At 43.2% G+C, this 72089-nt stretch overlaps 2 protein-coding genes across 2 annotated transcripts in view; one reads left to right on the top strand and one right to left on the bottom strand.

Annotated features, from left to right (window-relative positions):
* LOC311229894 (uncharacterized protein) overlaps positions 1–5550 on the top strand; it is a gene marked incomplete at its 5' end in the record, with an annotated part of 16553 nt that extends 11003 nt beyond the window's left edge. Inside the window, 5 exons of the mRNA XM_084315963.1 lie at positions 1291–1359; positions 1464–1564; positions 2799–2968; positions 3087–3151; positions 5324–5550. Coding sequence (XP_084172089.1) covers positions 1291–1359; positions 1464–1564; positions 2799–2968; positions 3087–3151; positions 5324–5357 — 439 coding nt within the window. The 3' untranslated portion in view covers positions 5358–5550. The remainder of the gene's footprint in view (positions 1–1290; positions 1360–1463; positions 1565–2798; positions 2969–3086; positions 3152–5323) is intronic.
* A 6987-nt stretch (positions 5551–12537) lies between these two features.
* Positions 12538–52916, bottom strand: LOC311230973 (uncharacterized protein). The gene is made up of 3 exons (XM_084317428.1): positions 52581–52916; positions 15277–15406; positions 12538–14414 (listed from the first exon to the last, which is right to left on the bottom strand). The coding sequence occupies exons 1-3, from the start codon at positions 52593–52595 to the stop codon at positions 13393–13395; spliced, it is 1167 nt and encodes a 388-aa protein (XP_084173554.1). The 5' UTR covers positions 52596–52916; the 3' UTR covers positions 12538–13392.
* Positions 52917–72089: the final 19173 nt, after the last annotated feature.

Raw genomic sequence — 72089 nt, 5'->3', positions numbered from 1 at the left:
CATGAGTGTAATTTTTAGAAATTAAGGCCTGCCTCTTATATAAGCCTCTCTAATAAAGGCCTGGTGCTCTTTGCAGCTGAGGTAAATAGAAGACCCGTCCTATATTTGAGGATTTACGGTAAATCAAGATGTTCAATTATCTTAAGGTACAATACCTGAAATGAAAATGTGTGTGTGTTTCCAGCCAACCAGGTAACATGGCAGAAAAAAGAAAGAATACAGACATCGGAACATTTTTCAGTACACCAAAACGCAAAGTAAGAACCCTAGTAGCCTAATAGCTCAAAGACTTAAAGGGCGGGCTCCACAAATAATGGATTGCACGGTGTTAATTGCACCCTTACTTACAATTCATTATGAATTGTAAATGGGGGACCCTGATGTAAACAAAACAAAAGTCTTTCTCTGGTCTGCAACCCCTTAACAATTGTGTGTATTGAGCCGTACTATTGTACCCATTCTGCAATATGTTAATAACATTTTTAATCAATCAATAACAGATTGCAGAATGGGTACAGTACGGCTCAATACACACAATTGTTAAGGGGATGCAGACCAGAGAAAGACTTTCGTCTTGTTTACATCAGGGTTCCCCATTTTCAATTCATAATGAATTGTAAGTAAGGGTGCAATAGAAATGTTTCATAATGATGTTCAGTGTATTCATACGTGTATTGCTCTCCTTAATGTAGAATGATATGGTGACTGTACAGACTCAGGAAGGAGAGAAAGAGACCCAAGAGTTACAGGTAATGGAAATATCAGACAGTCAGCTTAAAGTGTAGGATAACATAACAAATTAAGACACAAATACTTGGATTATATATCCCCCCTCTCTCCCTTTCTTTACAGAGTAGCATAAAGATTGTGTATTCAAACCGGTTCAGTGTATTCATAAGTGTATTGCTCTCCTTAATGTAGAATGATATGGTGACTGTGCAGACTCAGGGAGGAGGCAGAGAAGGAGAGAAAGAGACCCAAGAGTTACAGGTAATGGAAATATCAGACAGCTTAAAGTGTAGGATAACATAACAAATTAAGACACAAAATAGGCTATATTTACAGCAGACCCTGTTATTGCTCCTTGTTGGTATTTTTTCTCTCTTTCTTATTAAAAACTTGGCCTATTTGAAAGGAGATTGATTTAAATTATGCTGTGACCTGCTGCCAATATCCTGTGTAACTAAATCGAATATACTTGTATTGAGAAGACACTTGTACGTTAGTCTAGAGGTCAAATACTTATGTTAATCCCTATTTAAAATGTAACGTTCTGTTGCATGTGTCCAGATGCCGGGCGTCAGTGAAAGATGTCAACCTACAGGAGTTTGTTCGTGCCCTGGCGGCCTTCCTGAAAAAGTGAGTTGACTTAATTAATTTCCTCCAAGGGTGTGACAGTCACACTATTAAAAGAATATAAAAAAGCATATTCCACAGTTATGATACATTTCTTCGGTCACCAGGTCAGGAAAGCTGAAGGTGCCAGACTGGGTGGACCTGGTCAAGCTGGCTAAACACAAGGAGCTGGCCCCTAATGATGAGAACTGGTTCTACACCAGAGCTGGTAAATTGTGACATCATCCCACCATCTCTTGTTTCCACTGCTGTTGGTATTAGTTGCGTTGATTAACGCAACTAGTGTTAGCTGTAACATTTGATGGCTGACGTAGCAGCTCTAATGTTTGCAGGGCTGTACACTGCGACGAGATGATTGCAAATTGCCTATTAATTTGGCCGTTGCGAGTGAAAAATAATATCTGGGAGCAACGTTGTGAGTAGTGATTTCAACCTTCATTGGCATTTCACTCCTAAATTAATCAATACAAATTGGATAAAAAAAATTGCAAAACTTTAGCCTACAACCAAGGCTGTACAGTGCGACACAATGTCGTGGTGCTATGAAAATTGTCGTTGAGCTGAGCTCTCATCAAAATCAATGGAGGACTTTCAGGAAAGTAAAAAACACATAGCGCTTGCCGATTGGTGCTAAGAACAGCAGGGCGGGTGCAAGCGATGTGACGTAATTGGCAGACTCGACTGTCAATCAAAATTATTCTGTTGCCGGCTGAATGATTGAATGAATGAAAACGTTATTAACGATTGCAGAATGGGTACAATACAGTACAGCTCAATACAACAACAGTGGACTGGAGGATGAAGACTAGAAAAAGACTTTCGGCTTTTTTACATAAGGGTCTTCTATTTTCAATTCATCAAAACATTTAGAGACATACAAATATACAATAGTTTCATAAAAATGCTATTTATTTATTGATTGATTGATTTAAAACTTTATTAACATATTGCAGAATGGGTACAGTACAGCTCAATACATACAATTGTTAAGGGCATGCAGACCAGAGAAAGACTTTCGTCTTGTTTACACCAGGGTCCCCCATAAACGCACCCGTGTATTGAAGCTTCTGTAGCATGTCACAGAAATATTCTGTACTTGTTTCAGATGTACCCCAGACAAGGCCCACTCCCAGGAGAGACAAATTTCCTCTGCCTGAAAAGACTAAGATTATAAATAGAATTTACCATATTATAAGTTATTGCTGGTGTAAACATTCTTACAGTTGGGTAAAAATGCCTAGACACTGGTGACCGTTGTTTCAACAACTAACAGTGATAAAATCTTAGCATGTAATTTGAGTTTATTCCTCTGTGAAGTATGGGAGAATACATTAAAACGCCCTCAGTCACAAACGGTTTGAGTTGTTTTGCACAATATTTGTGGTTATTTGAAGTACGGAATGTTTTCACTACATTTAACTAATAATTGTCATTTATATCAGGGTTCCAGAGAAAAGTGATGGAGACCCTCCTGGAAATCAAGGATGATATCAAAAAACTCCACAAAGAAATTCATCCGGATGGGAGGGTCGACATACACCCCTGCCAGACAGAGGAGGCGTTGAACCTGCTTGAGGAGGACCTTGGGAGGGCGGACATCAGGGAAAAAATGGTGACTTTTAAATCGTTTCCTAGGATAGGGATTACTGACTCATATGTTCAAAGGATTTAAATTGTATTGTACATGATGTTACATTAATATACATGTAATTTGGTTTTTTCTTATTCAGATATCCACATTGACGGGGATCGGGGGAAAGAGTGTCCGCGACTGCACTAACAAGATGATGGACAGGTATTTATATGCATGTACAAAGATGCAGGTTGAGGCAGGCAGGCATGCGTTCTCACTTTCTGTGTTTATGTTTGGAAAGACCAGATTAAGTCAGACGCGTATATTATATCGATAGTAAATGTACTGAGGATGGACAGATGATGTTGACATTTAAACAAAAAATACAATGCATAATAAATGTGTTCATGATCATCATGCAACAAAAAACAATGGGAGGAAGGGGTTTTATGAAACTGGTGATACACTTGTAGTCCTAGTACAGCTTTTCCCTTCAATTTGTATTTGTTTTGACTAGTCACTTGTTGAATTGCTTGAATTATTAATGTCATGACTTTCTCTTAGAGACTCATGACAAATGCAGTCATGTCCCGTTTTAATTTAAAAGGGTGGTCTACGAGACAAGTGGGCCTTTAAGGAGACTGCCCTCTACCGTGTATGTTGGAACGGATAACGGAATTTAAAAAATGTCTAGAGGCAGAGAGCAGAGGAGAGATAGGAGAGGTATTGTATTTCATGACTGTTGGGAACTAGGCTTAATGTAGCACCTACTTCCACGGATGAAGCTAAGCTAGGCTAACGGTCCAGGTGTTCCCTAAGCCTAATGCAATGCATGCATGTCTAACTCCAGGGAAGATGTTTAATAAGCTAATTTCCCAAAATGTTGGGAGTGTTCCTTTAAGTTGCCTTAATGTTCAAAGGCTTAACCTGTTACAGTATATTTATGTAAATATATATATAAATGTGCGAATTGGCTATAATAAGGTAATTTATACGCCTCCTATTCTATAATAATATTTCTAATGGCATTGGTCCGGATGGGAGAATTCAGTACTGTATCTACAGAACCTTCGGTTTAATCATCTTCCCTTTATTAATTTCCTTAGATTTTTTTGTACACATGATCTCAAGAAGGTACTGAACGAGATCAGTGGCAGTTTTTAATGTTTGGTCATTATTAGCATGGTGTTATTCACTGTCAAAGATGCAAAGAAAAATCTTACATATTCTCCTTTCTTCACAATTTAAGCAAGCCTAGTAATAGACACAATATTTCTGACACTGTGACTACGTTCCCTGAGGTCCATAGATGTCCCTAGATACCAAGAATATGCAAATGTCCTTGTAGAAGTGGAGCAATATTTTATTTACCTAGTTGCCTTAATGTTCAAAGGCTTAACCTGTTACAGTATATTTATGTAGCTAATATATGTAAATATATATATATATATAAATGTGCGAATTGGCTATAATAAGGTAATTTATACGCCTCCTATTCTATAATATTTCTTTCTTTATTGGTCTTTTTCCCCCTCCATTTTTCCTCCGATTTTCTCCCATCCCAATGTTAGTCGTATGCCAATTCCCAGTCCCTTCCTGGTCGCTGCGCACTTACCCCCCACAGTCAGATCATCTGGGAGAGTGGAGGCTACCACGTGCTTCCTCCGACACACGTCCAGCCAATCACCGCTTCTTTTCACCTGGCAGCGCGGATTCTCATTGAGAGGGCGTAGCGTGTGGGAGGACCACACTATCCCCCTCACGTCCAATCCACGCTTAGCAGGCGCCCCGACCGAACTGTAGGAGTCGCTGTTTACAACGACCCGGACCCACCCCGCCAGCTTCTCCCACCCTCTGATACAGCCAATTGTATCAGTGCAGACGGCCAGCCAAGCTGGTGACAACCCCGGAGCTGTGAGCTGGATTCGAACAGGCAAATCCAGCTCAGCTCCGGGGCTGGTGACGAACGCAATCTCCGCTCGGCCACCTAACCGCCTTATTCTATAATATTTCTAATGGCATTGGTCCGGATGGGAGAATTCAGTACTGTATCTACAGAACCTTCGGTTTAATCATATTCCCTTTATTAATTTCCTTAGACTTTTTTGTACACATGATCTCAAGAAGGTACTGAACGAGATCAGTGGCAGTTTTTAATGTTTGGTCATTATTAGCATGGTGTTATTCACTGTCAAAGATGCAAAGAAAAATCTTAATTCATATTCTCATTTCTTCACAATTTAAGCAAGCCTAGTAATAGACACAATATTTCCGGGGGTCATCCCTACTGCTGTAACCTACTAATGCTTACCACTTGTATCTATTGCTATGTCCGCCCATCACAATCACGTGAGTTGTATTAACGCCTGTCCCGTCTCCCTGTCTCCCTGTCAGTGGCTGTCCAGGAGTGTTGGACGTCCCGTGCTGAAGACCGGGAGGATGCGACCCCCTCTGCGCCTCTCCGGCTGTCTCGAAGTGCCGAAGACTGGGAGGATGCAACCCTCTCTGCGCCGCCCCTTAGCTCAAATAGATCCGCTATCAGCTCTATCTTTAATCTTCAAAATGTTCAGTTGCTATGTATGTGTGTTGGGCCAGCCTTTAGTATTTTAAAATAAAAAGAAATTATAAAAACTGCTAACTTTTGACTATTCCATGTTATTGATGTGTTAATGTTTAAACAATGCATTTTCAACGGTCATGCTTTAATGTAAAGTTTGGTAGACGTCTATGTCATGACGTTGAAACAACGTCTAGGCTTAGACGTTCAAAACATGTCTAAGCTTAGACGTTAAAAACACGTCTGGAATAGACTTCTACCAAACTTTCACTTTTCACCCCATTCTAGACTGATTTTAGACGTCTATGTCATGACGTTGAAACAACGTCTAAACATAGACGTTCAAAAAACGTCTAAGCTTAGACGTTAAAAACACGTCTGGAATAGACGTCTACCAAACTTTCACTTTTCACCCCATTCTAGACTGATTTTAGACGTCTATGTCATGACGTTGAAACAACGTCTAAACATAGACGTTCAAAACACGTCTAAGCTTAGACGTTAAAAACACGTCTGGAATAGACGTCTACCAAACTTTCACTTTTCACCCCATTCTAGACTGATTTTAGACGTCTATGTCATGACGTTGAAACAACGTCTAAACATAGACGTTCAAAACACGTCTAAGCTTAGACGTTAAAAACACGTCTGGAATAGACGTCTACCAAACTTTCACTTTTCACCCCATTCTAGACTGATTTTAGACGTCTATGTCATGACGTTGAAACAACGTCTAAACATAGACGTTCAAAACACGTCTAAGCTTAGACGTTAAAAACACGTCTGGAATAGACGTCTACCAAACTTTCACTTTTCACCCCATTCTAGACTGATTTTAGACGTCTATGTCATGACGTTGAAACAACGTCTAAACATAGACGTTCAAAACACGTCTAAGCTTAGACGTTAAAAACACGTCTGGAATAGACGTCTACCAAACTTTCACTTTTCACCCCATTCTAGACTGATTTTAGACGTCTATGTCATGACGTTGAAACAACGTCTAAACATAGACGTTCAAAACACGTCTAAGCTTAGATGTTGAAAACACGTCTGGAATAGACGTCTACCAAACTTTCACTTTTCACCCCATTCTAGACCGACTTTAGCCTAGACGTCTATGGGCCATTTAGACGTCTTTTAAACGTCTATTCAACGTAAAATTGCTCAGAGGGAGGGTTAACCCTTTGGTAGTGTGGCAGTGAAAGGGTTAACGGTTCTTTATTAAGAGGATGCAGGTTTTATGCAGAGGCTTCTTTGTGTGGCTATAGCCTGCGGAACAGATTCATACAGCTAGTGGCCATTCCGTGTTCATCTGGACATTACATTTGCGTGCTATTTATTAACACTACCCCCCCCCCCCCCCCCCCCCCCACACACACACTTATTCAAAGGCCTATCAGCCTAAACAGATGGTGATGTTCCGTCCATCAACTGGCGCGCGGCTGATAGCTATTCACGAGGAGGCGCGCGCGCGGCAGAGCAGCAGATGAATGAGCGCGCGGCGGTTTATTGATTTACCGGCTGCTCCCACGAGACCTCGCATTGTTCCCATTGTCTCGCGCGTCGTTAATGTGTGTCGTCAGGAAGATGTATTATAGAATTATGGGATGGGACAGGTGTCATTTTCTATCGTTACCGTCTAATTACCCAGTCGATGTCTTATTATTGGTTATTTATTAAGAATGACAGGCAGGGCCCGAGGTTTAAATGCAAACTTAGATTATAATATCTCAACACATCTGATCCTAAAACGGTACACGTTTATTTTATGGCGTTAAGCATAATAGGACATTTGAATACGCTCTTCATTAAATAGGCTTAGGCCTGTCGTATAAAAGCCTAGTCTTTAATTAAGGAGCCCTATAGGCCAACTGCACACAGATCATAGATCAACAGATCAACTGCAAACAAATCATATTAGAATGCTAATGACGTTGTTCAATATCAGAATTAGGAATAACCCAGATGAGGGTTCGTCTGGTAGGGTCAGAGAGGCTCTCAAAGTTGGGGTCACCCCCTCGGTCACCCCCTCAAAGACAGTGTCCCCAGCTAAATGAAGACTAGTAATTTGCTTCTCTACCCAACATTATGCTGGCTGTGTTCTCACCGGGCCTCCTCTGGGATGTCCTCCGGTAGAGGAGGGGGTCCGAGGCGAAAGGTACATTATTTATTTGCTTGTGAGTCTCTGGAACTAGTCTGAGAGCTGTGACCGTTTATTCTATGGCTGTGACATGTTACTGTAGGCTGGCTGACTACGGGTTTGTGGCGCCATCTGCTGGTACACAGTTTTAAATGCAAGTGCAAATTGGTCTATTAGATTTTTATGGGTTCAATATTTAAATAGTTATTTAAGCAAGGTTTCTTTGTAGCCTATGCTTTTACCTGGGGCCACATCATCTCAGTCATAATCTCACAGTCATCATTTTACAGTCATAATCTCAGTCATAATATCAAAGTCATAATCTCACAGTCATCATTTTACAGTCATAATATCAAGGTCATAATCTCACTATCATCATTTTAGTCATAATATCAAAGTCATAATCTGAGTCATAATATCAAAATCATAATCTCAAAGTCATAATCTCAGTCATAATATCAAAGTAATCATCTCAGTCATTTTAGTCATAATCTCAGTCATAATATCAAAGTCATAATCTGAGTCATAATATCAAAATCATAATCTCAGTCATAATCTCAAAGTCATAATATCAAAGTCATCTCAGTCATAATATCAAAGTCATCATCTCAGTCATAATCTCACAGTCATCATTTTCTGTCATAATGTCAAAGTCATAATCTCAGTCCGTTGAAACACCTCGTAGGATGTTTTTTTAATCGTTTAGGTTTTCTGTCAAAAGTTGGAAATAAGCAATTTGATCCATAAACCTACTGTATTTATTTAATGTATCCTTCATTTAATCAGGATAATCACATTGAGACGTCCATCTCTTTTTCAAGTGGGCCCTGGCCAAGAAGGCAGCACACAGATAGTTTCACATATAGAACATTAGAATGAATGGTCGTTTAACTACATTATGTTTGGGTAGTTCATTACAAACTACATATTTCCCAAGAAATGGTGCATTTTCCTGATTCCACCTCAACAATCCTCAGGAGAGCTAGAAAACACATGTCAGTCACTACCTGACGAGCCTCCATCACCAGGAGGACGGGGCTCAGATGTCAGTCCCACTAGAGGACATGAGCAGGACAGAGGACTGCAGCAGCAGCAGCCAAGACTCACTGGAGGAACCGGCTGAGACTGATGTGACGTTCAAGAACCATCCGGTTCTTTTGAGCGGCTCTTTGGTACGGACAAAGGGAACCAAGTTGGTGGGAGCCAACAGAGGCCTGTCTCCACCAATCACAAGTTAGAGATCCCCTCCGCCCAGGAATGAATGTAATCCAGGGGTTCTAAAAAAAATAATACCACAATCCCATTTTATTTAGGATTATCTTTGGCGACCCCACACTTAATGTATCACGTCATTTCAACGTGGAATATCAAAATAAAAGCACACGTTGTTGAACTTGATCATGCATATTTATTAGAAAATGAAATTACAGCACTATGTTATCAATGAAATTAATGAATATCAACAAAAGCAACAGAATTGTTTCTGTATACACATTTATAAAACGAGGCTTATTTAGCCAAAATATGGTGCCAGAACATAAAAATTATTAAGAAAATGCATTCACATGTGCGTTTCAAAAAGAAAAAAGATAAAAATACGTAATGGGAAGGGTGTGCTTGTACAGTTGAACAGTTCCAAGATGCGCTGCAACAGATTTTCAAAAAAATGTCAGTTGCACTTAGATGAAGCCCTTCATACAAAGTAGGTTAAAAGGTCATATATAATTTTCATACTTCTGAGTTACAGTTACTTCTAAGATATCAATTCACACCATCCCACTTATCTTGATGGTTACAATTCATCCATATTATTAAATGGTCGATGGTAAATGTTTGCATTTATATAGCGCTTTTATCCAAATCGCTTTACAATTTGTTCCTCACATTTGTACCCATTCACTCACATTCACACACCGATGGTGGAGGCAACCATGCAAGGTGCCAACCTGCTCATCGGGAGCAATTAGGGGTTAAGTGTCTTGCTCAAGGACATTTCGACACGCTGCCCGGGAGGAGCGGGAATCGAACCTGGAACCTCCGGATTACCAGACGACTGCTCTACCTCCCGAGCCAATATTATTAGCATATCATACATTCTAATGAGAATGTTTCAGTTTGGATCAATTAACTTTTTAATTCAAGATGTATATTTTATTTCAAATATTATTGTATATATTATTGTACAAGTTCCACCATGAAAATGTTTTGCTATCCAACCTAATGACAAGTAAATGTGAATGGATGTTCTATCATCATAAAATAAACAACTTGTTTTGATTTTTAATTGATTGAATTTAAAGTGAATTGATTCCAACCGTTTTGATAGAAAAACCACTAAATATGATAAATTCATATAAAGGAACATCCTTTCATTTAAAATAATACCAATGAAGACAATACATGGAACATTACTCTAAAATAAACATTTCTTCTTGTGTAGTACTAGGAATGTTGACAATATGTGTGACATTAGATTAAAAAAAAATCACTAGTATCCACATGAAAATATAAAAATCCATACGAGAAGCAGTTTCCCCCTCCAGTGTGTACAAAGTGTTTGTTAACCATCTTGGCTTTTGGCTGGTCACCCCATACTGAGGTCAGAAAGTTCCTATGATCCCAGTATTTAAAACACCAGAACAATGTGGTGTTATATTTTATATTTATTAACTTGACCTTCTCTCCCAGCAACCTCCTGCAAAGCCTCACAGTCCCTCCTCTTTCTACCTGTTTACCCTCCAATCTCCCCCCAATCCCATTCAATCTTGTTAGCTGCAGCTCAAATGTATCCCCTTGCCCCACTTTGCCTTTTATGTCTCTGTCTGTGTTTGTGTATTGTATGTTTGTTTTGGTGGCATTTTGGCCAGGTCTTGCTCGAAAAAGAGATCATTGATCTCAAGTGACTAACTGGTAATATAAAGGTTAAATACATGTGTGTTCACTCTTATACCATGACATATTGTCCCAGGAACATCCACACTGTCTGTCTCACTCAGAGTGACAGAAACACAACTGTTGTTGTCAATGAAAACCGTGTCTATGCTAGTATTGCTTCTCTCTCACAGAGGCTTCTGTGCAGGTCAAAAGCTCTTGGTAGTAGTTTTTCATTTCAAAAGAACGGCCAAATATTACTACCACTATTATTCTTATGATTGTTGATGGACTGATAGCTGTAATGGCGTACTGAAGCGTGTTCCAGTGGTCACAATAGTAGACCTTCTTCCCTGTGTGTATTATCAGTTTGGATGGTTTTAAATTCCTGCTACATTAGTTAAAATTAGGGGTGGGTGTAACTGAGGGGTACAATTCCCTGACTGTATTGTTAGATATGGTATTTAATACCACTACCTCTTGTACTTTAACTTCTGGCCATCCAGTACATGATATAAGTATGATGAACACTTTCCCACCTGATGAAACGAATCCACACAAATGTACAAATCGAATATTTAATATAGCAAAGGGTATATACAACGTTCACTTGTTTACACTTATGATTTGAAATATGCACTTGTATGGCAAATGAGTATTCGTAGGTAAATCAACATTGAATGTCCAATCTCTGGTTACGCAGGGAGTAAGTATACAACCTGGATATTTAGGAAACTATAGCGATGGTACTTAAATGATTATAGCTGGATACACTAAGGGGGGGGGGGGGTCCCGCTGGTTGTAAGACAGTAGGAGGGGGGGGTTAGAGAAGCCGCTGGCGGTATCCCATCTGGCCGACGGTTTCTTGGGAGAATTCAAAGTCTTGAACACGGTGCCCACAGAACCTCGGTCCGCAGACGAATACAGCTGGACCCTCTGGTGGACGGTAGCTGCCGGTCCACAACGGAGAGACGTGAGGCGACCTCACTGGTGTAGAGCGCCGTCTCACCTGGAGTCCTCTCCGGGGGGTAGTTCCAACACTCCGCAGTGTTGGCCGTTATCCATGGAATAATCAAAGCACCCAAAGCATAATCCAAGCCGTGGAAGGCTCGCCGTCGTCCGGGTAGAGTAATCCAATATACAGGTCCAGTCGCGCTGGCCCGGAGCTCCTCGGATGCAAGCACCACTAGGGGTCTGCCCAGCCTGGTTAAGCGTCCAGATAACGTCAGGAACGATGGGGGTACTGATAACTTTATAACTCTAACCGAACGATGCACCATACATGAATAGACTATTATTAGCTTAATAGAATACGTCCAACTCGACGGTATAGTGCCAAACTATGACTATTCAACTATTAATCCGCACGATATCTCAATGCCTATTCTGAGGCCAAGTAGGCCTTACTACACCACACGTGCGTCGTGGGTGAGGCTTCGCGTCTGTCACTCTGTTGGAGGGTAAAGAACTGGACTAAAAGAAAGTTCTACTTTACTTGCGCCATATATATATGCGCTATGAACAAATAGTACCATTCGTATTTCGCCAGACATATTCCTGCGCGGAACCGGGGCTTGCCACGACATGTTGGGCGGCACGATTGAACTTGGACCTAGGGGTATGGCAACCTGGCGCCAGGTTCTCGTCCAATGGTAGAATGAAACTATTATGGGCTGTTTAGTAGACTAAAGGGATATTCAGTGCATATTGTACAAGGAATATACAGGGGATATCAAACGATATACAAATACAATTAAATATATATATATAAATAAATATATATATTCGGTTTAATCTGATCCTTCACAACAGTGGGAATCACCAGTTTCATCACGATACGATACGATATCGATTCTTTGGACAACGATACGATATTATCCGATATCACACAGTCTGCCACGATACGATACAATACGATTCGATTCAGGTGCCTGCGATCGATATGAGATGATATTATATGCCCATTTAACACAATCAGTAACATTTAAATCAACAAAAAAAAAAGCAATGGAAATATTTTTTTTAGCTCTTCCAGACATTTAAATGAAAACCAATCTATTGTTTTTAATACAAATAGACCTCCTGTTCGCTGTTTTTGGTTCGTTTTTCTTTTTTTTCTCGATATTAATATATCCTATTCACTGTCACAGCGCTGTATTGCATTGTATGCTATCCCAAGAATGCACCCTCCTTCCCAGTCCCCACTTCTCTCTGCCTATGGCTCTGGGTTAGCTTGTTAGCTTAGGCTAACGTAACGTTATGTTCGATCTTTAACGCGACGTGGGCATAATGGAGTGGCGAGGATTGCAAAGCAGGTTAGATGCATTGGACCCGTTGCGGAATAAAACAGCAGGGACATGTTTTGGGTCACAGAATAGGCACACTAGTCTTGCTCGGCTCTGGGTTAGCTTGTTAGCTTACGCTAACGTAACGTTATCTTCGATCTTTAACGCGACGTGGGCATAATGGAGTGGCGAGGATTGCAAAGCAGGTTAGATGCATTGGACCCGTTGCAGAATAAAACAGCAGGGACATGTTTTGGGTCACAGAATAGGCACACTAGTCTTGCTCTAGTGACGCTCTGTGTGCTGTTGATGTTAAACGGAGTTTCACGACACTGGGCGCGGGGCGATGACGTCGCCGGATTTTCAAAATAAAAAATCGATCTTTTTACGTTGCATCGATCCTATTTGATTATTGATAATAGATCGATATATCTATCTGGATCGATGTATCGTCCCACCCCTAGTTAAAATGGTACCTATTTTTCATGTGAAGTTTTCCCCACAGTGGTATAGTTTCTCTCCTGTGTGAATGACGTTGATATCATTTCAGGATCATCATTATGAGTGTAACTCTTCTAATATTGGTCACAGCAGTAGGGGTTATCTCCTAGGAATGTGCAGGTGAATTGACAGGTTTGACATTTCCCTGAATCTTCTCTCCCAAGTGAATTTTCTCATGTTTTCTGAAATATGCTAATGTTCTGAATCTCTTATCACACAAACCACAATGATGTGGCTTCTCTCCTGTGTGAATTAACTGGTGTGATTTCAGACTAGACAGATGACTAAAGCTCTTCTCACACTGGTCACAGGAGTAGGGCTTCTCTCCTGTGTGAATCAACTGGTGTGATTTCAGACTAGACAGATGACTAAAGCTCTTCTCACACTGGTCACAGGAGTAGGGCTTCTCTCCTGTGTGAATCCTCTGGTGTGATTTCAGATTAGACAGTTGACTAAAGCTAGTCCCACACTGGTCACAGGAATAGGGCTTCTCTCCTGTGTGAATCCTCTGGTGTGATTTCAGATCAGACAGTTGTCTAAAGCTAGTCCCACACTGGTCACAGGAATAGGGCTTCTCTCCTGTGTGAATCCTCTGGTGTGATTTCAGATTAGACAGTCGACTAAAGCTCTTCTCACACTGGTCACAGAAGTAGGGCTTCTCTCCTGTGTGAATCATCTGGTGTCTTTTCAGATGACTCAGTTGACTAAAGCTCTCCCCACACTGGTCACAGGAATAGGGCTTCTCTCCTGTGTGAATCATCTGGTGTCTTTTCAGACTAGACAGTTGACTAAAGCTCTCCCCACACTGGTCACAGGAGTAGGGCTTCTCTCCTGTGTGAATCATCTGGTGTGTTTTCAGACTACACAGTTGACTAAAGCTCTCCCCACACTGGTCACAGGAGTAGGGCTTCTCTCCTGTGTGAATCATCTGGTGTCTTTTCAGATGACTCAGTTGACTAAAGCTCTTCTCACACTGGTCACAGGAATATAGTTTCTTTCCTGTGTGAATGCGCTGGTGTTTATTGAGATTCATCTTTGAACTGAAGTTTTCTCCACACTGGTCACAGCAGAGACCTTTTCTTCCATCCAAGCCTCTTGGTTTCGTCCCAGGCCTGACAGGATGGCTATCTGGATGGAGATAGTGATGGAGAAGAGTGTCAGAGTAAGGAGATTTGGTGATTTTATTCAGCTTAATTTCCATGTAAGAGGTTTATCATGGTATGTAGCTGGGTTTTATAGTTTAAGAACACAGTGTAGTCCAGAGTCGTCTACAGTTCTAGACTCAACGCCCACTTTGAAGTCACCAACACCAACCAACAGAGAGGGGTTCTGACCACGGAGCGCACGCAGGACTCACCACTCACTGTGACAACGGCAGAGGTACGTACGGTTCTGAGCAGAACAAACCCACGGAAGGCAGCCGGCCCAGACAACATCCCCGGCCGTGCCCTCAGGGTCTGTTCCTCAGAGCTGGCTGACGTACTTGCTGACATTTACAACTTGTCACTCGCACAAGCTATTGTGCCCACCTGCTTCAAGACCATAGTCATGTCGCACAACAAGGAGACCATCCCAGACACACTGGACCCTCTGCAGTTTGCGTACCGTCAGAACCGGTCCACTGAGGATTAGGGCTGCACGATTTTGGGAACTAATCTAATTGCGATTTTTCTGACCGATTCAATTTGCGATTAAAAAAATTAAAATGTAAAGCAGCCCAAAAAATTTGTCTTTTTACCTGGGAATTGATACGGTACCCAACGGTACCTTTTTTCTGTAATTTACTCTCTCTGTCTCTGAAGACTAAACTTCAGAACACACAATCTAAAACCCCTCCCTACAACAACTTTTTTAATGTTTAAATATCAACATCCTCAGTAAATACTATCAAAATGGCCCCGGAGATTAGACGGCCCTGAATGTGTTAAGAGGTTAAAGTCAACACTTATAAAGTCATAATGTTTACAGATTAAAGTCAACATTTCCATACTTGTTTCCATGCAGTCCAAACAGCTCTGCTCCTGGTCCAGCTGTGGCGGTTTCATGCAGTCCACCAAACAGACAGACAGTTCTCTCCAACCAAGGTGTGAGCGGCTAGGGGTGGTCATATTCAGACCAGTCTTGGGGGAAAGTAAGGAAAGAAATATCAGTACATTGTACATTCATCCTAACAAACAAAAGGTCTAACTTTTCAGTTGAAATTAATCAGGAACACAGAAAGCCAAGCAAGAACCATCCACTTAACTCTTAGCTCTATTTTCCTAGGCTAACAAATTGGAAAGGAAGGAAAATCCTGACAGGAAGATTTTCATAAAAACTGAAAAACACATGGGTGTATATATAGACAGATGCACTGCTATAGTTCTGATCTATGAATATAAGCCTATGATATTGCATTTAATTTGATGGCCAAAACATCTGATTAGTTATTGATGCAGGCAGCTGTTGTTTTTGTCTTCCAAGTGGTGTTTCCAGGATAGCATTGGAAAAACTAAGACCACGTCCTTGTCAGAAAGTACACGAAATTAAATGAAAATACAACTAAATGCAATATCGTGGCCATCTACAGAAGATTGAAAAATAATTGTTTGGTAAACTGTAAATAATACAACTTTACCATGGACTCCTAAACCAAGCTAAACTAGGATAATGTATGTCAGATAAACAGATGAGAAACACTGCTAAGCTAACGTTAGTTCTGGATTTTGCTAATGAAGGGCTAATATCTGAGGCTGCCGCGGCTAATAATAATAACTAGGGATGCACGATAATTATCGGGTCGATAATTATCGGGCCAATATCAGCAATTATGACGTCATCCCGATAAACCAGATAAAATTATTGATATCTCCGATAATATATAATATTGTTTTTGGTTAAAAAAATTACGTGTGGGTGGATTGGGATGAAGGGCGTTTGTTTTTACTGTAGGCTCCTCCCGTTTTGCCAGTACTGTGGTACGACTGATAGCGTGTGGTTTAGGAAGAGGGAGTTTTTCACAAATCCAGGGCTCCCTTTCTCATGCCTGGCTGTGACGTAGTCACGTAACTTTCAGAAGCAGCACGGATAGGAAACAAACATGGCGTCAGTAGTGTGGGACTTTTTCAAAGTTTCAGAGGAAAACAGTTTGCTTGCTATTTGTAACAAATGCAATGCAGAAGTTCCACAAGGGAAAAGGGCAACAAGCTATAACACATCCAACATAATAAGTCACCTGCAACATCACCACCGCTACGATGGTGTGTTAAAAGCCTACGACGACGCGCGAGCAGCTAAAGCTGCTGCGAATCCAAAGCCAGCTGCAAAGGAACCGGCGGGGCTTGTACCTATTGACGAGGCGTTTGCAAAATTAAAGAAGTTTGACAGAAATGACCCAAGGGCTCAAGCGATCTCTAACTTGATCACAGAAATGATGGCACTTGACGACCAGCCCTTTTCCCTCGTTGAAGACAATGGATGCTGTCGGCTACTTCGTCTTTTAGAGCCCTGTGCCCTCATTTATCAATGGTGCGTACGCACAGATATTAGAGCCATATGGAATCCGTTATATTTTTTTCCAAATTCCATTTTATTTTTTCCAAATTCCGTTTTTTCCGTTTTAATATTTCAGAATTCTGTATTTTGCTTTGTACGCTCATTTTACCATCAGAAATAGTGTCTAATAAGTGGGAATGAATAAATGTCCACAATTTAATAAGATATAACAGTTCATTTAATAGGGCTGTCTTAAATACTTCGAAGCTTCGTTCGATGGGCATGGGATTCGAATATGAAAATAAAATTTGATTATTAAAAAATATAAAAATATAAATTATATATATATTTTTTTTGCTAAATCAACTCTGCCTCTCTTTGTTAATTACAACAAGCAATGCTGTTTGTTATTTAAGATGAGGTCGGACTCGGCACTGACAGATTTGTGTTCATTGTGCTGCTTTTATAAAGCCTCAAATGACGGCTTACAATATTTCATGAAAGCAAAGTGTTTTGTTTGTCTAAAATTTAAAAGGGTTTAAACTTTACAGCACTGACAAAGTTGAACAAAGTGCTGTACAAGTCCCAAAAAAAAAAAAAAAAAAATATTATAATTTTTTTTTTTTTTTATACAGTTGATTCCATTTTTATTGCTCAATTCCGCGATTCCGTCCGCGATTCCGTGATCACGGATTTCATATGGCTCTAACAGATATGTGCGTAAACCATGCGTACGATAATTTCTAAGCAAAGTGTGGGACTTGATCAATTTGAACGTGTGCTTGACATTGTGCGTATATCTACCATGACCATGCGTACCTGGCGCCCAGCGGTAGAATATGAAGACTGCAACGCGGAAATAAGCTTTCGTGCATTCCGCACACGACCCAAAATTCATTATAGTTCATTGTAAAATAGCGACATTAGTGTAATTATTGTCAAACCCTATAAATAGCATTTGGAATAGGTCTTTCCAAATGAATGCATCTTATTTATTTATCGTTGCATTTGGCTGATAAGTCATTGCCGGTGGCCGGGAGGAACGCATTAAATTGTAATGTTATTACTGGGGTATCTGTAATTAAAATATCACTTAAATGCAGGGGATGGGGGCTATCTAGGCCTTTGACACGGTCAATCACTCCATTCTGATTGACAAGCTAAAAGCAATTGGTTGATAGTCTATCAGTGAGCTGGATGCAATCCTACCTTGAGGGGAGGGAACAGATGGTGGAGGTAAACGGTACCCTATCCCCCCCCCTCACAGTGAGCTGTGGTGTTCCACAAGGAAGCATACTAGGACCGCTACTGTTCCTAATTTATGCAAATGACATGTCGTCAGCTTGTGACTGCAACTTGTTCCTGTTTGCGGACGACTCAGCCCTGCTGGTCTCTGACAAGAACAAGTTACAGGTTGAAAAAACCCTCAGCTCGGAACTAGGCAGAATCTGCATATGGCTCGCTGATAACAAACTATCATTACACATGGGCAAAACAGAGTCCATTCTCTTCGGTTCAAATAACAAACTCAGCAAGACCGACGGCTTCTCAGTTACAGTGGGTGACAATATTGTCACAAGGAAAGATGAAATTACCTACCTGGGTTCCATCCTAGAGGCTAATCTCTCCTGTGACAAAATGGCATCCAATGTAATAAAAAAAAGTCAACCAACGAACTCGATTCTTGTACCGGATCTCCTCTCTGGTAAACAAGAACACCCTGAAGACTCTGGCAGGAGCACTCATTCAGGGGTACTACGACTATGCTTGCACCTCATGGTACCAAAGCACCTCAAAGGCGCTAAAAACAAAATTACAAACATCTCAAAACAAACTGGTCAGACTACTGCTTGACCTTACTCCTAGAACCCACCTCACCCCTGCCCACTTTGACAACCTAGGATGGCTTAGAGTAGACGACAGAGTACAACAACTTGCAATGGGCCTGGTCTACAAGATACACTACACGACCAAGGTACCCATGTACATGTCAAAATACTTCCCAAAGGTCAGTGAATACCACGATCACAACACCAGAGGGAGCTCCACAAATCATGTTAAACCCAGATTCGGCTCAAATAAGGGACTAAACACGTTTCGCAATTATGCCACATCAATGTGGAACGCCCTACCCAAAGCTGTAAAGGAATGTGGATCACTACCCACTTTCAAAACCTCTCTCAAGGGACACCTACGGGAGACTGCAATTCAACACTGGCCCCTGTAAATATCCTAACACAACCCCCTCCAATGTACAGTCATTTACCTAGTATGGTTTTGTCAATAGTTCAATGTACATTTGTGTTTGTTTGTACAGTGTCTCCTCCCCCCCCCCCCCTCAATGTACAGTGTTACTTGTTTATACAGTGTGCCCCCCGGCCCCCCGGCCCCCCAACCACCTCCAATGTAAATTACCCAGTATGGTTGTCAATATCCCAATGTACCCAACCCCCCCCACCCAACCTCCTCCAATGTACAGTTTCTACGTCAAATGTATATACTCCCTTTTCTTGACTCCTTCTGTATCACAAACAGTACTGTATTTGCAAATCTGGTATGTCATAAATGTATAGATGTAGCAGTACTGACTATCTGTATGTCATGTATGTCATATATGTCTATATGAATTGAAAATGGGGGACCCTGATGGAAACAAGACAAACGTCTTTCTCAGGTCTGCATCCCCTTAACAATTGTATGTATTGAGCCGTACTGTATTGTACCCATTCTGCAATCTGTTAAATAAAGTTTTCATTCATTCATTCATTCATTCATCTACTAAAGCCATGGCTGATGACTCCTCTGATCAACCCCAACAGGAGCGCATCTACAACCGGGCACACTCGCGCACAAGAGTCACCGTGGAGCGTGCAATTTGCCTGCTGAGGCTCTGCCTGTCTGGCACAGGGGGCACGCTGCAGTGTACCGCCTGAAAAGGTTTGCCACATCGTCATGGCTTGCAGTGTGCTCCATAATCTGGCCATCAAAAATGGCATCCCGCTGCTGGAACCCCCAAGACCTGATGCATGTCAGACGTGGAACAGCCACCTCCAAAACGCCACAGCAATACAGACAAGAGCTCATAGAGCAGTTTTATGTAAATCTACCCATGCAAGATATTCAGGGTAAAAAAAAAACTCTACTGTATATTTTTTATTTAATAGCGTTAGTGTTTTAAGGGAACTATTATTTTGAACATCTTTTTTATTGCCAGTTTGCTTTTACGTATCAAACTGATTACTGACTGTCATACAAATAATCAACCATCTACATACTGTAACTTTTCAGTGCACGTTTCTATTTGTGCGCTCCCGCACAGACGTTATGGAATTCAAGTTCGAGTTTTTATTGATCACATACACATGGTGTAGGCTACATGGCAGTGAGATTCATTGTTCTTGTATGCTCTCGTATTATTGTTATAGATAGGCTATTGTCAAGAAAGGAAGTACATTATTTTCAATCGTGGCTTTAATTCGTAGCCGAGAAGCCGTTTTCTAGCAGCTTCTAATCCCGATCCGTCTCAGCCACATGCATAACTGTCTGAGACCGGCTATGGAAACAAATCATAAATAAACTACTGTAAATAAAATAGCCTATAACATTATAAAGGATATAGGCCAACCTTTCTTCCCCAGAGCCCCACGATTCCTTGGAGACATGAATGATATGATATATGCACAAGTTACTGTTCCATAATAGGTAGGGGTGCACCGATATGAAAATGTGCCGCCGATACCGATACCGATTGTTCAACTAACACAATCGGCCGATACCGATACCGATATTAGTGGCAAAAAAAAGATTTATATATATATATATATATTAGGGCTGTCAGTTTATCGCGTTAATTAGATTAATTAATTACACAGCAAATTATCACGTTATGAAAATTAACTCAAAATTAATTTTTTTTTTTTTTTTTTTTATAATTTTTTTTGTATCTCATTCATTCCATAAGAATGTAGAATACACATTTACAGATTTTTTTTTTTTTTAATATGGCCCATTTGCATGTTCTTGGTATCTGATTCTAGGGACATCTATGAATCTCAGGGAATGTATTCCCAGTGTCAGAAATACTGTGGGCTAGATCCACAAAGAATGGATTGCACGGTGCAAGTTGCACCCTTACTTACAATTCATTATGAATTAAAAATGGGGGACCCTGATGTAAACAAGACGAAAGTCTTTCTCTGGTCTGCATCCCCTTAACAATTGTGTGTATTGAGCCGTACTGTATTGTACCCATTCTGCAATCTGTTAATAACATTTTCATTCAATCAATCAATCTGCGCGGTGATTGATTGAAATTTTTATTTTGAGTAAATTGTAATGAACCAAATTAGAATATCAATAATTCTTTTTTTATCTTTGACTGTGAATAACACCATGCTCAAATTGACCAGACCTGAAAAATCTAAGCAAATTAATAGATGGAAGATGATTAAACAGAAGGTTTTGTAGATACAGTACTGAATTCTGCCATCCGGACACATGCAATTTGAAATATGATTATAGAATATAGAATATCAGGCATAAAATAGTTATGAGATTAAAATGCGATTAATTAATTACAAATCCTGTAATTAATTAGATACATTTTTTTAATCGCCTGACAGCACTAATATATATATATATATATATATATATATATATTTTTTTAACCCTTTCTCTGCCACGCTTATATCCATCAATGTTTGATCACTGCCAGCTCTATTTGTCTATGGAGATGTTCACCTACTTTGCAGGGCTACAACTTTTTAAATTGTATTGCTAAATTGACATTACTATGGCCCATTCAACATCAATTAGCTATTGTTCAGGGTGTAGGAACGTTTTACTTTTTCATTCACACATTCATATAAAAATACTGTCTAGAGTATAAATATGTTTTCATCGTTTTCTGCAGTAATTCCTAGAACGTGAGATATAGCCATTTATGCATATATTACATCATCAAATGCAGTTGCTAGCGATTGACGTCAGATAAAAAATTTCAATTGTACAAGGTCCTAAACGTCATGACTCATCATCTGCTGGTGACCGGAGGGGGGGGTCGTTTATAATGCAATGACCGACGTTAAATGAATCATGTAGTATGGGTGATATATTGATCATAGCTGTTTGTATGGATAATAATAATCAAAAACGCTGAAACTCACCGCAGCTTCCTCGTAGCGATGGGGGATGATACTGGAGCAAAAAGATCGCTATTATGGGATGTTGATCTAGACCAGGGGTCAGCAACCTTTTTGACATGAAGTGCCTGTTTGAAATATAGTCGTAACTAGTGTGCCTCAACAATATTCCATGCATCATAAAAAACATTTCTCATAATCAGGTATTTTTAATGATAATTTTTACATTATTACATCATTATTGTTATTGTTATTATTAACAATATTATTATGATGGTTGTATCAACCCTAAATCTGAGTTGGGGCGGGGGTGCAATGCAGACAAACAGTTTTGCTTTACTGAGCTCCGTTATCTGGGGGCTGTAGTTGGTCACTTTAAGCTGCACACCGAAGCATCTTTTAATCCAGCTGTTTGCTGTTCTCTGATATTTTCTGACATTTCGTTGATGCGTCGCTCAACACTTCAAGCTGACATGGGGATATCTTTTATCCTTGATTTGATTGTCTCTTTGTTTGGCAAGCCTTCAAACAAAACATCTGAGCTACAGAGAAAAGCCTCCTTGATATACTCGACTTAAAAAAAAGAACCTGTGGGAGGATTTCAACAAGATAAATGCGACAACAGTGCAAAATATTTCACTATAATATTTCAAAGCAAAAAAAATTTAAAGGTATAATTTCTTTAATTTTTTAAGATTTTTTTTAATGCTGCCCCCTGTGCCAATGAAAATGCCCCCGCGTGCCTATGCAGGCACGCGTGCCTAGGGTTGCCTACCCAGGGCTCTACGCTAACCTTTTTCACTAGGGGCACAGGTGCTCCTAAATGAAAAAATTTAGGAGCACACAAAGAAATTTAGGAGCACCCAAAAATATTTAGGAGCACAGTGAAAATATGTCAAGTAACAGAGTTAATTCTTTTTTCTAAAAATAAATTTATATTTGTACTGTGCGTGCATGTGCAAACGGGAACGGGACACATCTGTGCAATAGCACATACCACCAAAGTCACTGGCCCACTGTGTGCGTGCGTGTGTATCATCTGCGTGTGCAAACGGGAATGGGACACAGACATTTGAACTATTAATTAAGTGATTAATGCCTACTATGGCAAAGTTGTAGCCAACAACTAGGCCTAATAAGAAAGGCAGTGACATTGAACAAAAAGGAGAAACTGGCTTTACAACCAGGGCCATCAGTAGAGGGGGGAGCTAGTGTTGCTCTTTTAGAAAAATAATCCTTTCAGGGTTGCCTATTGAAATACTGTACACCTCCAGTACAGTAGTTTGCGTGTCAGGTAGACCATTGATTGACAGTCGATTCTGCCAATTACGACGTCACACCGTTGCACTCTGGCCGTCCGGCGCTGCAGCTAGACCCTATTGCCACACCGCTTGCACTCTGGCCGTCCGGCGCTACAGCTGGACCCATTGCCCACCTCTGCGGTTGATAACGCTAGCCAAGTTAGCTGTACACACATACACAGTGGGCCAGTTGTAGGGGTGTAACAATGCATCGCAATGCATCGATCCTACTTTGCAATATTTACAAAACATGACATTGTTTTCGAACTCTAGCCATGGGGAAATGTTTAGCCAATTCACGTTAAATTTGTATGTCTTCCCTCCGGCTCCAGTGGGTGTAGCTTCGCTAGCTACAGTGGCTACATTGGGTGCTACAGTGGGTGTAGCCTCGCTAGCTTGGTCAACTCCGCTAGCATGCTGGCTAGCGTCAGTATCTTGGTTAACGTTAACCATCACCTCTGTAACATGAGCTGCCTCGCCTGACTTCTCATTCTCCGGTATCTTTCGCACAAAATAAAAATGAATGGGCTTCGACATGGCTGTATTGTCTGACTCAGACAGTGACGCTGATCGTTACTTTCGGTTTCCAGTCGCGTGACCACAGGAAACTCTACTGTGATTGGAACGTTTATGCGGCTGTGAACTGTGGGACTTGTAGTTTTTTAACGATTCTCGCAGCGGAGAAAAAAAAGGACGAATGAGGCTGTACTCTGCACTCGCCGGCCCACTCGCACACCGTGCGAGTACTTGATTTTGCATGTTCGCACGCACATATTTTTAGGGGCATATGCGAGCAATATGGTCGCACTGTAGAGCCCTGCTACCCCTGATCTAGACTAACCATTTCCGGGTTGTATAATGCTATATACGTCCAAATAACGTTGTTTATTGAGTTATGGCAACCGATCGATTATCCAGTGTGTCAAGATGGAGTCCCGGGAGCGATCGCGAGTGGCGGACGGAATAGGGGGGACACCAAGCACTTCCGGCCCCACTTCCCCACTTCCGGTTTGGCGATCGGCCACCAGGAGGCGATATTGAACCGTTGGAGAGTTGAGTGGAGATCAAAGGGTTAACTACTGTATATGTGCACGAGCGCCCATATATGTCACCACCACGTTAACCTGAGACGTGAAATTAAGTACCAACATGGACAAAGTCTCAACCTGTTCATAACAGAGGATCACCAGCTGCCCCCTACTGGTGCAATGTCAAACCCATTTACTGCACATAATAAACCATTGATAATGGCCAATGGTACCAATACATACATGATACATCGGTGCACCCCTACTACCTGTCATCATCATCATCATCATCACTGTCATAATGAATGAGTGAAACACACTACCTGTCATCACACCACCATCACCTTCATAATGAATGAGTGAAACACACTACCTGTCATCACACCACCACCTGGGCTATTTTGTGTGTGTGTGTGTATACTGTGTGGGTATCAGACGGTTTTAAACTGTCTGGGTATCAGATGGTTTTAAACTGAGTATCAGATGGTTTTAAACTGTGTGGGCATCAAACAGGGAAGAAAGACTGTCAGGTTTTAAACTTTGGGTATCAAATAGGAAGAAAGACAGTCAGGTTTTAAACTTTGGATATCAAATAGAAAGAAAGACTGTCAGGTTTTATACAATACTCACTGGCTTTCATAACCTTACAGACTAACTTCTCGTCTTGCTCAAGACTTGTTTATGACTTATGAGTAGGGATGCTCGATATTGGCTTTTTTACCGATACCGATATACCGATATTGTCCAACTCTTAATTTCCGATACCGATATCAACCGATACCGATATATGCAGGGTTTCCCCCCCCCCAAAATGGAATAATTTCAGGTAATTAACATTACATATCTCTTGTTGTGGAATTAACACAACATTATGCATACTTTTGACAATAAATAAAATCAGAATTTGTTCTTACTTGCTTGCCTGGGTAAATAAAGGTTATAGAAATATAAAAAAAAAAAATTGAAAACCGATACCGATATTTTCCGATATCACATTTTAATGCCGATATCGGCCGATAATATCGGTAGGCCGATAATATCGGACATCCCTACTTATGAGTTTTAATAAGAGAGAGCACCATCTCTCTCAACCAAAGCAATGCATGGTGACGGGTGACGGCAACAGAACAATCTTTATTGACAGTCGATTCTGCCAATTACGTCACACCGCTAGCACCCACCTCCTGCTGTTCTTACCACCAATCGACAAACGTTTATTCGTTTTTTACTTCCGGGAATTCCGCCATTGCTTGCGAGAACCACAACAAACCTATCGGCGCTAATAACGTTATCTCCCCGCAGCCACGAGTAGATTACCAGCGCTCCGCAGGATGACCAAACGAGGCATAATTATTTTACTGCAACGAATGTTATAATAAAACAAAGCTTTTCTATACATTTGTCTGATTGAAAACTTTATTAACAGATTGCAGAATGGGTACAACTCAGTACGGGCTCTATGAGCAACGGAAGGAACTGAGCTATGAATGAGTAATGCTTGCTACTTGCTATTAGGGATGGGTACCGAATTCGGTACTTTTAAGGTACCGAACCGAAACACGTCGGTACTACCGAGTATCGATTCAAGTGAGATACAAAAAAAATTAAAAATCTTTTCATGTCAACGTTCACCGCTTACCTAGGATTTTACTTGATTCAACAACAAAGCAGTCGGAGCAATGGCAAGCCGAAAACGGTCGAAATTGTAGTTATTTGAATTTTGGATATTTTTTTTTACTAAAGTACCGAAAAAAGGTACCGTTGGGTACCGGTATCGATTCACAGGTACCGGTACCGTATCGGTTCAAATGTGAAAGGTACCCATCCCTACTTGCTATGTTCGGGTAAATAATATGCTGATGTTATTGAACGTGTAACACTAACTATATAACGTTAATGCCACAAAACGAATGCCTTTGTTAGTAACTTTGATGCAGTAGCTTGTGTGTGTGTGGGGGCGGCGTTGTGCAGGTCGCTTGACTGAACTTTTTTTTGCCTTTTGACGCGACACAAATTGATGGATATTTATCGGCTACTGCCATCTGCACATTCGAGCTTATCGGCCGATAGGCCGATTGCAGTCAACAAGGCACTTATCGGCCGATACCGATACCCGACCGATACATCGGTGCACCCCTAATATTAGGCTATGCTATTATATATAATTTATATAGGCTACCTAATACCGACATCAAAATAAATTGTATGCCTCTACAAATCATATTATACCAGGTAGCCAATCGAACTTTAAAAGAACGAAATTAAAAAAGGCATTCATATTCCAGCATAAGCATTGTTATATTATCATACTGGCCATCGCGTCTCGCTCTTTGCCATTATGAGATATCTTTTATCTCCTAGCACCTACTGTGCTCACGAACAAACAATTGCACTCCATGCACGTGCCCAGGCCACGCCCCCACATCCTGCTATATGACGCCGGACATGGTCACACTCTACCTTCCTCTTTTTTGTTTCCAACACGGACGTTGCAGTGCACTCCGTGAACTAGTTGTTATGAAACGCAGGGAGAAATTACACAATGTTGGGTTTTCGCCGGAGGTTCACCAGCCCCTGGAATCTTCTCGGCACATCCTAACAGCGCATCGGGCCTGTCCTGGGGTTCCTCATCTCGTGACAGCGGGTCGAGGGACATCGCGCGACGGTTAGCAGTCGAGCTACGTCGCGCACAGGTAGGCCTGCGTTGTCAGGCATTGATACTAGCATGAGTAATACTGCTGGTTGTCCCGTGAGACAGCCGTGTGATGTATTGGCGCGAGGGGCAGGATATTTGGAAAAACATGGTCGTCATGACTGTTTTGGGTGTTTTCCCAACTATCCTAGTGCGCGCGGCTAATGCTACAATGCTGGGTCTCCGTTATTTGTTCCCCGCCGAGGGCCGTCTTTACTAAAAGGTCTTCCCTCCTCTTAACCATTCATGCTGATGGTCAATCTGTGTCTAATGTTGGGGGTTTAACGGGGGCTTGTTTACCATTTTCATGGGTGGATGGGCTGAGGCTCAGGGCTGGTGTGCTTTTTGTGAATCTATGAATTGTGTGCGGGACTGGTGTTTTCTCTGGTCTGCATCCCATTAACAATCGTGTGTATGGGCTAGCCCATTCTGCAGTGTGTTAGTGGAGTTTTCGTTCATTTATTCATTTACCCCTTCATGGGTGCACACCACAGTGGAGGTTGCTGCATGTCTACTAGTGAGGCAGTGCTTCACTAGTAGTAGTCTTTTGTCTGCAGCCACCACTGGTGCTCCGTGCTTGTGAAGCAGGTGGCATCAGTCCTTTGCTTCTGACATGGTGGAACGGTGTCTTCCGCCCGGCCGACGCCATGAGGCGAGTCGGCAGGTGGCTGGTGACATGTTAAAGCCTATACCGCCGCGGTATAGAATTAGCAGCGACTAGCAACATTGTTCGAATTGCTGTTTTTTCTGTAAAAAAATGGTGTCGGGTGGTGGGGTTTTGAGGTTATTTGCTTTTGACCTAGCCGCAAGCTATAACCGCAGGGAGGGCTAGGATGCTGTCAACGCTTGTTTACAGACATCCTTGGTTGGATCAGTCTCCCCTTGAGGAGGAGAGGTTTTTCCCTCCTCAGGGCTCCCCTCTCCGCAGAGGGACTTTGGTCTTTCCGCAGGAGCGCGGGCGGTATTTGACCTAGGCCCAACACCGCCTCACACCGCGCAGCCAGAGGTGAGGGCGCTGCCTCGCCAACAGCTGTGGCGAGGCCCCCAACCAGCGGTCATGTTTCTCCCGCCTGAGGTACCCTGGACACAAAGACAACAGGTGATCACAAGGCAGACAGCCTTGGCGGCCGAGGGATCGACTACATTAGATGAGCACGCCCTAAAGAAACGTTGCCATCTAGCTGCGTCTAGTTCGCCCTCTGGTCACTCCCCCCCCCCCCCCCCAACACCAGCGGGATACGGGCTCTGATTTGTTCCCTTTGGCTGCGGGCCGTGTGCCTTCAGTGAAGCACGAGCGGCCCCACGTTTCGCTTCTCATGGGGACAGGGGCTGACACTTAGTTGCTGGCTAGGCCTGGGTCTGTACGTGAGTATGCTGTGCTGTCAAGCGGCTCCCACGCCACACGTTCTGCGTCTGTGTTTGGTGAGCCTGGTGTTGTGTCTGTCAACTACGAAGGTAGTCAGCGGGGGAACTCGAGGCCCAGGGGGTCGCAGCGCGAGTTCCCACAGCCCCGCCCTCGCCAGGCCGGGTATCACGTTAGTGCCTCCCACGGCCGGAAGACCGGCGGTGGTCAGTCAGGCGCGCATGATTTGGGTGGTAGTAATATCACGATTGCCTCGTTGGTAGTGTCAGGGTGCGATATCCCAGGTCCACGAGACGCCCTGCTCACGCGGTTGGCGAGTCCAGGGTTGGCAACGCACAGCGGGTGGGACCGGGCCGCCTATCTACGGTTCTGGGTGGACCAGCGCCAAGTGGCGGCGGGTGCGCTTGGGATTATCATCACATATGGCTACAGCAGTGCCATATGTCGAGGTGGATGGAGAGAACGCTGAGGCGGGGACTTGTGTTGCAGTTTGCACAACCCCACCCGTTTTCAGGTTTGGTACAGACCCTATTGTCAGGGTCAACAGCAGTGACAGCAGTGACAGCTCTGGCCGACGAGATCCAATCTCTGTTGGCGAAGCAAGCCATCGTCGTGGTCCCAAAGGAGGACGCGATGCGTGGCGTTTCCTCCCGGTATTCTCTGGTGCCCGAGAAATCGCGGGGGGGGGGGTGTCAGACCCATACTGGACCCGTCCCATGGAAGATTCAGAATGTTGACCGACTCCCACCTGTTAGACGCTGTCAGGTGGGGGACTGGTTCACCTCCATAGACCTGTAGGATGCGTATTCGCATCCCTATCTTCCATCCTAGGGCTTACCTACGCTTCCTTTGCAGGGCTTAGCGTACGGGTACCAGAGGCTGCCGTTCGGCTACGCTCTGGCTCGCCGCATCTTCACCAAGTGCGTGGAGACCGCGCTGGGGCCTCTGCGTCGTCGGGGGTTACGAATTGTATTCTGCCCTGGACGACGTTCTGGTCCTTGGCCGGTCAGGGTAGATCGCCAGGTCTCATACCAGGCAGGTGGTGTCTCACCAGCCTGGGTTTTGCTGTAGACTGGAAGTAGAGTTCTCCTCTTCCCAGTCAACGGGTGGAGAACTTGGGCTTTTTCTAAGCTCAAGGTCTATATGGGCATCCCTCTCGGAGCGGCGGCGAGTGGTTGGTTCTCGGCGCGCTCGGGAGGTTCCGTCCTAGAACGGTTACGGCGCTGTCCGTGATGCGCCTGCTGCTGGGGTCCCTCTTGGCCACCTCTTCATGAGGAGAATGCAGAGGTGGTTTTTTCCAGTATGGAAATGGACCCGGTGTGAGACATGTGGAAGCGGCTGAAGGTTCCCATGTCAGTACTGGGGGACCTCGTGTTCTGAGGAGGGTCTGGTGCCCTCACCTGCGGGGTCCCCATGGGCAGCAGGCTGTCACACGTCACAGTCTTCACCGACGCCTCCCTCATGGTATGGGGGGGGGGGGACGTGTCGGGCCAACGCAGTAGGGGGCAGCTGGCAAGACCATGCTGCCCGGTCTGCGCTACATTCAATGTGTTGGAATTGATGGCAGTCCTTCTGGTCCTCAAACGGCTCAACCACCTTGTGGTGGGCAAGCATGTTTTGGTCAGGATGGACAACACGACGTCATCGTCGTATATTGTCAGAGAGGGAGGATTGCGCTCCCCCCGTCTGCACCGGGCGGCGGTCGGGCTCTGGCTATGGGCGTTCCCCATCTGCTCTGCCTGAGGGCTCTCTACATCCCCGGCAGGGTGAATGTGGGTGCAGGTGTGATGTCGCGGGCGGGATACGGGCTCTGATTTGTTCCCTTTGGCTGCGGGCCGTGTGCCTTCAGTGAAGCACGAGCGGCCCCACGTTTCGCTTCTCATGGGGACAGGGGCTGACACCCAGTTGCTGGCTAGGCCTGGGTCTGTCCGTGAGTATGCTGTGCTGTCAAGCGGCTCCCACGCCACACGTTCTGCGTCTGTGTTTGGTGAGCCTGGTGTTGTGTCTGTCAACTACGAAGGTAGTCAGCGGGGGAACTCGAGGCCCAGGGGGTCGCAGCGCGAGTTCCCACAGCCCCGCCCTCGCCAGGCCGGGTATCACGTTAGTGCCTCCCACGGCCGGAAGACCGGCGGTGGTCAGTCAGGCGCGCATGATTTGGGTGGTAGTAATATCACGATTGCCTCGTTGGTAGTGTCAGGGTGCGATATCCCAGGTCCACGAGACGCCCTGCTCACGCGGTTGGCGAGTCCAGGGTTGGCAACGCACAGCGGGTGGGACCGGGCCGCCTATCTACGGTTCTGGGTGGACCAGCGCCAAGTGGCGGCGGGTGCGCTTGGGATTATCATCACATATGGCTACAGCAGTGCCATATGTCGAGGTGGATGGAGAGAACGCTGAGGCGGGGACTTGTGTTGCAGTTTGCACAACCCCACCCGTTTTCAGGTTTGGTACAGACCCTATTGTCAGGGTCAACAGCAGTGACAGCAGTGACAGCTCTGGTCGACGAGATCCAATCTCTGTTGGCGAAGCAAGCCATCGTCGTGGTCCCAAAGGAGGACGCGATGCGTGGCGTTTCCTCCCGGTATTCTCTGGTGCCCGAGAAATCGCGGGGGGGGGTGTCAGACCCATACTGGACCCGTCCCATGGAAGATTCAGAATGTTGACCGACTCCCACCTGTTAGACGCTGTCAGGTGGGGGACTGGTTCACCTCCATAGACCTGTAGGATGCGTATTCGCATCCCTATCTTCCATCCTAGGGCTTACCTACGCTTCCTTTGCAGGGCTTAGCGTACGGGTACCAGAGGCTGCCGTTCGGCTACGCTCTGGCTCGCCGCATCTTCACCAAGTGCGTGGAGACCGCGCTGGGGCCTCTGCGTCGTCGGGGGTTACGAATTGTATTCTGCCCTGGACGACGTTCTGGTCCTTGGCCGGTCAGGGTAGATCGCGCCATGTCTCATACCAGGCAGGTGGTGTCTCACCAGCCTGGGTTTTGCTGTAGACTGGAAGTAGAGTTCTCCTCTTCCCAGTCAACGGGTGGAGAACTTGGGCTTTTTCTAAGCTCAAGGTCTATATGGGCATCCCTCTCGGAGCGGCGGCGAGTGGTTGGTTCTCGGCGCGCTCGGGAGGTTCCGTCCTAGAACGGTTACGGCGCTGTCCGTGATGCGCCTGCTGCTGGGGTCCCTCTTGGCCACCTCTTCATGAGGAGAATGCAGAGGTGGTTTTTTCCAGTATGGAAATGGACCCGGTGTGAGACATGTGGAAGCGGCTGAAGGTTCCCATGTCAGTACTGGGGGACCTCGTGTTCTGAGGAGGGTCTGGTGCCCTCACCTGCGGGGTCCCCATGGGCAGCAGGCTGTCGCACGTCACAGTCTTCACCGACGCCTCCCTCATGGTATGGGGGGGGGGGGACGTGTCGGGCCAACGCAGTAGGGGGCAGCTGGCAAGATTTACCTCATGGACATGACTGGGGGTTCTGTCTCCCAGGCGGTTCTGAGGTCTGGGACCTCTCCTGCGTCCCGCCATTTGGTGGGTGTGTGCCACGGGGTGCTGTGTCACACGTGGTCCCGCCTGTGCTGTGCGTTTTCAGGAGTCTCTGGTTCCCTCTTTTTCGCACTTTGGTGGAGTTGACTGCCTCCCCCCCTTCGTTAGGACGGGCGGGTGGACGGGACTCCCCTCCTCCCTGGTTGGGGCTTACGATCCCTTAGGAGTTACACTTGTCGGGCCACGCGTCTGCTCTGTCCCATATCTCATAATGGCAAAGAACAAGATCATGTGTACAAATAATCTAAGGAAATTAATAAAGGGAAGATTATTAAACAAGGTTCTGTAGATACAGTACTGAATTCTCCCATCCGGACCAATGCAATTTGAAATATCATTATAGAATATAGAATATGATGCTTATAAATTACCTTATTATAGCCAATTCGCACATTTATATATATATACATATATTATCTTTCAAATGCCCAAGTTCAATTTGTATTTAGTATCACCAGGCGTGCATAAGAACAGATAATGATATCTACTGTAATTTACTGTACCTTTTTATTTTCACCACAGTGCAACCATTTTGAAACTAATTTCAGATCTAATTGTTGCTACATGCTAATAATAGGGAGGAGAAACTAACTGCGTTACAATATTTTGTTTCCATAAATGGCGATGACTCTGACAGGGCAAAGCTAGTCTGTGGGGTTCCTCAGGGCTCTATACTTGGCCCCCTTTTATTTTTGATTTATATAAATGATTTTGCTTGGGTATCTCCTAGAGTATTCTCGATCTTGTTTGCTGATGACACCAACATTATAATGTCACATGAGAATTTTGCAGTATTAACATTATGGTTGCCAAAAACGCCATACCACGTCATTCCCCGCCATGCTCATTCTGCCAAAGACGCCGTACCACGTCTTTGATATCAATATTTCAAAGATCCGTGATCGAAATCATATTTCTCCCCCGGAGACTTGAGATCTACTGTTGATCCCCTCTCAACTCTCCAACGGTTCAAAAGCGCCATCTGGTGGCCGATCGCCCAGAGCGGAAACAGGAAATGGAAGCTGGTGCTCATTTCAATTCGGTCCGATCACTCGGTAATAGTCCCAGGACTCGAGCTGGACACAACGGATAGCAATCAGTTACCAATAACTCGATAAACAACATGATTTGGACGTATATACTATTATACAACCTGGAAATGGATCGCATATTTCTGCATCCCATAATAGGAACATTTCTGTTCCACGCTCATCGCCCAACGCTATGAGGAAGCTACAGTAAGATTCAGCGTTATTTTTTAACATGTTCGATACTAACTGCTCTAATGACACTAGATGAATCATCTAACGTTGGCCACGGAATTATAAACTACCCCCCCCCCCATCCGGTCAACATCAGATGATCAGTAGTAACTTCTAGAAGCACGTCCATTTGACATTTTTTATCTCACGCAGATTCCTATCAAACTGTATTTGATCATCAATATAATGCATTTGGGGCTATAAATCACGTTCTGGAGAAAGCTGCAGAAAACGATAAAAACATACTTATACTTTAGCCCGTATTTTAGTATGAATATGTGAATGAAAAAGTATAACGTTGCTACACCCTGAACAATAGATACTTGATGTTGAATGGGCCATAGTAATGTCAATTTAGCAATACAATTTAAAAAGTTATAGCCCTGCAAAGAAGGGGAACTTCTCCATAAAATAGAGCTGGCGGAGGATGGTAAATTATGAATTTAAGCCTGGCGATCAAAGTGTTAATTAGGGAAGCAAATGATGGTTTATCTTGTGTCTCAGATTGGTTCCAGACTAATAAGCTATCGTTAAATGTAGAAAAATCGAATTTTATTGGAATTTGGGTATAAAGGTAAAAGTTATTTGAAAAAGGAGGCAAAGCTATTAATCAGTAACACCGAAATCAAACAAGCAGAGGACAAGAAGCCTTCAGTCGACTCCTTCAGACATTAAGGACCCCCCACAGCCCAAATGGAATGAGTAAAAAATCTATATATATATATTATTATTGTTATTTTTTTAAGTCGACCAATAGTCGACTAACGGCAAATTTTGGCCAATCCTAGTCGACCATCCAAATCCTTAGTCGGGGACAGCCCTAGTTAATTGATAAATAGAAGTTGTTTTTTAATCCTGTATTATAGTCTTATCTTTCCTTACATATCTTATTGTAACATAATATGGGCTAGCACTCATCTCATCTTCAAAAAATTATTTTACTTCAAAAAAGATTTGTTAGACTGGCAACCCTCTCAGATCGATTTGAACCATCTGTTCCTCTTTTCAAGAAACTAAACATTCTGACTGTCTGAGGTTAATTCTTTACAGATATGTATATTTGTGTACAAATGCATTCATGATCACAATCTACCAAATGGTTTTAATAGTTTTTTTTTCTTTTAATTCAGACGTTCATTATTATGCTACACGTCAGTCCAGGGACCTGCATATACATTATTGTGGTACTTCACTTAGGCAGTTCTCAGTGAGGTATAAAGGGTCCAATCTTTGGAATGCAGCTGATCCTATGCTGAGGAAATCTCCATCTCTGCTTATTTTTAAAGCAAACTACAAAAAAATTCTCATCCAAAAGTAGTAGATAGATAATAGGTCATACATGTAGGTATGCATTTGGTTATGTGGGTGGGTAGGTTTGTAGGCAGGTGGGTGGGTTGTTATATATTATTATGTACACAGTATATGCATGTATGTACTGTGTGTATGTAGAGCTGCCGCGATAACCGCATTACCGCGGTATCGCTGTTGCATCACGCCCACCGCAGAGTAGGCTGAATACCGCATCACCGCTGTTTTTTATAATAATAATAAAGTAGCGTCCAGACGTTGGGCTTGCGGCTCTGCAGATATACCCTACTCGGTTCCAAGCGACCCTATTGGGTAGAAGTGGTACCAGAAAAGTCACGTGAAACATTGCAGACCACTGATTGGTCAGAAGAGAGACGCGTCACACGTTGGAGCCTCTGAACAAAAACAGAAAGCTGCCATCTTTACTGCCTCGCTAAGGATGCATTTCATTCAGGATTTGTTTGCGACAGCACCAAGTGCAATAAACAAAAAAGGATGGATTCACTGTGTATTCTGCCTCATTTATTGATGAAACAAAACCGACATCAACCCAATTTACCACCGAGCGGAGAGTTTAGTGTCACAACAAGATCGCTGATGTGTTAAGTTTGTTGTTGTTATTAGTAGGGATGCCCCGATCACGTTTTTTGCCACAGATACCGATCACCGATCGTCGTGAGCCATATCGGCCGATACCGATACTGATCGTTTTTGATTAAAAAAAATTAAAAATGATTTTATATAAAACATTTTTTTATAAAATATATATACTATATAATTAGACTTGTACTTGTATTATCTGCGAGACATCGCCACCACGCAACAAGCTCCACTGTCTGTGTGTACTCGAGTAGCCTCCAGCTACGGCCAGGATTCTCCGGAGTTGCAGCTGGACCCTATACTCGAGTAGCCTCGAGCTACGGCCAGGATTCTCCGGAGCTGCAGCTGGACCCTATTGATCACATTCACAACAACATGCCCTCAGCTTGAATACGCGTCAAATCAGTGTTATAAGACATTGATATCAGGAGCTATCTGTAGCTACTGCTAGCCGGATATATAACATTAATACAACGCCTCATTGAACTATTTTTTTTTTTATCAAATATTTTTCTTTTTCTTTTCTTTTTTCCAACATGAAACAAAACATATCACAATACAACAACAACAATACATAAGACAGTAACTCAACACCACATGACAAGACAACAACTGATACAACTGTACAGTGATCATCCTAACATGGACACTCGCTCGTTCTCCCCCCCCCCCCCCTCCCCCCGCTCACCCCAGGACCTCAACATGAGTCACCCTCACAATACATCACTCAGCAAAAAAAACAAGAATCAAAACAACCATTTCCAAACTTATATGCGTTCCCTCAACTTTGCCACTGTAGCCAACCAAATTACGATATCAGATTCCCTAACCCCTATAACACGTGCCGTGGATATCTCCAAATAGATCATGTCAAGGTAGGTGAGGATGGGACATTTAGTTTTGAACAGTGAACTAACTTGCGCTAACATGAGCTAACAGAGGTATCATACACGTCTCTACTAGACTATTGCTGGAGCATTTGTTGATATCAGGAGCTATCAGTAGCTAGCCGGCTAGATACCGTTCGGTTAGACAATGCCTCATCATGTATTAAACTAAAAGTGAATAGTTGACTGGGTCATTTTGTAACGGTAGCTAACGTTAGCTCAGGGAGACGCCGTCCTCCCGTCCCACTAGACTAGACAAGACCCGTGTTTACATGCGTGCGGGAGGGGCGGGCGGGAGTAGCAGACGCCGCACCACCCGGTGTCTGAGACAGAACTGAGACAGCGAGTGAGGTCGGTTTTGACGATCGGCGAAAATAAAGCATTATCACCGATCACCGATCGCATATTTATACTGATTATCGGCCGATAATGATCGGTGGCCGATCGATCGGGGCATCCCTAGTTATTAGCCTAATACTAACGTCAGCAGATATACATGAGAGGTAACGTTAAACCTGGGTTGCTTGGTAGAATAGACACAATGAGAGGTAACGTTAGCTTTAGCAGAATAGACACAACGAGAGTCTGGTTAATGTTGTTATTGATTGATTGATTGAAACTGTGTTAAACTCTGGCTTGCTGCAAGCCCTCGGACATAACTATGCCCACGGAGCTTTCAGTGTACACAAGCGGCCCCGCCTGCATCCCCACACGGAGACAAACGGAGTATAACCTGCAGTGGAAAAGGAACGAAGTACCAGGAACCTAAAGCGGGTAGAGTCGAGTAGGTACTATGCAGTGGAAAAGCGCCATTAGACTAGAGGCAGGCTATAATGCTATAAAGAGTAGACGGGGGGGAAAAATGCTTTCAAACTTTTTTTTTTTTTTTGCGGTTATCGTCGCGGTACGAAATATTTCGCAAATTTGTGCGGTAAGGAAAATATCAATACCGCGGCAGCTCTATGTGTATGTATGTTTGTATTAACACAAATCTTTTTAATAATTCTGGTATTTTATAATATGCATATTTTTGTATTTTTGTATGTTTGATTTTATAAAACAGGGGAAGTTCTTGATAAGCCTCCAGGCTTCTAACTTCTCCTTCACAATCGTTATAACTTATTATGTATTGTTTTTACTTCTGTTTAACTGTGTTAATAAACAAACAAACAAACAAAACGTTTGTCCCGTGGGGTGGAACAGGTTTTAAGCTAATGTTAGCTAATCGGTATAGCAGGCGCGCGTAACGTTACAGTGCAAGCAGGTGGTGGATGCGACGTCTGTAAACAAGGAGAGATTAACGCGCGAGGGCTGCAAAAAAGGCGACTGTCATAAGACCAAAACACACCGCAGTTTTAATAATTTTACATGACTATTTGGTTACCCGCCATGTGGCGGACAGACCTTTCATTGTCACTCGCCAAACCTAAAACCTGCCCGCCATTGGCGCTTGGCGGGTGCTTATGTTGTTCGCAGTCTACAAATCATATTATACCAGGTAGCCAATTGACGGAAAATCCGTCACGACTCCGAATCAAATTGACGGAAATCCGTCTCAAGACGGAGCGCTTTAATCCCTGAGATAGGGTAGAAAGACAAATGTCCAAAACCAATACCAGGGGCCTTTGGAAAGGCTTTCAATCGATCACTGATTGGACCAACAATTCCAGTTGGTCGGGCTCTGGGATCGATGTTGCAAACCAGTTCTTTGCTAGGTTCGACAGATTTTATTTCTCAGCTGAGCAGGAGAGTATCCTCTCCTCTCTGGCTCAGCCTAGTCCTGAGGACAGTGGTCCCCCTATTGATATTTCTACTGAAGAGGTTCATCAGGAGCTTAACACTTTAAGGACCAGCCACGAGTTTATACGTGTTACGGTGCCATGCGTTGTGGACCGGAGAGTGGTTATTGTTTTATTCCATATTAATAACGCTATTAACGTCCCCGATCGACTTGCAGGACCTACCCGCATATTTGATTTTCGAAACATGCAATACCGGCCAGATCCGCTTAGGGGCGCCATCGCTCCACTGCAGTATCATTGAGGGCGATTGAAAAAATGTTTTACTGTCTGTGGGTGTTTCATATGAGCCTCGATCCCAGCCGAACATACTCCGTCTTTGATCACGTTACCGAACGCAGATTTCAGCCTGGAATAATGGGATTTATGATCAGCCAATGGACATATCGATCTACCAGATTCCGATGACTAATGACGAAATGCTGCCGGCGATCACATGGCCTGACGGTAGGATACTATTCTCCCAAATTACAGCTGGATTGGACATTGTTTTAAAACGCAACGTGATCGATCAGTGAAAATGGCTACTTGAACGCACACTGTATTGCTAATCAATAATAGTAATCGGCATCCCCTGCTGCCCCCATTTCATCCATAGATGCTCTGTAATAGTCCGGATGCTACGCAGTTTGTTTTATTTCATTCGTATATATACAGCAGAAATGGCGTTTGATATAACGTGACTAGCCTTTAGCCTATTATCTAGCTCCCCAGAAAAAAAGACTAGACGAAAACTGCGATAAACCTTATATTCACGGCGCTATAAAATGACAACCAACCGATGGATTTTTATTTTCTTTAAGCCATTATGAAGGCACGGTTTATGCACTCAAGTGACAATGAGAATGGACAGATAGCAATACTATAAAGTATATATATAGCCGTTAGAAAGTACATCGGTTTGTTGACAAAGCGTTGTCCTCCAGCCAGGGTTCGAAATTAACGGGGGCTTGGGGCAAAATGCCCTCGAAAATTGACCAAATGCCCTCGAAAATCAGTTAAGGGGGGCAAAAAAAGCCCCCGACAGTTTACTAATTATATATATAATTATATATATGCTCTACAGTGCGAGCATTTCCCTCGTATTTGCCCCTAATAATATGTGTGTGTGCAAACCGGAAAAATCATTTACTTGCAGTGTGCGAGACAGACGAGTGATTGTGAAGATTACAAAACAGCTCCGCTGTTAATAGTTCAGATTGAAACTGGACTGAAATTCAGTTTTTGGGTGGAATGTTTGTTCCAAGGAGGAGGGAGGCGGGGCCCGCTGCGTGTTTACAGGCACTTGAGAGGAATCAGAGGATGCGAACACAGACAGAGCGCTCTGCTCTCATCAAGCATTACACTGCTATCTTAACGTTAGCAAGCTAAGCATCTGCATAGCGCGACCTGTCTAACGTTAAGTCACTTGTGTTCGCGGGGAAAGACCGTTCCATTTGTAACACAACTCCAAAGAATAATATCCAAATCCGATCCCGATGCGCATTTCCTTCATTCCACAGCGCTGAGCGCGCAACGTTTTTTTTTTTTTTTTTTTTTTTTTAACTTAAATTTTTATTTTCATTTTTTCAACAACATACATAGACAACATTCATAGACAATACACAGTACATAAATTAAAACAAATAGACAAAAAATGGGTAAAGAAAAAGTGTGACATGGGTCCTTCGGTCCCTTCTACATTTGCATTATTTATTTACATTTTTATTCATTTCCTTGTATCCTTTTCAAACCTCTGTGATGTCGTTACTTCCCCTCCTGTATTCTTCCCATTTTCCCCATTTCCATTCAAACTTTTCTTCTTGCAGCCTCAGCAGATGTGTGATTCTCTCCATTTCCTGTATCCCCTCTACCAACTCTATCCATTGATCCTTTGTCGGCACTTCTACCTTGTACCACAGTTTAGTTAAAGCTTTCTTGGCTGCCACTATCAATATCTTAATCAAATATTTGTCTTCCCCTTGGATTCCTTCCTGTGACAGATTCCCCAAATACAACACTTGGCCTCCCTGGGGTATTTCGTATCCTATTATTTCATTTATTATCCCTCCTATCTCTTCCCAGTAGTGCCTTATCTTCTGACATCCCCAGAATATGTGTGTATGGTTCACCCCTTCCTGTCCACACTCCCTCCAACATGTTTTCTTTGCTGGTGTGTAATTGCCCTGTATTTCTGGTGTTATAAAGTATCTAATTATATTTTTCCACCCAAACTCCCTCCATATCCTTGATCCTGTGGTTGTTTGTTGTGTCTTACATGTGTCATACCATTCCTCCTCTGTTATCTCTATTTCCAACTCTCTTTCCCACTTTTCTTTCACATACAATGTTGTATTTCCCTTACTGTCCATTATTGCCTGATATAGTGCTGATATGCGCAACGTATTTCATTGATCGATCTGGCCAGAGCCTATACTCACAAACGTTGCGTGTGTGGGGTTTTTCATCAATTTGAAACAAGCCTCTTGACTGTTGGAATTAGGGATGTTAAAAATAAAATATCTAATAATATTATTCAATATTAGACATTCATTGATCCAGAGGCAACCGGTTATTCGTCTGCTATTTGTAGATATATCAAGACAACAACACAACTTGCCCTCAGGGACAATAATATTTAATCTATTTAGATAGAGTATGTATGTATTATTTACAGATAATTGAAGGTACCTCAAAACATGAAACCAAGCCATGATGTCACACATCGTGTGTGTGTGTGTGTGTGTGTTACTTGAACAATTGTCACTGTGCTCCTAAATTTCTGTGTGCTCCTAAATTTGTATTTAGATTTTATTTATTAAAATTTTATTTAGGAGCACATGTGCTCCTTGGGAAAAAGGTTAGCGTAGAGCCCTATATATGGAGACATTAACATTACGTTATCAAACATGGGGACGAAGACTGTAAAAAAAAGTGTCAACAATGTTTTATAATCTTTATGTTAATTTTCATTATAAAAATGTTGTGCCCCCGAAATACAAAAAAAGCCCCCGAAAATCAATTAAGGGGGGCAAAAAAAGCCCTTGAAATTTTTTTTTAATTTCTAACCCTGCCTCCAGCCATATATTACACTGCAAGCCGTGGTCGTCAATGTGTTAAGCGCATCAAGGTAAACAAAGGCCCTGGGCCTGATGGTATTTATCCTGCATCCTCAAGGTCTGACTTGACTTGACTTGACTTGTCTGTGTGACCAGTAACCCTAACCTCCATCAAGGTAAACAAGGGCCCTGATGGTATTTATTAGGGATGCACCGATATGAAAATTTGCCACCGATACCGATTGTTCAACTAACACAATCGGCCGATACCGATATTTGTGGCAAAAAAAAATATTTGTAATTATTTTTTTTAATATATATATTTTTTTTTTTTGGTAATTTTTTTTTTTAATTTTTATGAAACTACTGTATATTTGTATGTGTATGTTTGTATTTGTAGGCCTCTTTACTTAAAAAAAGGAAACATCAAGAAATATGTTTATGGTATTAATTCCACCATGCCATGTAGCACTCACTATCCCTCTCCCAGTATGGTCTGCCGGCCTGCAGCTGGATACTATTGTCTCAACCAGAGCTCTCAACCAATGCAATAGAACAATTTTGATTGACAGTCGATTCGGCCAATTACATCACACCGCTAGCACCCACCTCCTGCTGTTCTTACCACCAATCGGCAAGCGTTTATTCATTTTCTACTTCCGGGCATGCCGCCATTGATCTGCTTGCGAGAACCACAACAAGCTTACCGTAGCTAATACGTTAGCTCCCCGGCCCCGCCGACCTGCGCTCCACAGGATGACCAAACGAGGCATAATGATTTTACTGCAACGAATGTTATAATAAAACAAAGCCTTTCTATACATTTGTCTGATTGAAAACTTTATTAACAGATTGCAGAATGGATTGGGTACAACTCAGGGCTCTATGAGCAACGGAAGGAACTGAGCTAGTATGAACGAGTAATGCTGGCTACTTGCTATGTTGGGGTAAATACTATGCTGATGTTATTGAACGTGTAACACTAACTATATAACGTTAATGCCACAAAACGAATGTTTGTCATTTTAACAGCAGATACTTTCTTAAATGCCATCTTCCCGAGAGAGGGGTGTTGACGGGGAGCTCTGATGGGTTCGCTTGGTTGTGTTATTAGCATTGAACAGCTAACCGAAAGCTAGCGTTAACTAACATTAAAAGGTTTAGCCATAACGTTACCTTGGCTAAAGTTGGGGCTATTCATAATCCAGCAATAATGGCTGCATACCTGCAAGCAAAGTACAGCAAGTTGGCAAAGGAGTATTCCAACGTAAATCACATTTTCACCAGTAACGTTAGTCTTTCCATCTCCCGGTAGCTCATGCTAGCTAACCTAGCTCACGTTAGCGTCGTCACTGAGCGACCACCTCGCGTACACAATTAATGACATGTTGCGGACAGCCATATCGGTGACAATGTTTAGCTTTTAGTGCCAAATGATAAGAGTCTGAAGCGGAGTCTCAAAAGAGAATGTTGAATATTTAGTAGTAACTTTGATGCAGTAGCTTGTGTGTGTGTGGGGGACTGGGGGCGGCGTTGTGCAGGACGCGACTGAACTTTTTTTTGCCTTTTGACGCGACACAAATTGATGGATATTTATCGGCTATTGCCATCGGCACATTCGATCTTATCGGGCGATAGGTTGATTGCAGTCAACAAGGCACTTATGGGCCGATACCGATACCCGACCGATACATCGGTGCACCCCTAGTATTTATCCTGCACCCTCAAGGTCCGTGTGACCAGTAACCCTAACCTCCATCAAGGTAAACAGGGCCCTGGGCCTGATGGTATTTATCCACGCTCCACCCTTAACACTTTCAGTGCCGTTCACGTAGATCTACGGTTCTGTCGTCCAATCGTTGAGTGCCGGAAATGTAGATCTACGTTTCTGTCACAGTATTTATTTTATTATCTATATCCATTCATAATTCAGCGGGGCACCTTGTGCATACTGTTCTGAGTGTGTCTAAGCTGGCAGACGGTATTATACCGCCCTCTAACGCCTTCGGCCAGTAATGCACCCGGTTAGAAACAGGTTAGTTTATTTTCTATACCGAGCTGCGGCGTGGGGGCGGGTCCTAAACACTCCGGCAAAACACACGCTTATAGGGATGGCTTGGACAACTGACCCCGCCCACCCGTTGAAGAGCAATGCCCAATAACGTCTGCGGCACGATCGCTGTGGATAACTGGAATGGCGATGAAATTATTGGATTCTTTTTTTTTCTCATTACTTCAGAGACCAGGTAAGGACACTATAAATATATGAAAGCTTGCATTGATCTGATATTTATTTCTACTGCGATTGAAGCGATATGTGTTCATGTGTCTGGCTGTTCTGCCGTTGGGATACAGGAGGGGGGGGCGCCGGTCTAAACCACATTGCATGCGTGCACCACAAAGGATAATAGTGATGATCTAGCATTGATTTCAGGAAGATCCGATAATCAGGCGAAAAATGACAACATGTCTATTGAATTACACAAAAACGCTGTTTTCATGTATTTTCCCTGGAATTGCTCAGAAGCGGCCGGACTATGTTCATATTCAAAACGGTATCAAACGGAAATGTACAAATGAAAAAAGAATCTGTTTTTTGCACGTTGACCAGAAGTAGCTCAATGAGACTCGAGGGTGTCATTAGACCCATAGCGATACTATAAAATATAGGTTTAGTTGTACAAACTACAACTACGTTTACATGGGGTTAATGGGCGGCACGGAAGTGGTCACTTCCCGGAAGGGGCGTGGCACTCAATGTGTTAAGGTCTGTGCTGACCAGTTGTGCCATGTTTTTCATTCTTTTCTCTCTATCTCTGTCTTCACCTGTTTTTCCTGCAATGTCTCGTCCCTATTCCTAAAAAGAACAATGTGCATAAGAGCCTCACTAACCTGAGACCTATTGCTCTGACATGCCACATTATGAAGTGTTTTGAAAGGGTTGTGCTGGGCCACCTCAGGGAGCAGGTGGCACCTTATTTAGACCCCTTGCAATTTGCATACAGGAAGAGTGTAGGAGTCAACGATGCGCTGATTTGTATTTTTCTAGCGCCTTCAATACAATCCAGCCACATATCCTAGCAAACAAAAATATCCAGTTTAAACTGCATAACTCAACCAGCACCTGGTGCATGAAATATCTTGTTCCTCTGCCTCAGTTTGTTAGGCTGGATGATATAGTATCAGATGCCATCTGGACACAAACTGGAGCCCCTCAGGGAACAGTTTTGGCTCCCTTCCTCTTTGTTCTTTATACTGCGGACTAGGGCTGTCACTAACGACTATTTTGTTAACGATTAATCAGTTGATTATTTTATCGATTAGTTGATTAATCATTAATTGACCCAAAACATCTATTTCAATTGAATATTTCAAAATGTTTAATGTGTATCCTCCTTTTTAGCTTTAGATTTAAAAAAGACCAGCCAGAGATTATTACCAGCCATAAATAGCTTTTCAGTATATTTCCATTAATTATTATATGTATTGTGTGTCATCTCTCCACTCCATGGTAGTGCTTGTGCCAGCACAGGAGATACGATAAAAAAAAATTATATATAGACTATATACATATTTAAATCAATATCTTCCTGTTGAATCAAATAGGCTCAGGAATCAGGATTGGTCTAAAAACCCACTTCTATTCCCTGGCCTTCAATAAACCCTGATTCTCCCACACCCTAACTCACACACTCTCATGCAATTTTATCCTGACCCCTCCCTCTTGTATCTCTTCTTATGCTCCTCTGTCCCCTGTGTGCTACTGTACTTTGTGTTCCCCTATCCGTGTGTTGTCCTACTGTCCTATTCTCTGAATGTACTGTCTTGTCCTGCTGTGCCTTTTTGTATTTTTGTATTTGTGTATTTTATATTAGGACATTGATTTTAAGCTTTGATTGTACAGCACTTTAGTTGGCTCTTGTGCTTTTAAACATGCTATATAAATAAATTACTTGACTTGACTTGATTGTTAAAGCTAATTAGCCTAATCCATGTGAAAAAGAGTAGCATATAGTAAATGTATGCACACACGCGGGCAAATACTGCGGCATGGTCATGCTGGACCTACAAAAGGCCTTCGACACTGTCAATCACACCATTCTGATAGACAAGCTAAAAGCAATTGGTTTTGATTAGGGATGTCCGATATTATCGGCCGACCAATATTATCGGCCGATATCGGCAGTCAAATGTGATATCGGAAAATATCGGTATCGGTTTAAAAAAAGAAAAAAACAATAACAATATTTGTTATATATATATCCAGTGAAATGATTAGTTACCTGAAATTATTCAGTTTTTTGGGGGGGGAAAACCCTGCATATATCGGTATCGGTTGATATCGGTATCGGAAATTAAGAGTTGGACAATATCGGAATATCGGTAAAAAAGCCAATATCGAGCATCCCTAGTTTTGATAGTTTATCAGTGAGCTGGATACAATCCTACCTGGAGGGGAGGGAACAGATGGTGGAGGTAAACGGTACCCTATCCCCCCCCCTCACAGTGAGCTGTGGTGTTCCACAAGGAAGCATACTAGGACCGCTACTATTCCTAATTTATGCAAATGACATGTCGTCAGCTTGTGACTGCAACTTGTTCCTGTTTGCGGACGACTCAGCCCTGCTGGTCTCTGACAAGAACAAGTTACAGGTTGAAAAGGCCCTCAGCTCGGAACTAAGCAAAATCTGCATATGGCTCGCCGACAACAAACTATCATTAGTTACACATGGGCAAAACAGAGTCCATTCTCTTCGGTTCAAATAACAAACTCAGCAAGACCGACGGCTTCTCAGTTACAGTGGGTGACAATATTGTCACAAGGAAAGATGAAATTACCTACCTGGGTTCCATCCTAGAGGCTAATCTTTCCTGTGACAAAATGGCATCCAATGTAATAAAAAAAGTCAACCAACGAACTCGATTCTTGTACCGGATCTCCTCTCTGGTAAACAAGAATACCCTTAACACTTTCCGTGCCACTCACGAGATTTCTCGGGTTTTTTTTATAGGTGGTCACTCACGAGATTTCTCGGAATTTAAAAAAAAAAAATTTTGCGATCTGAAAAATTATTGCATCACCCGAGCCTACCCGAGTATAGCCGAGCTGCGCCGGTGATCACTGTGGAAAAAAGCGCCCCCTGTCGTCTCCCAGATGACGTAAGTGATTTTGGATTGGACTCAATGAAAATGAATGGGGAAAAAAATCCGGTACTCCACATTTTCCAGTTCACTGATCCAGCCGGGGTTACCACAGTTCATTCTGGAGCCCCAGATCCCCGCGGATCATGGAGATCTACAGTCTCGCGTTGGATCCATACACTTATCGATTTTTTCGAATGGTGATCAGGAATTGGAATATACCAGTTGGATACCATCTGATGTCAGGTAAGGACTCTATGTTATCAGTGGTAGGATAATCAGAGTAAGTTTGATGAAGTTATAAGCTGTTTTGTGAAATGTCTTCTTTTGGTTTCACTGTAAAAGTCTGTGAGGAAATCAACGGAGCGATCATCAGTGCGCGGCCGTAATGTGCTTGCGTGCACGTATAATATTGATCATCTAGCGTTTATTTGAAAACGATTCATAAAAAGGCCGACGAATATCAACGTTGTGGAATATTCCACTAAAAGACGATTTTCATAGAATGCTCCAGAATGAGCTGTTTTTTATATCAAAACGGGGGCTTTTCTAACTGCTCTGAAATGGAAACGATGCGATAAAAAAACAATCTGCCTTCACAGCACTGACTGGAAAATAGTCTTTGATAATGCGATGGGCAGATTAGACACATAGCCATAATTTAAAACATAGATTAGGCGATATTAATGTTAACATTGGCGCAGATGGTGGCATTCAAGCGGTAAAACGGAAAACCAGGTGTGGCGCTCAAAGTGTTAAGACTCTAGCAGGAGCACTCATTCAAGGGTACTACGACTATGCTTGCACCTCATGGTACCAAAGCACCTCAAAGGCACTAAAAAACAAATTACAAACATCTCAAAACAAGCTAGTCAGACTACTGCTTGACCTGACTCCTAGAACCCACCTCACCCCTGCCCACTTTGACAACCTAGGATGGCTTAGAGTAGACGACAGAGTACAGCAACTTGCAATGGGCCTGGTCTACAAGATACACTACGCGACCAAGGTACCCATGTACATGTCAAAATACTTCCCAAAGGTCAGTGAATACGATCACAACACCAGAGGGAGCTCCACAAATCATGTAAAACCCAGATTCGGCTCAAACAAGGGACTAAACACGTTTCGCAATTATGCCACATCAATGTGGAACGCCCTACACAAAGCTGTAAAGGAATGTGAATCACTACCCACTTTCAAAAACACTCTCAAAAAACACCTACGTGAGACTGCAATTCGAAACTGGCCCCTACAAATGTCCTAACCTAGTTGTACAGTAAATGACCAAGTAAGGCTTTGTCAGTATTCCAATGTACAGTGTAAAATGTGTGTGTCCCCCCTACCCAACCCCCCCCCCCCCCCACCTCCAATGTACAGCCCCCACCCACCCACCCAACCTCCTCCAATGTACAGTTTCTACGTCAAATGTATATACACTCTTTTTCTGGACACTTTTGTATCACAAACAGTACTGTATTTGCAAATCTGATATGTCATAAATGTATAGATGTAGCAGTACTGTCTATCTGTATGTCATGTATGTCATATATGTTATGATGAATTGAAAATGGGGGACCCTGATGTAAACAAGACGAAAGTCTCTCTGGTCTGCATCCCCTTAACAATTGTATGTATTGAGCTGTACTGTACCCATTCTGCAATCTGTTAATAAACTTTTCAATCAATCAATCAATCACACACACAAGAGGGAGAATAGCTTATAGGAGACTTAATGTCTGATGTTACAATATTTTTGCTAATGAAGTGAAATATTTATTATCATCAACTATGAAGTTCGTTTTTATAGTGTACATTTTTGCTACTTCATTGATCATCATCATTGAACGTACAGAGAGAAAGAGAGAGGGAGACCTCCCCTTTCCTCACTATTAGAACTCCATGAAACTGATTTAACCTCGACTGGCATATAGTAATGACGAAGATATAAAGCATGTTAAAGACGCAATTATTGGACCCGTTGCTCGCGGAGTTTACATAGAAACAGCGCGACTCCCAACAGGAGTTATCACAGGCTGTAGAACGCAGGGATTAAGAGCTGCCAAGCTGCTTCTAAACTGTAAAGTGTGGGTATCCGGCTCAGACCCTCACTTCCAGCTGGAGCGAAACAAAACCCCTCGCTTCCAGCATCAAGGACAAAAAACATATAAATTAAATCATTAAAAATGCTGGTTCAGTGATTGGCCTCCCTCCTGATTCCTTGGAGATCATTATTGCCAAGCGAACTAGGACTAAATTGAACACCAATTTTTTGAAGGCCACCCTCTGTACAATATATTTGATGCTCTGCGAAGCTCATTAGCGATTCTGATGCCTCAGCTCTATTGAGCGATTGAGAAGGTCCTTTGTTCCTGCTGCGGTTAAATTCTTTAACGAACACCGCTAGCTCTGTGTTGAGAGGCTCTCTTCTTATCTTCTATTTACTGTGTTGTGTAATTTGTACTGTATGTAATTGTTTCTTGTTTGTGTATTTGTATTCGCTCTGGTGGCAAACCATGTTTCCCCTCTGGGATTAAGAATAAAACCAGACCATGAATCAGGCAGGAGGCAGTACTGGGTATCAGGCTCATTTACTGGAGGTCTCTGTGTGACACACATCAGATGCACAATCATTAGGGTTGGTGTGCAGTTGCTTGGTTTCACCTCATAGGCATCCGAAAATACTGTGTTACAAATTACACTATTATACTGTATATATTCTGTTTGGAAAAAAACTAAACTAAATTCCACAAACAATCTTAACAAAAATATTAAATGACCCATATTCACTTGAATGAATGAAAACTTTATTTAACAGATTGCAGAATGGGTACAATACAGTACGGCTCAATACATACAATTGTTAAGGGGATACAGACCTGAGAAAGACGTTTGTCTTGTTTCCATCAGGGTCCCCCATTTTCAATTCATATAGACATTTATGACATACACAACATACATAACATGTATGGCATAGGGACATATAGGTATTTAGTACTGATACATTTGTGACATAACCGGTATTCCAATATACAGTACTGTTACCCCTAGATCCTGACAGAGTATATACATATATATATATATATACCCTGAACCCCACCGTCATAGCCAACTATCGCCCTGTCTCTCTTCTCTCCTTCCTTTCTAAAACAACGTGCTGTATCCAACCAACTTACTGCTTATCTCTTACAGAATGACCTCCTAGACCCCAATCAGTCTGGCTTCCGGACTGGCCACTCCACAGAAACGGCCCTCATTGCGGTCACAGAGGCACTTCACTTAGCAAAAGCGAAAGGCCTCTCCTCTGTCCTGATTCTCCTAGATCTATCTGCAGCCTTCGACACAGTCAACCATCAGATCCTCCTCGCGGCCCTCGCAGGAATGGGAGTGGCTGGATCTGCGCTGACATGGCTGACATCATACCTCAATGACCGCTCCTACCAAGTGTCATGGAGAGGGACTCTGTCGGCCACCCGCCCCCTCCAGACGGGTGTCCCCCAGGGCTCGGTCCTAGGACCCCTTCTCTTCTCCCTCTACACTAAATCACTGGGTAACATTATCACATCTCATGGCTTCTCATATCATTGTTATGCCGATGATACTCAACTCTTCCTCTCCTTCCCTCCCTCAGATATCCACGTCTCTGAGCGGATCTCGGCCTGTCTGTCCGACATCTCCGCCTGGATGACGACCAACCACCTCAAACTGAACCTAAGCAAAACAGAATTGCTCCACCTGCCGGCCAAATCCTCCCCCCTGACCGACCTCTCCATCACAGTCGAGAATGCAGCTGTGACCGCGTCGCCGACCGCCAAGAACCTTGGTGTTGTCCTCGACGACCAGTTGAACTTCTCTGCTCACATCGCAGCGACAACCAGAACCTGCAGATTCCTCCTGAGCAACGTCAGAAGGATACGCCCCTTCCTGACAAAAGAAGCCACCCAACTCCTCGTCCAATCAACAGTCATCTCCCGCCTCGACTACTGCAACGCACTGCTAGCTGGCCTCCCGGCCACTGCCACCAAGCCTCTTCAACTCATTCAAAATGCAGCGGCCCGCCTGATCTCAAACCTACCGAAGTCAGCCCATGTCACCCCACTTCTTAGGGACCTGCACTGGCTCCCCATTGCTGCACGTATCCGCTTCAAGGCCCTCGACCTAGCATACCGTGCGGCAAAGGGAACCGCTCCCGCCTACCTCCGGTCAATGGTCTCTAACTACACACCCTCAAGACCCCTACGCTCTGCGTCTTCTGGCCGCCTCAGATCTACTCCTATCCAAGCTCCCGGAGGGTCATCAAAGAGAAGCCGCCTATTCTCAGTCCTTGCCCCACAATGGTGGAATGAACTACCCATCCCAGTTAGGACAGCCGAATCCCGTCCAATCTTTCGCCGTCGACTAAAGACTCACTTCTTCAACCATTATCTGAAATGATAAAAAAAAAAAAAAAAAAAAAAATCTAACCCCGACTAACCTTAATGTCATGCACTTGTCCTAATAAACTAACCTACACTGTAACACGCAACACTTTGATGAACATTGTTACTCAGCTGATAGAGTTATACCCTTCTTGCTGTCTTGTCGCACAGAACTTGTAAGTCGCTTTGGATAAAAGCGTCAGCTAAATGACTAAATGTAAATGTAAATGTAAACATATGATGGGGAGGGGACTGTACATTAGGGGGGGGTGGGTGGGTGGGAGAGAAATATACATACGGCGGGGAGGGAATATATACGTGCGGTGGGGAGGAGACTGTCTATTAGGAGGTGGTGGGGGTTTTGGGCATTTACGGTGGCCAGTTTAGAATTGCAGCCTCCCGTAGGTGCTCTTTAAGAGCGGTTTTGAATGTGGGCAGGGATTCACATTCCTTTACAGCTTTGGGTAGGGCGTTCCACATTGTTGTGGCATAATTGCGAAACGTGTTTAGTCCCTTGTTTGAGCCGAATCTGGGTTTAACATGATTTGTTGAGCTTCCTCTGGTGTAGTGGTTGTGGTATTCACTGACCTTTGGGAAGTATTTTGACATGTACATGGGCACCCCGGTCGTATAGTGTATCTTGTAGACCAGGCCCATTGCAAGTTGCTGTACTCTGTCGTCTACTCTAAGCCACTTCTATAACAAATATGAAAATAAAACACATTATAATATAATCACACAGTATTATTCTTAACATTCAAATAGGGCTTTAGTAACCTTAGAACAACATGTAACTGTGTTGTGTTATTATAATAACAATCACACACAAGTTACAGGTTGAAAAAACCCTCAGCTCGGAACTAGGCAGAATCTGCATATGGCTCGCTGATAACAAACTATCATTACACATGGGCAAAACAGAGTCCATTCTCTTCGGTTCAAATAACAAACTCAGCAAGACCGACGGCTTCTCAGTTACAGTGGGTGACAATATTGTCACAAGGAAAGATGAAATTACCTACCTGGGTTCCATCCTAGAGGCTAATCTCTCCTGTGACAAAATGGCATCCAATGTAATAAAAAAAAGTCAACCAACAAACTCGATTCTTGTACCGGATCTCCTCTCTGGTAAACAAGAATACCCTGAAGACTCTGGCAGGAGCACTCATTCAGGGGTACTACGACTATGCTTGCACCTCATGGTACCAAAGCACCTCAAAGGCGCTAAAAACAAAATTACAAACATCTCAAAACAAACTGGTCAGACTACTGCTTGACCTTACTCCTAGAACCCACCTCACCCCTGCCCACTTTGACAACCTAGGATGGCTTAGAGTAGACGACAGAGTACAGCAACTTGCAATGGGCCTGGTCTACAAGATACACTACACGACCAAGGTACCCATGTACATGTCAAAATACTTCCCAAAGGTCAGTGAATACCACGATCACAACACCAGAGGGAGCTCCACAAATCATGTTAAACCCAGATTCGGCTCAAATAAGGGACTAAACACGTTTCGCAATTATGCCACATCAATGTGGAACGCCCTACCCAAAGCTGTAAAGGAATGTGGATCACTACCCACTTTCAAAACCTCTCTCAAGGGACACCTACGGGAGACTGCAATTCAACACTGGCCCCTGTAAATATCCTAACCCAACCCCCTCCAATGTACAGTAATTTACCTAGTATGGTTTTGTCAATAGTCCAATGTACAATTTTGTTTGTTTGTACAGTGTCCCCCCCCCCTCAATGTACAGTTTTGCTTGTTTATACAGTGTGCCCCCCCCCCCCCCCCAATGTAAATTACCCAGTATGGTTGTCAATATCCCAATGTACTCAACCCCCCCCCCCCACCCAACCTCCTCCAATGTACAGTTTCTACGTCAAATGTATATACTCCCTTTTCTTGACTCCTTCTGTATCACAAACAGTACTGTATTTGCAAATCTGGTATGTCATAAATGTATAGATGCAGCAGTACTGACTATCTGTATGTCATGTATGTCATATATGTTATGATGAATTGAAAATGGGGGACCCTGATGTAAACAAGATGAAAGTCTTTCTCTGGTCTGCATCCCCTTAACAATTGTATGTATTGAGCTGTACTGTATTGTACCCATTCTGCAATCTGTTAATAAAGTTTTCAATCAATCAATCAATCAAAACACCAGCCAGACTCACCTTATATAGCTGAACTGGTGTGGATTAGCTAGAAGGCTACTAGGCCTACAGCCTTTCATTCCACATAGAACAACGTGTTGAAAAGAAACAGACACAAACATCTCCATACCTGTGTTCCACACATCAGATGCACATCACTGGGTTTGGTGTGAAGCAGCTTGGTTCCAGCTGATCAACAGAACAGAACTTGACTGCAGTCAGCTGGAGCTCTGGAGCTGAGAGGAGAGAGAGCTAACAGGAGCTAGCAGCTAGCTGTACAGGAGCTAGCGTTAGCCTACTTTCTCCCAGACTAAACTAATACAGAGTGGGTCAGTGGTCTTGGATCCGAACACAATGTACACAGGATGAGTGGAATGTTTTACGGAACATGTAGCAACACGTAGATAACGTTTAAAACACGAATTACAACTTTTATAAGCGTTTATCAGGCGGAGTTTCAGCTCAAGTCACCTCGTAGGCAACCTGCAAAAATACTGTGCCGCCAGCCGGAGCCGCGCGCAAACGTACATAATGACGTCACGGTGGGTGCGTTCAGACACGTCACATGACCAGAAACGTCAGTGGCCAATCAGAGAGCGTCTCCGCAAACTGCGGCTATGAAAGAAAATCACGCGAGGAAGAGAACACGTTACAGTATGTATTTGAATAAAGTACCAGAGAAACACACTGTCAGACTGTCTGGCTGTCTTAGTCTTTTTTTTATCTCGAATTTCCAGTTGCTTATTTAAATGGTTGTTTAACCCATTCCGTTTTAATTTGATTTATATGTCCTGATGAATTGAAAATGGGGGACCCTGATGAGATTTGAGATACAGCCCACCACGGTGGTGTCGTCAGCGAACTTGATGATGGTGTTGCTGGGGTGGACTGCGGTGAAGTCGTGGGTGTAAATAGAGTAAAATAAGGGACTCAGCACGCAGCCCTGGGGGGATCCGGTGCTGAGGCTGATGGCTGTGGAGGTGTGGGGGCCTATCCTGACCCTCTGGGGGCAGTCAGAGAGGAAGTCCTTAGACCACCGGCAGAGGGGATGGTTTAGTCCAAGGTCCATGAGTTTGGGCACTAGTCTGTCAGGCAGGATGGTGTTGAATGCAGAGCTAAAGTCCACGAAGAGCAGCCGTGCGTAGCCCCCCCCCCCGCTCTCTCCAGATGGGACAGGGTAGAGTGGAGAGTCGTGGCGATGGCGTCCTCCGTGGACCTGTTGGCTCTGTAGGCGAACTAGTGGGGGTCTAGTCCGGGTGGGAGGCTAGAGATGATGTGGGGCTTGAGTGTCTCTTCAAAGACCTTCATTGGGTAGGGAGGCGAGTGCGACTGGACGGTAGTCGTTCAGGCAACTGATGGAGTTCTTCTTTGGGACCGGGACGATTATGGAGGTTTTCAGGCAGGGTGGGACGATGGCCTGGGACAGGGACTGGTTGAAGATCTTAGCGAAGAAGACCCCCGTCAGCTGGTCAGCGCAGTCTTTCAGCACCCGTCCCACGACACCGTCCGGCCCCCGCCGCTTTCCTATAGGGTTTACTCCCTTCAGTGTGCGTCTCACCTCGTGCTCCGTGAGGATGATGCTGCTGAGGGCTGGTGAGTGTGGCGAGGCTGCTTCTGTCGGCACCGCCTCGGGGGTGGCGTTGATGTGCAGTGTGGCTGTTTCCGTTGGCCTCGCTTCGAATCGTGCGAAGAAGGAGTTCAGCTCCTCTGCCATGCAGCTGAGGGTCACCCTCGTTGGCTGAGGAGTGGCTGGGTTTGTAGTTTGGTCATCTGTTGCGTTGTATCAGGGTCTTTGGTCTCTATCTAGGTCGTCCTCGGACGGGGCCCTCCATCGGTGCTTCCAGTCGTCCCGATCCTCCATGCATCTGGCTGGCTCGCCAGTGCTTTCTGCTCCCGCATCTCTCCTGAGTACGGGGAGGTTGACGGAGATGCCCCCCTCGCTCTCCTCCTTGGTCTCCATCGCGGGCTGGAAAGAGAGATAGAGAGAGAGAAGAGTGGGAGAGAGAGAGAGAGAAAACACTATCAGTGCAGACGTTTGAGCTGGGCTCTTACCGATGAGGTTCAAATTTGTACTCATTCTTCCCAAAGGAAATCTTGCGTTGTATCAGAGTCTTTGGTCTCCATCGCGGGCTGGAAAGAGAGAAAGAAAACACTATTATTATTATTATTATTATTATTATTATTATTATTATTATTATTATTATTATTATTATTATTATTATTATTATTATTATTATTATTATTTATATATAGATAGTTTAAAATGAACGTCCATATAGAGCTGATATCAGTGAGAGATTTCACACACTTTCAGCCAGAAGAAGAAATATAACCTGTGTTCTTCTTTAGGTGTTTAGGAGTTAGGTGTTTATGAAGTTATGCAGACTCCATGCTACCATATGTATTAACTTGCTAGCCAGAGGGTTTATTAACATACAATTTGATCAATGGATCCTGTGCATAACGATGTTATAAGGCCAAATATGAAAAAGTGGCCAGCAGACATGCTAGATCTGTGACACGGACACGTGTGTGTGTGTGTGTGTGTGTGTGTTTGTTGTTTTTGTTCTATTAGTGATTTACACACTTTCAATCAAAAAATTATGAATGACAAATTTAAACAGATTATCACCGCTAATTTGAAGCGTAACATATTGATGTCTTGTATACAGTTATGTCCCTGCAATTTACCAGTATGGGCAAATAAAGATTTTTTTTTTGTCTGAAAACATTTCTTGTTAAGGTTTGGATTTTGTGTGCCCTGTATGCAAGATTCATGTCCCTTGCCAGTCACATACCTATTTAAGTAATGAACTGCACTACTTGTGGTTGTTTTTAGAGATTTTAGAGACGTGTTATACTCGTGGTAAACTATCAACCTCTGTAGCACCAGTGCACCAGTGCTATGTGCAAAAAACATACAGCCATGGTTATATGTATTATTGTTCTACATCACTCGCTCATCCCCTCGCAACATCACAGCTTTCACTCATGGTTTCCAAACTGGCAAGATGGGATATTGAGGTTTAGACGCTTTCTGCATTGTGGGATGTTGCACTTTGTCCTTTTTTATTTTAAAGATGTGTTTTTTTAGGGCATTTGCGCTTTTATTGTGGATAGGACAGTTTGGAAACGGGAGAGAGACGGGGAAGACGTGCAGCACTTGTCCTGGGCCGCCGGCCGGACTCGAAGGTTACGCTGAGCGTATGTACGTGTACGACGTGGTGCGCCACCGGTCATACCATAATACACTAATAATAATTTAAAGAATAATTGAAGGAATAAATAAATAAAATAAGACATGACAAGTTAAATCAAATAAATTATAATCAAATATCTTAAAATATATTAACAGACATAATAACATTGGGGTCACAAGACATATATAATTTATATATTAATAAATATATACAGTAAGTATAAAGTATATAGTGTGCGATCTATTATTAGGCAACTAATGTTACAGTACAGGAGTCTCAGAGCGCATAGGCTGCCAATAACTAACTAATGTTGGATGTGCTGGCTAACGATAACAGCTTACAGAACAAACTTACTTAACAACTAATGCTAGCGCCTGCTACTCACATAGCATCCCTGCATCCCTTCTGTTATTATTCCAACCATTCATAATCCCTCTGGTATCTCTTTGGTCCTGCAAGCATTAACCTCATTCCCAGTTTTATCTCCTCCGTGCTCAAACGTCTGCTGTAGCCTACTGTAACCATAATATACATTACATAATCCTGTAATGTACTGTAACCGTCGAGTGAAACGTGAGTGACAGCTGGCTGGGCTGTGACGTCACTCTCCCAAAATAAACCTTAAAAGATGGCATGGAAGCTGTGCGATCTATTATATTTTGTGATATTTTTGTATTTTACATATAACAAGACATACCATAATACAATAATATTAAAGAATAATTAACGTGCCGTCAGCCCACCGCAATTTTATTTTTCTTCCGTATTTTCGTTTGAAACCAATCGGGAAAGAAAGTCGACTCCGTGAACCATGGACGTTACAGAACACCTTTCAAAGGAAAAACGGCCAACGGAAACAGGGCCTCTTGACAGGTACAGTAGAAACAAATCCAGCAGTGTTAATTCTCCAGTGTGTTCAGTACTGTTTCACAATGACCTAAAGATAATATGCTCCAAGACTTATAGGCCAACTGCAAACGGATCATAGATCAACTGCAAACAAATCATATTAGAATGCTAATGACGTTGTTCAATATCAGAATTAGGAATAACCCAGATGAGGGTTCGTCTGGTAGGGTCAGAGAGGCTCTCAAAGTTGGGGTCACCCCCTCAAAGACAGTGTCCCCAGCTAAATGAAGACTAATTTGCTTCTCTACCCAACATTATGCTGGCTATGTTCTCACCGGGCCTCCTCTGCAAGGATGTCCTCCGGTAGAGGAGGGGGTCCGAGGCGAAAGGTACATTATTTATTTGCTTGTGAGTCTCTGGAACTAGTCTGTCTACTGTCTACTGTCTATCTGTATGTCATGTATGTCATATATGTTACGATGAATTGAAAATGGGGGACCCTGATGTAAACAAGACGAAAGTCTTTCTCTGGTCTGCATCCCCTTAACAATTGTATGTATTGAGCTGTACTGTACTGTGCCCATTCTGCAATCAGTTAATAAAGTTTTCAATCAATCAATCAAAGTCTGAGAGCTGTGACCGTTTATTCTATGGCTGTGACATGTTACTTTAGGCTGGCTGACTACGGGTTTGTGGCGCCATCTGCTGGTACACAGTTTTAAATGCAAGTGAAAATTGGTCTATATTTAGATTTTTCTTCATCTAACATGCATGGGTTAAATATTTAAATAGTTATTTAAGAAAGGTTTCTTTGTAGCCTATGCTTTTAGCTGGGTGGGGCCACATCATCTCAGTCATAATATCAAAGTCATAATCTCACAGTCATCATCTCAGTCATAATATCAAAGTCATAATCTCAGTCATAATATCAAAATCATAATCTCAGTCATCATTTTACAGTCATAATCTCAGTCACAATATCAAAGTCATAATATCAAAATCATAATCTCAGTCATAATCTCATGAAACCAGTTGTTGGGTTGAAACACCTCGTAGGATGTTTTAATCGTTTAGGTTTTCTGGTCAAAAGTTGGATATAAGCAATTTGATCCATAAACCGAACTGTATTTATTTAATGTATCCTTCATTTAATCAGGATAATCACATTGAGACGTCCATCTCTTTTTCAAGTGGGCCCTGGCCAAGAAGGCAGCACACAGATAGTTTCACATATAGAACATTAGAATGAATGGTCGTTTAACTACATTATATTTGGGTAGTTCATTACAAACTACATATTCCCCAAGAAATGGTGCATTTTCCTGATTCCACCTCAACAATCCTCAGGAGACCTCCGTGTGGTTTCTCCTGCGTTGGTCCCTAAATCAAACACACCTCACCCTGCTCCGTGTGGTTTCTCTTGCGTTGGTCCCCAAATCAAACACACCCTCAGCAGACCTCCGCGTGGTTTCTCCTGCCTTGGTCCCTAAATCAAACACACCCTCAGCAGACCTCCGTGTGGTTTCTCCTGCCTTGGTCCCCAAATCAAACACACCCTCAGCAGACCTCCGTGTGGTTTCTCCTGCCTTGGTCCCTAAATCAAACACACCTCACCCTGCTCCGTGTGGTTTCTCCTGCCTTGGTCCCTAAATCAAACACACCTCACCCTGCTCCGTGTGGTTTCTCCTGCCTTGGTCCCTAAATCAAACACACCTCACGGTGCTCCGTGTGGTTTCTCCTGCCTTGGTCCCTAAATCAAACACACCTCACCCTGCTCCGTGTGGTTTCTCCTGCCTTGGTCCCTAAATCAAACACACCTCACCCTGCTCCGTGTGGTTTCTCCTGCCTTGGTCCCTAAATCAAACACACCTCACCCTGCTCCGTGTGGTTTCTCCTGCCTTGGTCCCTAAATCAAACACACCTCACCCTGCTCCGTGTGGTTTCTCCTGCCTTGGTCCCTAAATCAAACACACCTCACGGTGCTCCGTGTGGTTTCTCCTGCCTTGGTCCCTAAATCAAACACACCTCACCCTGCTCCGTGTGGTTTCTCCTGCCTTGGTCCCTAAATCAAACACACCTCACCCTGCTCCGTGTGGTTTCTCCTGCCTTGGTCCCTAAATCAAACACACCTCACCCTGCTCCGTGTGGTTTCTCCTGCCTTGGTCCCTAAATCAAACACACCTCACGCTGCTCCGTGTGGTTTCTCCTGCCTTGGTCCCTAAATCAAACACACCTCACCCTTCTCCGTGTGGTTTCTCCTGCCTTGGTCCCTAAATCAAACACACCTCACCCTGCTCCGTGTGGTTTCTCCTGCCTTGGTCCCTAAATCAAACACACCTCACCCTGCTCCGTGTGGTTTCTCCTGCCTTGGTCCCTAAATCAAACACACCTCACCCTGCTCCGTGTGGTTTCTCCTGCCTTGGTCCCTAAATCAAACACACCTCACCCTGATGATGCTCCACAATGTAACTGGGATGTAATCTAACTACTTATTCAAAGTACTTTTAGTGTAACAAATCACATTTTTTTTTTTTTTTAGTTGAACTACTTTTCCTAGTGAAGTAACCGGACGTAGACATTGCACCCAGTACAGCTCCCCGGGGGGCCGGCTGCACAAAGCAGCTCAAGTGTTCTCCTTTAAGTAGGACACTTAAGGTTTAATGTCTCCTTAGCTGAGGGTATTACTTAAGGCTGTTGCACAGAATCGCTTAAACGGTTCACTTAGTCCAGGAAAGATGTTAAGTAATTTACTGCAGTGAACAGAGATCAATTCTAGTTTCCATGGAGACCGCTTGAATATAAGACCAAGATCAGGAGAAAACCTTAAATACTTTAAGGACATTTTTAAGGAAACCTTAAGGAAGACGTAAGGGTGTTTTGTGCAAAACATTTTATTTTAAGGAAACCTTAAGTTAAGATTTTCCCATACAATCTGAGTTAAGGTGATGTGTGCACCTGGCAGCTGAACTCCAAACAGCGCCTCCTGCTGGCTTGAGCGTTATTCAGGTTCAACTGCAAACTGATTTGTTGAAATACAAAATGTCACAATGTCCCTTCAACAACGTTATCAACTATATATACTCTTAGATAATTTCAAAACCACAGAAGAAGTTCAGAATGTCATTAATATATCTGTATTTAGTAAGACAACTATTGCAATGTAAAATAATTATTGTACATAATAGTATCCGAGTAACAATTTCATTTTACATTATGTACAAAAATGTTTTTTTTGTCGTTTTCTTTTGGTTGAGTGACATAAGAGAATAACCCTCTATATAGAAAATTCAAGCCCAAAATAATCTTTTTAACAAATATAAAATGTTTTACAGCCAGCTGTCTCAGGCTTTTCCAAACAAAGTATTTTTTCTTACAGTTAACCCCCAAAAGGTGATGATTCCCAATGCAATTATCATACGTAACATTACAGGATCATTTCAGCTGACGCTCAGAGAATACCGAATCTCACAGACTAAGAACCACATCGGTCCGGTTTCAAATTAAATACCAGTTATTGAACGTCACCGACAGAGTGCCCCATACGCACAGTTTGAGATGATACATCCATGTGACGTACAGCGTTCCAACACTTGACTGAACACTTTCTGGGAATTCTATAAAGGAAATCTTGGTTCACTCAATCGCCATAATATCCACACAGGGTAAGTAGGAATTGTTTTCTTCAGATTAGGGTTCAGTGGTGCCTTGCTCAAGGACACTATGACAGGGATGGACACGTCGTCTGTTGCAGGGATTGAACCAGTGACTGACTCCCCTACATGCTTAATCACCAATCAATCACCCATTTGAATGCATGTTTAAAAATGTTCTCCAATGAACATATATCGGCAGTATATATCTGCAGTATATATCTACAGGATATATATCTACAGTATATATCTACAGAATATATATCTGCAGTATATATCTACAGGATATATATCTACAGTATATATCTACAGAATATATATCTGCAGTATATATCTACAGTATATATCTACAGTATATATCTACAGTATATATCTACAGAATATATCTACAGTATATATATCTACAGTATATATCTACAGAATATATATCTGCAGTATATATCTACAGTATATATCTACAGAATATATATCACGGTTCTTCATCTGAAGGCTTCAGCTGATGAAACAACGAAAAGTCATCACAGCGGTAGTCATGGTTACATGTTCTAGAAGAGAGCTGGTAGTCATGGTTACATGTTCTAGAAGAGAGCTGGTAGTCATGGTTACATGTTCTAGAAGAGAGCTGGTAGTCATGGTTACATGTTCTAGAAGAGAGCCGGTAGTCATGGTTACCTGTTCTAGAAGAGAGCTGGTAGTCATGGTTACATGTTCTAGAAGAGAGCCGGTAGTCATGGCTACATGTTCTAGAAGAGAGCTGGTAGTCATGGTTACATGTTCTAGAAGAGAGCTGGTAGTCATGGTTACATGTTCTAGAAGAGAGCCGGTAGTCATGGTTACCTGTTCTAGAAGAGAGCTGGTAGTCATGGTTACATGTTCTAGAAGGGAGCCGGTCGTCATGGTTACATGTTCTAGAAGAGAGCCGGTAGTCATGGTTACATGTTCTAGAAGAGAGCCGGTAGTCATGGTTACATGTTCTAGAAGAGAGCCGGTAGTCATGGTTACATGTTCTAGAAGAGCTGGTAGTCATGGTTACATGTTCTAGAAGAGAGATGGTAGTCATGGCTACATGTTCTAGAAGAGAGCCGGTAGTCATGGTGACATGTTCTAGAAGAGAGCCGGTCGTCATGGTTACATGTTCTAGAAGAGAGCCGGTCGTCATGGTTACATGTTCTAGAAGCGAGCCGGTCGTCATGGTTACATGTTCTAGAAGAGAGCCGGTCGTCATGGTTACATGTTCTAGAAGAGAGCCGGTCGTCATGGCTACATGTTCTAGAAGAGAGCCGGTCATCATGGCTACATGTTCCAGAACAGGGCTCCATGAATGCGTTCGCCATTATTTCCAGAGTCAGACAAGAAGATAGATTCAAGTTTCCTCTGTGACTTCAGTAGAATGCTAACCGGCTGCGAGCTAGCTTAGCACGAATTAATGGAAGCGGACCAGCTAGCCTTGGCCAAAAACACCCAGGCTAGTGGTCCGTATCCACTTCCATTCGCTTGTGCTAAGCTCGGCGAGCTCGCAGACGGATAGCGTTCTACTGAACGCACAGAGAGGACATTGATGTACATCTTCTTGTCGGACTCTGGAGCCATAATGTTGGCGTGTTCCTTTAACATAACGGTCATCACGGTTACAATGGGTCACAGCGGGTCAGGGGTGCGTCTGAAAACTCACACTAGAGACAGGATGCAGAGGGTTTGTAACTCAATCAAATTGATCATTGGGAGAGGAGTACACTTTATAACCCTGGTGATATGCTGCTCTCACTATCTATCTACACTTGATAACCCTGGTGATGTGCTGCTCTCACTATCTATCTACACTTGATAACCCTGGTGATGTGCTGCTCTCACTATCTATCTACACTTGATAACCCTGGTGATATGCTGCTCTCACTATCTATCTATCTATCTACACTTGATAACCCTGGTGATATGCTGCTCTCACTATCTATCTATCTACACTTGATAACCCTAGAACATTAGGGGCTATGTCATACATTCAGTGTGTAGTTTCATTACTATAAGTATTCATAGGCATGTTGGACTTTCTTTAGGCAAGGGGATTGGGTTTCTTCATTGAGGCGTGGAAATCCAACTACATTGACTTGTAAAATTGATTATTGCCATAAAATCTAAATCAAGTTCATGTGTTCCATCTATTTAAAACAAATACGGTGATGTGCGGTTTCAATTGCATATATAAAATTATTGCCGACGGAATCAGTCACGTCACATTTATATATACCGATTTCATTTTTTAAAAGTACTCAAATTAATTTAACCGAACCTTGTTGAAAATGTAAGATCTTCGCCTGAAGAAGAGGAATGGAGCAGAATGGTTGTTGGTTTGAATCCCTGCCGTTTAGAGTTTTCAGACACACCCATTAGTTTCTACCCCGGTCTGGCTACAGGAAGACTACAGCCGTGTTCACATCTACAGCAAGTCTGGCTCAAAGTTGGACTTAAAGGAACACTCCAACACTTTGGGAAGTGTTCACTTATTTGCCATGTTCTCCAGAGTCAGATGAGCAGATATCCATTTCATCTCTGTTCCATCAGTTTTGGAGTTATTGCAAGTTGTATTTCTTCACTTTTGACAGAGCTATTCTAGCTGCACCATACTGCCTCCAGTCCTTGTGCTAAGCTAGGCTAGCTGCTCCCTACAGCTTCCAGTCCTTGTGCTAAGCTAGGCTAGCTGCACCATACTGCCTCCAGTCCTTGTGCTAAGCTAGGCTAGCTGCTCCCTACTGACTCCAGTCCTTGTGCTAAGCTAAGCTAGCTGCTCCCTACAGCTTCCAGTCCTTGTGCTAAGCTAGGCTAGCTGCTCCCTACTGACTCCAGTCCTTGTGCTAAGCTAGGCTAGCTGCACCATACTGCCTCCAGTCCTTGTGCTAAGCTAAGCTAGCTGCTCCCTACAGCTTCCAGTCCTTGTGCTAAGCTAGGCTAGCTGCTCCCTACTGACTCCAGTCCTTGTGCTAAGCTAAGCTAGCTGCTCCCTACTGACTCCAGTCCTTGTGCTAAGCTAAGCTAGCTGCTCCCTACAGCTTCCAGTCCTTGTGCTAAGCTAGGCTAGCTGCACCCTACAGCTTCCAGTCCTTGTGCTAAGCTAGGCTAGCTGCACCCTACAGCTTCCAGTCCTTGTGCTAAGCTAGGCTAGCTGCTCCCTACTGACTCCAGTCCTTGTGCTAAGCTAGGCTAGCTGCTCCCTACTAACTCCAGTCCTTGTGCTAAGCTAGGCTAGCTGCTCCCTACTAACTCCAGTCCTTGTGCTAAGCTAGGCTAGCTGCACCCTACAGCTTCCAGTCCTTGTGCTAAGCTAAGCTAGCTGCTCCCTACTGACTCCAGTCCTTGTGCTAAGCTAGGCTAGCTGCACCATACAGCTTCCAGTCCTTGTGCTAAGCTAGGCTAGCTGCACCCTACAGCTTCCAGTCCTTGTGCTAAGCTAGGCTAGCTGCACCCTACAGCTTCCAGTCCTTGTGCTAAGCTAGGCTAGCTGCACCCTACAGCTTCCAGTCCTTGTGCTAAGCTAAGCTAGCTGCTCCCTACTAACTCCAGTCCTTGTGCTAAGCTAGGCTAGCTGCACCCTACAGCTTCCAGTCCTTGTGCTAAGCTAGGCTAGCTGCTCCCTACAGCTTCCAGTCCTTGTGCTAAGCTAAGCTAGCATGTACCTGGACACAAGAGGTGAAACCGATATCAATCATTTCGTCAGACTCTGGAGACGAGAAGATGTTGCAGTGTTCCTTTAAGTCACAAGTCTCGGGTGTATCCTCTTTACGCAGTTAGCCCCCTGGAGCTGGACGTGATGACAAAAACACCCCCCGTCTCCATGACGACAACGTGGAGGTGAATAATATACAAATTCCATTTGAAACAATCTTAGAAACAGCAGCTATGATGCTCCTGGAGAACGCTGCTGCCCCCATGACATGGACATACTGCAGGAAGTGATGTCATGACCTGGTGTACTGCAGGAAGTGATGTCATGACCTGGTGTACTGCAGGAAGTGATGATGTCATGACCTGGTGTACTGCAGGAAGTGATGTCATGACCTGGTGTACTGCAGGAAGTGATGTCATGACCTGGTGTACTGCAGGAAGTGATGCTGTCATGACCTGGTGTACTGCAGGAAGTGATGCTGTCATGACCTGGTGTACTGCAGGAAGTGATGTCATGATTAATGCTCTGTGTGTACAGTATGTGATTGTGTAGGTAAAGTCACATGGTCAACATTCACTGTAAGATAATAATAATAATAAAGCACTTCTTGGCTCCACTCCTTGTGTCAGACGTTTTGCATAAGGTCTGTGTGTGTGTGTGTGTGTGTGTGTGTGTGTGTGTGTGTGTGTGTGTGTGTGTGTGTGTGTGTGTGTGTGTGTGTGTGTGTGTGTGTTCCATGTTATTACCATGTTGTGGTCTCCAACAGTTGACAGTTAAGAGTTAAAAAAACATTAACAATACAGTTAACAGTTAAACACTCCACAGGTAAAGTTCAGTCCAGTTCAGTTCCGCTGGACTGCAGCACCCCTTCACCATGGCAGGGCTCAAAGGTTAAGGGTCAAAGGTCAGGAGGACTAGGGGTGCCAGGGGTTAAGGCAGGGTGGCCTGGGAGGAACAAGGAGAGGACTCAGGTAAACGTTTTTAAATCCGCAGAATGCCCCTTTAAAATCCTCATTTTTGGGTATATATATGTTCTTTTACTTTTTTCAATTTTTCTCCGATCCCAATTCCATTGTGCCAATTCTTCCCTCCCCTGTCTTGAACGTTGCTTGCATATGCCCCCCACTGGCCGGTTGTAGGGAGGATAGAAGCCTTGCATCACGTGTCCCCTCCGGTACACGAGGAGGCAGCCTGTCACATCTTTTCACCTGCCAGCGCGGACTCTCATTGGCGAGGAGTAACGTGTGGGAGGCTCACACTACCCCCGCCACTTCCTGTCTCTGCTGTGCAGGCGTCCCCCAACCGACCTGTAGGAGTCGCTGTCCACAACGTCCAGATTACCACCCATCGACTTCCCACCCGCTAACTCTGCCAATTGAGTCAGTATGACGGCCGGCCCAAGCCGGAGGCAACGCCGACAGCCGGAGTCGAACCCGGTGTCTCTTGCGTTGGTGACGAGCGCAATGTCCGCTGCGCCACCCAGCCGCCCGCCTTACAAATACATTTGATTTGATTTAGGTGTTGACTTCATTGTGAGGCCAACAGTTTACATTTGTGTACAGCCATTTAATTATGTCTGTATTAATTGACAGTGTGTCAGGCTGGTGATTAACTGACGCTCTACATGTCACTACAGCAGGCGGTCCGTGGTGCGTGTATGCTTTCCGCAACGGAGTTCGGTTTCCGCGTTCCTCTGATTGGCCGCGACCCCCACGTGACGCTGCGGCTGCCGCCCTGCTGTGTGTTGTGTTGCAGCACCAGAGCGGCAGAGGTCCCTGCCTTCCTCCATTTATACGCATGGAAGTATTGACTACACCGTAACGAATCATTAAAAAAATATACCGTTAACTGGAATATGTTGTGCCTTTACACATATGTTGGATTATGTAATTGGTTTGTCATGACAAACAAATTTAAAAAATCGCGATTTACCCGCTGGCTACAACACACTCAGAGGCAAGAATACTAAGCTCCCCCTTAAAGGATAACTCCACTATTATGGGAAATTAGCTTATTTAACATCTTCCCTGGAGTTAGACAAGAAGATGCATACCTTTTTTGTCTCTGTGCGTGCATTCTAGCTTTGGGAATAGATGCTCCGTTAGCATAGCTTAGCTTCATCACTGGAAGTGAGGCAGGACAGTAGCCTTACAGTGCCTTACAGTGTATTGCAAGGTCTGACATTGACCAAACTTGATATGCATGACCTTGGTGGGCTCTAGGTCAACTCCTGAAAAGGGGGTCAATGTCAGACCTTGCAATCAAAAGTTAGGGGCGCACTGAAATTATGGCAAGGGTTATTAGCCCCCTAACTTTTGATTGCAAAGTCTGACATTGACCCCCTTTTCAGGAGTTGACCTAGAGCCCACCAAGGTCATGCATATCAAGTTTGGTCAATGTCAGACCTTGCAATACACTGTAAGGCACTGTAAGGCTACTGTCCTGCCTCACTTCCAGTGATGAAGCTAAGCTATGCTAACGGAGCATCTATTCCCAAAGCTAAAATGCACGCACAGAGACAAAAAAGGTATGCATCTTCTTGTCTAACTCCAGGGAAGATGTTAAATAAGCTAATTTCCCAAAATAGTGGAGTTATCCTTTAAGCTCCAGGAGAGAGGGGAGAGGCTGAAAACCCGCAGTTCTTGCCCGACTGATGGGAGCCGAATCCCCGGATCCGATTTGTCTGATGAATACCCCCAAAACATGGAGGTCCCGAATGCATGGAAGTATTGATTGCGCCATAAAGAATCATTAAAAAAAGATACCGTTAACTGGAATATGTTGTGCCTTTACACATATGTTGGATTATGTAATTGGTTTGTAGTGTGATAGTAAAGGGTTAACCGTCTGTAGTGTGATAGTAAAGGGTTAACCGTCTGTAGTGTGATAGTAAAGGGTTAACTGTGTGTAGTGTGATAGTAAAGGGTTAATCGTCTGTAGTGTGATAGTAAAGGGTTAACCGTCTGTAGTGTGATAGTAAAGGGTTAACCGTCTGTAGTGTGATAGTAAAGGGTTAACCTTCTGTAGTGTGGTAGTGAAAGGGTTAACCTGCTGCCGTGCGGCAGTGAAAGGGTTAACCTTCCGTATTGTCGCAGTGAAAGGGTTAACCTTCCGTATTGTCGCAGTGAAAGGGTTAACCATTTGGTAGTGAAAGGGTTAATAACTGGCATTAACCCGTAATGCAGACGAAGCCAACATGCTGTCGAATTCACCACCCGGCCACAGACTCAAGGGCTTCTTGTAGTAGGTGATTGATTGATTGATTGATTGATTGATTGATTGATTGATTGATTGATTGATTGGTGATAGATGGTCCGTGTGGTTTAGGAGTTCATAGTCTTTCTCGCAGGTGCAGTCAATTTGGTTTACTTAACCCTTTCACTGCCACACTACAGAAGGTTAACCGTTCACTACCACACTACAGAAGGTTAACCCTTTCACTACCACACTACAGACGGTTAACCCTTTCACTACCACACTACAGAAGGTTAACCCTTTCACTACCACACTACAGTCAGTTAACCCTTTCACTACCACACTACAGAAGGTTAACCTTTCACTACCACACTACAGAAGGTTAACCCTTTCACTACCACACTACAGAAGGTTAACCTTTCACTACCACACTACAGAAGGTTAACCCTTTCACTACCACACTACAGAAGGTTAACCCTTTCACTACCACACTACAGTCGGTTAACCCTTTCACTACCACACAACCTTTCACTACCACACTACAGAAGGTTAACCCTTTCACTACCACACTACAGATGGTTAACCCTTTCACTACCACACTACATAAGGTTAACCTTTCACTACCACACTACAGAAGGTTAACCCTTTCACTACCACACTACAGAAGGTTAACCCTTTCACTACCACACTACAGACGGTTAACCTTTCACTACCACACTACAGAAGGTTAACCTTTCACTACCACACTACAGACGGTTAACCATTTCACTACCACACTACAGAAGGTTAACCTTTCACTACCACACTACAGAAGGTTAACCTTTCACTACCACACTACAGAAGGTTAACCTTTCACTACCACACTACAGAAGGTTAACCCTTTCACTACCACACTACAGAAGGTTAACCCTTTCACTACCACACTACAGAAGGTTAACCTTTCACTACCACACTACAGAAAGTTAACCCTTTCACTACCACAGTACAGAAGGTTAACCCTTTCACTACCACACTACCAGGCATGCGTTGTTCATGGGACGGGGTAGCACGGTGTGCAAGCTCACTCGCTATTTGCATATCAATAGCGCCGGTCGTCAGGTGTGTTAAATACGTTCTCAGACACATTCACACCTAACTTGTTGTGAAGACGTGTTACATTCCATTCGTAGAGGCAATTAGGCACTGTCTTTAGTCTGTGCCCAAGCGAGGGGACATTAAATGCGCATTCGCGGGAGCGTGTCACCCCAGATGCTTTCAATAACGCACCACTGCACACTACAGACGGTTACAGTGAAATGGTTAACCGTCTGTATTGTCGCAGTGAAAGCAGGGTTAACCCTTTGGTAGTGTGGCAGTGAAAGGGTTAACGGTTCTTTATTAAGAGGATGCAGGTTTTATGCAGAAGCTGCTTTGTGTGGCTATAGCCTGCGGAACAGATTCATACAGCTAGTGGCCATTCCGTGTTCATCTGGACATTACATTTGCGTGCTATTTATTAACACTACCCCCCCCCCCCCCACACACACACTTATTCAAAGGCCTATCAGCCTAAACAGATGGTGATGTTCCGTCCATCAACTGGCGCGTGGCTGATAGCTATTCACGAGGAGGCGCGCGCGCGGCAGAGCAGCAGATGAATGAGCGCGCGGCGGTTTATTGATTTACCGGCTGCTCCCACGAGACCTCGCATTGTTCCCATTGTCTCGCGCGTCGTTAATGTGTGTCGTCAGGAAGATGTATTATAGAATTATGGGATGGGACAGGTGTCATTCTCTATCGTTACCGTCTAATTACCCAGTCGATGTCTTATTATTGGTTATTTATTAAGAATGACAGGCAGGGCCCGAGGTTTAAATGCAAACTTAGATTATAATATCTCAACACATCTGATCCTAAAACGGTACACGTTTATTTTATGGCGTTAAGCATAATAGGACATTTGAATACGCTCTTCATTAAATAGGCTTAGGCCTGTCGTATAAAAGCCTAGTCTTTAATTAAGGAGCCCTATAGGCCAACTGCACACAGATCATAGATCAACAGATCAACTGCAAACAAATCATATTAGAATGCTAATGACGTTGTTCAATATCAGAATTAGGAATAAACCAGATGAGGGTTCGTCTGGTAGGGTCAGAGAGGCTCTCAAAGTTGGGGTCACCCCCTCAAAGACAGTGTCCCCAGCTAAATGAAGACTAGTAATTTGCTTCTCTACCCAACATTATGCTGGCTGTGTTCTCACCGGGCCTCCTCTGGGATGTCCTCCGGTAGAGGAGGGGGTCCGAGGCGAAAGGTACATTATTTATTTGCTTGTGAGTCTCTGGAACTAGTCTGAGAGCTGTGACCGTTTATTCTAGGCTGCGACATGTTACTGTAGGCTGGCTGACTACGGGTTTGTGGCGCCATCTGCTGGTACACAGTTTTAAATGCAAGTGCAAATTGGTCTATTAGATTTTTATGGGTTCAATATTTAAATAGTTATTTAAGCAAGGTTTCTTTGTAGCCTATGCTTTTACCTGGGGCCACATCATCTCAGTCATAATCTCACAGTCATCATTTTACAGTCATAATCTCAGTCATAATATCAAAGTCATAATCTCACAGTCATCATTTTACAGTCATAATATCAAGGTCATAATCTCACTATCATCATTTTAGTCATAATATCAAAGTCATAATCTGAGTCATAATATCAAAATCATAATCTCAAAGTCATAATCTCAGTCATAATATCAAAGTCATCATCTCAGTCATTTTAGTCATAATCTCAGTCATAATATCAAAGTCATAATCTGAGTCATAATATCAAAATCATAATCTCAGTCATAATCTCAAAGTCATAATATCAAAGTCATCTCAGTCATAATCTCACAGTCATCATTTTCTGTCATAATGTCAAAGTCATAATCTCAGTCCGTTGAAACACCTCGTAGGATGTTTTTTTAATCGTTTAGGTTTTCTGTCAAAAGTTGGAAATAAGCAATTTGATCCATAAACCTACTGTATTTATTTAATGTATCCTTCATTTAATCAGGATAATCACATTGAGACGTCCATCTCTTTTTCAAGTGGGCCCTGGCCAAGAAGGCAGCACACAGATAGTTTAACATATAGAACATTAGAATGAATGGTCGTTTAACTACATTATGTTTGGGTAGTTCATTACAAACTACATATTTCCCAAGAAATGGTGCATTTTCCTGATTCCACCTCAACAATCCTCAGGAGAGCTAGAAAACACATGTCAGTCACTACCTGACGAGCCTCCATCACCAGGAGGACGGGGCTCAGATGTCAGTCCCACTAGAGGACATGAGCAGCACAGAGGACTGCAGCAGCAGCAGCCAAGACTCACTGGAGGAACCGGCTGAGACTGATGTGACGTTCAGGAACCATCCGGTTCTTTTGAGCGGCTCTTTGGTACGGACAAAGGGAACCAAGTTGGTGGGAGCCAACAGAGGCCTGTCTCCACCAATCACAAGTTAGAGATCCCCTCCGCCCAGGAATGAATGTAATCCAGGGGTTCTAAAAAAAATAATACCACAATAATCCCATTTTATTTAGGATTATCTTTGGCGACCCCACACTTAATGTATCGTATAATTTCAACGTGGAATATCAAAATAAAAGCACACGTTGTTGAACTTGATCATGCATATTTATTAGAAAATGAAATTACAGCACTGTTATCAATGAAATTAATGAATATCAACAAAAGCAACAGAATTGTTTCTGTATACACATTTATAAAACGAGGCTTATTTAGCCAAAATATGGTGCCAGAACATAAAAATTATTAAGAAAATGCATTCACATGTGCGTTTCAAAAAGAAAAAAGATAAAAATACGTAATGGGAAGGGTGTGCTTGTACAGTTGAACAGTTCCAAGATGCGCTGCAACAGATTTTCAAAAAAATGTCAGTTGCACTTAGATGAAGCCCTTCATACAAAGTAGGTTAAAAGGTCATATTTAATTTTCACACTTCTGAGTTACAGTTACTTCTAAGAGATCAATTCACACCATCCCACTTATCTTGACACTTACAATTCATCCATATTAAATGGTCAATGGTAAATGGTTGTATTTATACAGCGCTTTTATCCAAATCGCTTTACAATTTGTTCCTCACATTTTTACCCATTCACTCACATTCACACACCGATGGCGGAGGCGACCATGCAAGGTGCCAACCTGCTCATCGGGAGCAATTAGGGGTTAAGTGTCTTGCTCAAGGACATTTCGACACGCTGCCCGGGAGGAGCGGGAATCGAACCTGGAACCTCCGGATTACCAGACGACTGCTCTACCTCCCGAGCCAATATTATTAGCATATCATACATTCTATTGAGAATGTTTCAGTTTGGATCAATTCACTTTTTAATTCAAGGTGTAGATTTTATTTCAAATATTGTACAAGTTCCACCATGAAAAGGTTTTGCTATCCAACCTAATGACAAGTAAATGTGAATGGATGTTCTATCATCATAAAGTAAACAACTTGTTTTGATTTTTAATTGATTGAATTTAAAGTGAATTGATTCCAACCGTTTTGATAGAAAAACCACTAAATATGATAAATTCATATAAATGAACATACATTCCTTTAAAAGAATACCAATGAAGACAATAGATGGAACATTACTCTAAAATAAAAATTTCTTCTTGTGTAGTACTAGGAATGTTGACAATATGTGTGACATTAGATTAAAAAAAAATCACTAGTATCCACATTAAAATATAAAAATCCATACGAGAAGCAGTTTCCCCCTCCAGTGTGTACAAAGTGTTTGTTAAGCATCTTGGCTTTTGGCTGGTCACCCCATACTGAGGTCAGAAAGTTCCTATGATCCCAGTATTTAAAACACCAGAACAATGTGGTGTTATATTTTATATTTATTAACTTGACCTTCTCTCCCAGCAACCTCCTGCAAAGCCTCACCGTCCCTCCTCTTTCTACCTGTTTACCCTCCAATCTCCCCCAATCCCATTCAATATTGTTTGCTGCAGCTCAAATGTATCCCCTTGCCCCACTTTGCCTTTTATGTCTCTGTCTGTGTTTGTGTATTGTATGTTTGTTTTTGTTTTG

Source organism: Notolepis coatsorum (genome assembly GCF_963971535.1).
Source record: "Notolepis coatsorum genome assembly, chromosome: 6".
NCBI classification, from domain to species: domain Eukaryota; kingdom Metazoa; phylum Chordata; class Actinopteri; order Aulopiformes; family Paralepididae; genus Notolepis; species Notolepis coatsorum.
Note: the sequence above shows the minus strand (reverse complement) of the source record. Positions and strands in the feature narration are given on the sequence as shown.

Bases quoted from the DNA above. Each gene is read 5' to 3' on its own strand.
- LOC311230973 (XM_084317428.1), bottom strand. The intron at 14,415-15,276 runs GTATGGAAATGT...ATCTCCATCCAG, and splicing joins TTTGGACTGCATGGAAACAA to ATAGCCATCCTGTCAGGCCT.